Genomic DNA, 71,864 nt, shown 5'->3' with positions numbered 1-71,864 from the left:
CTCACTTAGGGTACAAGAGGTCCCAGGGTCAAATCCAGGATGAGTCCCCCCTTCTTGCACTTCCCTGGTGGCTCAGATGGTAAAGAATCTGCCTGCAATACGGGAGACCCAAGTTCTATCCCTGGGTCAGGAAGATCCCCTGGAGAAGGGAATAGCAATCCACTCCAGTATTCTTGCCTGAAGAATTCCATGGACGGAGGAGCCTGGTGGGCTACAGTCTATGGGGTCAAAAAGAGTCGGACATGGTTGAACAACTAACACTTTCACAACTCCCTTGTTAGCTCAGTTTTAAATTTCTATTGTATGGCTCCAGCTAGGCTTCTTAGAGAATCAGTAAGAAAGAGAGCTCTGTTCCCAGGGGAAAGAAACAGTCCTGCCCTCAGGGAACACCCACTCTGATGGCTTACCCTTGGGAGCAGCTCATAGGAGTAGGGTAGAATATACATCCATATATATATATACACATACACATCCTATATATATATATATATACATACACATACACATCCTATATATATATATATATACACACACACACATACACACATCCTATATATAGGATGGAATATACATAAAAATGGAAGTTAACATTTAATGAGCATAGACCACATGCTGGACATGTTCTAAGTGCTTTACTATGTCCCTTTCACAACAACCTCATGAAGTAGTCCCTTTCATTATTCCTTTTTAAAATGGGGAAAGTGAAGTACAGAGAGGCGTGTGACTTACTCAAGGTCACACAGCAAGTAAGTGGAAGATCAGAGTCGTGAACCCAAGCAGTCTGGCTCCAGAGTCTGTATGATTAACCCCTATGTTTTACAGCCTTCCAAAACAGCTGTCAGAAGCATTCTAAGCAAATTCCAAGGGCAAAAGGCTATGGTACGGAGTGCAAGCTAGGTGCACGGGATCAGAGCAGAAGTGGCATTGCCATGGGAAGGAGACTGACCCATAACTTTGGCTTCCTAGCCCCTCCCTGGCTGCCCCAGACTGTCCACTGTGCACACACCGAATAGGGAGCTCAGTTTCCCTCCATATTGGCTGATGTCCAGGTCCCAGATGCAACATCCTCTGTGGTCACCCTAGGTGTGGGCGGAGCAATGGCACCCAAGTACAGCTGCCTCCTTGACTACCAGGGCCCCACACTTGGACAGACCAGATCAGGAGAGAAGGATCTCCAAAAAGACATTACAGTGAAGAGGGAGGTCTGGTCCAGAGGACAGAGCCTGGGTTCTTCCCACAGGATGCGTGGCTACAGAAAGTGAGCACCCAGGCAGGGAGCAGGAGGGGAAAGGAGAAACCATGTGGCCCTGGGCTGCCCAGGATCTGGTTTCATGTCTCCAGTTCATCCAGCTCTAGCACCTGCCAGCTCTGTGGCGCTTCCCCTTCCTCAGCTTCAGTTTTACCATCTGTAAAATAGGGGAGGGAAACTCATGGAATTGTGAAGCCCTTTCCAAACTGGAGCCATCTAGGAATCTAGAACCTCTGGAGTGCTTTTATGTGGTCCTAGGCCCAAAGCTGGAATGGCTTCCAACCCTCCAAACAGAGTACACACTGTTTCCAGGCCAATTGGCACCAGCAGAGTCTCTTTCTCATGGCTCAAAGAAGCCTGTCCAGCAGAGGAGCCAAGTGAATGATGTTGGGCTTTAAGAGAGCTCTGTCACCCACCCTGAAAGGTGAGGAGGCTCACCCAAGGGCACAGAGCTAGGAAGTAATCCAGCCAAGACTTAACCCAGATATCATGACTGCCTGCTGCAGACTTACCCCCCTGCGCCATGTTGCTTCTGCTGCCAGAGGATCTCTGGTAAGCCATGGGCTCAGGACTCAAGGGAGGCAGAGATGGGGGGAGCAAAAGCAGGTGCTACCCAGGAGAATCTAGCAAAGGACACTTGCAGAAGTAGAGACACAGAAGAGACTCTGGGCAGAGAGAGACAGCTGCTAGGTGGGGAAATCATTTCTCCCTGCCTGTCCTGACACCTACTAAGTCAAAGAGCAAGGTGTCTGCTTGCCAGGTGCCTCTTGTCCTGATGGCTTAGAGGCCCAGAATTGGAGCAGACCCCAAGTCCTTCTCCCACACTCCCTGGAAGACCTCCAAGCCCTGCTTCCTACCCCCCTGGCCTCAGAGAACAGAGTGCTACCTACCCCTTCAGTTCAGTTCAGTTCAGTTCAGTTCAGTTCAGTTCAGTTCAATTCAGTCGCTCAGTCGTGTCCGACTCTTTGCGACCCCATGAACTGCAGCACACCAGGTCTCCCTATCCATCACCAACTCCCGGAGTTCACTCAGACTCACGTCCATCGAGTCAGTGATGCCATCCAGCCATCTCATCCTCTGTCGTCCCCTTCTCCTCCTGCCCCAAATCCCTCCCAGCATCAGAGTCTTTTCCAATGAGTCAACCCTTCGCATGAGGTGGCCAAAGTACTGGAGTTTCAGCTTTAGCATCATTCCTTCCAAAGAAATCCCAGGGCTGATCTCCTTCAGAATGGAATGGTTGGATCTCCTTGCAGTCCAAGGGACTCTCAAGAGTCTTCTCCAACACGTACCCCTTAGAAAATCCCAAAGAGATATACCAAAGCACCAAGGAACCCAGAGAGATGACCCCAAAAGGGCTCTAGTATTAGAGACCTCAGGTAACAGTCCTCAGATTCAGTAAATTTCCTGGAGAGAGGGTTCCAGAGAGACTCCCCAGCACGCCCATTCCTGCCAGCACCGAGAATTCACAAATACCCGAGTCGTGCCTTCTGCTGAGTCTCCTGCCTCTCCGCTGGGCCCATCGCCTCACGCCCTGAGCCAGGATCTGTGGCCCCTCACATCAGGCTTGATGTGTCATTCTTTCTCTCCTCCCCACCACTGCCCTCTTCATCCCAGCCTTCTTCTTCTCCCCACCCAGTAGAGAATCCTGGCCCAAGGAGCCTCCCAAGCTAACATCCCAACACCACTAGGGAACAGTGGGGAAGACCCGCCCCTCCGAAGAAAAATGAGTGGATTGCAAGAGAGGAAAGAGAGTAACTATGGCCTCCACTTCTTTATCTGCAAAATAGGGATGATAACCACCAGCCTCATAGGATTGCTATGAGAAGCTGTGCAGAGTGTTGCTTCTGATTATACCTCATTTAATAAATACGTATGGAAAACATAATGGGATGCTACACATCCACCAGATTTGGTAACAATTTTAAATACAATACCTGAATGTGGAGTAAGGGGACTCTTAAAGTTGGCAAGAAAACAAATTTGTACAACCATATGGAAGCAGCCAATAGTCTCACCCCAAGAATATACCCAATAGAAATGTCTGGGGACTTCCCTCATGGTACAGTAGATAAGAATCCACCTGCCAGTGCAGGAGACACGGGTTCGATCCCTGGTCCAGAGAGACCCCACATGCTGTGCAGCAACTAAGCCCAGACGCTGCAACTACGAAGCCTGTGCTCTAGAGCCTGGGAGTCACAACTGCTGACCCTGCACACTGCAACTTCTGAAGCCCACGTGCCTAGAGCCCGTGCTCTGCAACAACAGAAGCCACCACACTGGGAAGCCCACACATGGCAATTAGGGGACAGACCCCACTCACTGCAACTAGAGAAAGCCTGTGCATGTCAGTGAAGATCCAGCACAGCCAAAAGTAAGTAAATAATGAAAATTTAAAAAGAAATGTCAATGTGTGTGTTTTTGTGTGTTCCAAAACACATGTGTAAGAGTATTCACAGTGGTATTATTCAGCCAAACATTGGAATCAATAGTAAAATAGGTAAGCCTACAGTTGAATCGGAGAAGGCAATGGCACCCCACTCCAGTACTCTTGCCTGGAAAATCCCATGGACAGAGGAGCCTGGTAGGCTGCACTCCATGGGGGCGCTAGGAGTCGGACACGACTGAGACTTCACTTTCACTTTTCACTTTCATGCGTTGGAGAAGGAAATGGCAACCCACTCCAGTGTTCTTGCCTGGAGAATCCCAGGGACGGGGGAGCCTGGTAGGCTGCCGTCTCTGGGGTCGCACAGAGTCAGACACGACTGAAGCGCCTTAGCAGCAGCAACAGTTGAATAAACTATCACTACACCCATCAACAGACATAGATCAACATAGAATCGCATATTGAACAGATTACTACAGTATGATTCTATTATTCAAAAGCAGGCAAAACGAATCTATGGTTTTAGAAATCAGGATAGAGGTTACTTTTGGGGAGAAGGGTGGGAATAATCATTGGAAAGGGTCTTATGGGGTACAGGTAATGTTTACTATTTAGCCACATAGTATATTAACTAGGTGAATTCATTAAACTAAACATTTCTTATTTCTGCACTTTTCTGTATGTATGTTGCACTTTAATTTTTTTAAGAAAAAAATTTTTTGTTTATTTTTTTAAAGAGCAACAGGCTTGCAAGTCAGCCTGCCTGAACTCAATTCCTGGCAGTAGATTTAGGATAAGTTAGCTCACCTCTCTGTGCCTAAGTGTCCTCGTCTTTCATCATGAGTGACTATTAGAGAGGGTGGCTATAGTGATTAAATGAATAAATCTGTGTAACATGCTCACAGTGATGTCTGCTCCTTGTTACGCACCCCTTGAGTATTAGTTATTAGCCATAATCAGCCCAGTGCGTGAGATGAAGAGTCTGAAGCCAAAAATGCCTACGCTGAATTCTGGATTTGCCATTTACTAGCCCTGTGACTTTAGCCAAATGACATCCTCCTTCTTATCCTTACATGCCCTCTGTTGTAAAAGAGGAACAATGCCAGCCCAGCTTGACAGAGCTGTGCGAGAACCTACAGAAACTACCCATGTAAAGCGCTCAGCACAGTGCCCTGCATATTCACATCAGCCATGATGATTGTTGAGCACCATGGTAATCCTATAAACCCATTTTATAGATGGGGCCCCAGGTAGTCAAAAGGTTGGCTTAAGGTCACACGCAATTAAATGTGATTTAAACCCATTTGGGGGATGACAGAGTTCCAACTGGCACCCCCACCACATTTCCCATCCACATAACCACCATCCTCTTCTCTCCTGAGCCTGTATTCCTCCCACTCTCGGCCTTCCCCATTCCCAGAGGCTCAATATTTGGAGCCAGGAATCCTCAAGATCTGTGCAGTCTGTTCCTCACCCCCACCCAGTCATGATGATCTAAAGCACAGCAGAAGCTGGCCCCAAAACCAGGGGAAAACCAGACAGCCCATAATGGAGAAGAGCTTTGCCCTCAGGTTGGGGTGCACAGGCTGTAAAGCAGAGAGCTCCTATAGTCAAAACCAGGGATTCAAATCCCAGCCGTGCCCTGATTAACCGTGCATTGTGGGTTTGTCTCTTCACCATGGCCGTCCTCAGTTTCCACATCTGTAAATTGGGTACACCAGTCCCTACTTCACTCTGTAGGACTAACCAGAGGATCAAACAAGGCTATCTGTGTAAGTGAAAGGACATATTTCCCAGAGAACAGGCTACAGCTAGTGACTTCATGCTCTGTCAAATCACATCAACACTGCTCCTCTACTCAGGCTCCCCTCACCAGCAACCAGGAAAACATGCATGGATGGGGGAGGGAGGGAAGAACTTGGAGCCCAAAGAGATGAGATGACCAGGGAAACAGATGGATGGGGTAGAAGTGCACAGGCCCACACCCCAGCCTGCTCCTTCCTTTCACGCTCCCACCTCAATGCCTCTTGCAATTCTGACACCTATTCTGATGTGTGGGTTTTCCAACACCATCAAGCAATTCCCCAATACTAGCTGGATGCCCTACAATTTAACTCAATTCTGACTGGCTACCGGGAGACATATCAGAGCCCCAGGTTAAAGACTCAGTCCTACAAGACTGCCACCCCTCACCTTCAGATGCCAACTGCAAGTTCAGGTTGTCGCCTGGAGTTCTCACTGATCAGCTCCAGCTATATATAAGAGATTCCAATGATCCCTTCCTTGGGTTTAATTGGTTTGCTAGGACAGCTCACAGAACTCAAACATTTTCCTTACTAGAAAAAAAGAAAGTGAAAGTATTAGTCGTTCAGTCATGTCTGACTCTGCCACCCCATGCAATGTAGCCCACCAGGTTTCTCTGTCCATGGGATTCTCCAGGCAAGAATTCTGGAATGGGTTGTCATTCCTTTCTCCAGGGTGTCTTCCCAACCCAAGGATCCAACCCAGGTCTCTGCATTGCAGGCAGATTATTTACCACCTGAGCCACCAGGGAAGTTCCTTACCTTCTAGAATACCCATTTATTATAAAAGGATATAACTCAGGAACAGCCAGATGGAAGAGAGACATAGGGCAAGATTTGGGGAAAGGTGATGGAGCTTCCACTACCTCTCCCAGCAGCTCCACGTGTTCACTGATACACGAGCTCACCAAACCCCATCTCTTTGGGTTTTTATGGAGGCTTCATTACATGGACATGGTTGATTAAATCACTGGCCATTGGTGATTGAACTCAATCGCTGGCCCTTCTCTCCTCCCTGGAAGTCAGCCCGAAGTTCTAACCCTCTCATAACTTTCTACTCCCATCAGGGCTCCTGACTGCACCCTGCTGCTGTTCCCTACAAAAGTCCGTTACTCCAAATACACACACTGCCCTTCAGTGGCTCACCTTTGCCCCTCCTGCCTCTCCTTTCATATATAGGGTGCAATTAGACCTCATGGTCCCCTGGCTGCCAGTGGTTTCCAGAACCTCAGGGATACCTTGGCCATGAAGGCTCCCAAGACCACCTGGATATCTAGGAACTGGGACTGCTGGGTTCCCAGGAACCCTGGGGACACTGGGCCTTCATGGCTGTCCAAGTTTGCCAGGCCCACATGGGCTTGTGTGGAGTTCAGGAACCAGTAAGGACCCTCTGGGCAAGAGTTCCCTTCAGGCCAGACAAGCCAGCCAAGTCCTCAATCTCTCTATCCCATGCCCTCTTGCAACCTCCCTCAGCACCCTTCTAAACTTCCTTCTGGGGCCTGCTCAGGAGCTTTTCAGCCATCTTTTTTCTAGTTGTCCTATTGCCACAACTAGAAGGTGAGTTACTGGACATCAACAACTAGGCCTTTCTCTCCTCCTCTTCCCTCTGTTTTTTCTCTCTCTTCCACCCTCCTTCTCTTTAGCAACCCATATCCATCCTTTCCCTACACTCTTTCCCACAACAAATGCTATTCATATGTAAGACACTGTGTCCCACGCACCCTCTCTGTGGTCTTAGACCAGCACATAATAGATGCTCAGGAATATCTACTGTTGGTTCACTGATCCTTTGTCCCACCTCTGCTGATGTCACTCTCCCCTTGGGGGTCTTCCCCAAGACTGGGGAGCTCATCATATCCAGTGTCCTACACTACTTTCCAGTTGTAGTTGTTTAGTTGCTAAATTGTGTCTAGCTCTTTGTGACCCCATGGGCTGCAGCACGCCAGACTCCCCTGTCCTTCACTATCTCCCAGAGTTTGCTCAAAGTCATGCCTACTGAGTCAATGATGCTATCTAACCATCTCATCCTCTGCCGCCCTCTTCTCCTTTTGCCTTCAATCTTTCTTAGCATCAGGGTCTTTTCCAGTGAGTTGGGTCTTCACATCAGGTGGCCAAAGGACTGGAGCTTCAGCATCGGTCTTTCCAATGAATATTCAGGATTGATTTCCTTTAGAATTGACTGGTTTGATATCCCTGCCATCCAAGGGACTCTCAAGAGTCATCTCCAACACCACCATTTGAAGGTATCAGTTCTTCAGTGCTCAACCTTCTTTATGGCCCAACTCTCACATCCACACATGACTAGTGGAAAAACCATAGCTTTGACTATACAAACTTTGTTCTCAAAGCAAGAATGGTGGTTTAGTCACTAAGTTGTGTCCAACTCTCACAACCCCATGGACTGTAGCCCATCAAGCTATGTCCACAGGATTTTCCAGGCAAGAATATTGGAGTGGGTTGCCGTTTCCATCTCCAGGAGATCTTCCTGACCCAGTGATTGAACCCCGGGTCTTCTGCACTGCAGGCAGTTTATCAACTGAGCTACCAGGGAAGCCCAAGGCAAGAAGACTGGAGTGGTTTGCCATTCCCTCCTCCAGTGGAGCACATTTTATCAGGACTTTCCCCTATGGGTGACCCTGCACAGCACGCCTCATAGTTTCATTGAGTTACTCAAGCCCCTTTGCCATGACAAGACTGTGATCCATGAAGCAGCCCCTTTTTAGTGCAGGGCCAAAAAGGAGAGGGAAGTTCCATGGATGTCCTTGGTTTGTCCCATAGGCTTGGAGGGGCCTCCTGGAGTCCCAGGCCCATCTGGAAATGTCATCTATGGATTTTCCTGAGAGGACAGGACAGAGAACCCCTCCTTCATAGCTACTGTCTCCTCTTTCTCTTCTTCCTCCTTTTCCTCCCTGAAGCAACGTTCTCAGTTCGGCCTCTCAGATCTCACCATCCACTGTTAAAGACTAATGGGTTTTGAGGAGGCAGTGTGTGTAGCAGAAATCAGCAGTCTGGGAATTGTGTGACCTTGGACATGTCACTTCGTATATATCAGCGGAGTCTGTGCGAGTATCTTTCTTTTCTCTAAATAAATGATTCCAGATGCTTCCTTCCATCTGTCTTCTCGCATTTGTTTGCCCAAAATTTAAGTTATTTGCAATGCCCTGCCATCCCCCTCATTCTTTCATCAGTTCCACCTCTGTGTGCTCTGGCATCAGTGGCTGAACTTGTCATCCCTCCTCCCCACTGCCTCCAGTACCCCCATCATTATCCCCCAGCACACACCTTTCTGCATCCAGGTAGCCCTGGAAAAGAAGTAGCAGAGTGTCCACAGAGACACCCTGGGAATGCCCTATCTCTGCTTCCAGAGGACAGACTGAACCTGATTCCCACTTCTCTGCTGAGCACACGAGAGGCACCACACTTAACTGCACCCCCACCTCACCCCATCCTTAGAAGTGATCTGGAAAGAACAGAATATCTGAGAGCAGGAGAGGTGGAGGCGGGGAGTTTGTGCATGCGGTTGCTAGGGCTGCTTACTCTTTATCCACTTCCCAGTTAGGAGCAGGATTCATCTGCCCTGGTGGAGAATTCCTTCTCCTCCTCCCTTTCACCTCATGACAGTGCAGCCTTACTCAGGAAATTCTCTCCTGAGGCTCTTGCAGCTGATCCCTTCTGTCCCTCTGGGTTTTCTTTCCTGCAGCTCCCTCACTGGATCCTTGAGTCCAAAGCACAGATGCTCCATGACAGCCCCAGGGTCCTTAAGGCCACCTCAGCTAGTATCAGCAGTGGGTGCTGAGTTTTCCACTGAATTCCCAGAGGATGGAGCCAACTGTTGGAACAGTGGACCCTAGCTTCCAGTGCTAGGAAAGACTGAAGGCAAGAGGAGAAGGGGACGACAGACGATGAGATAGTTAGATGGCATCACCAACTTGATGGACATGAGCAAGCTCCGGGTGTGGGTGGTGGACATGGAAGCCTGGATAGGGAAGCCTGGCGTGCTGCAGTCCATGGAGTCGCAGAGTCAGACACGACTGAGCAACTGAACTGAAATGAACTGAGCTTCCAGTGAGGAGTGCAAGCAGAGACATTTCCCTGCACATTAGTGTTTGATTTTGCGCAGCCATCCTTCCTGCCGAGTTCCGCCCTCCTGTACCAGGGGTTTTGCCGCTGAGTATGTTGCCCCCAAGTGGACAATGATAGTACTGTCAGTACCATTCACGGAGCGCCTCCTTGGGAATCATGGGCCCAGACAAGGTTCTGAGGGTTCCAAGGCACAGGCAACCCCTGACTCTAGAGGGGCTTGTGGTGGAGGATCTTCCCGACCCAGGGATTGAACCCAAGTCTCTTACGTCTCTTGCATTGCCAGGCAGGTTCTTTACCACTAGCGCCACCTGGGAAGTCCCTGAAGAGGGAGACCTGCAGGCAAACACCCCACAGGCAGTGCTGTGTAAGAGAGAGAAATGCAGTCGGATGCCAAGAAAACAGAGAGGACCCAGAGTGGTTAGGAAGAACTTCAGGGGAGGAGATGCTGGATCTGAATCTTGAAAGATAAGTAGAAATTCACAATCTTGAGAAAATCACCTAACCCCTCCAAGCCTGTTTTTTCAGTTTAAAATGTTGTTGTAAAGATCAGGGGAGAAATTATGTAAAGTGCTTATTATGGTGTCTGGTACATAACTGGCACTCAGAAATTTACATATATATGATTTATTTTGAGGAACAGACTCCAATTATGGGGGCTGACTAGTCTGCAATCTGCAGCAGGCTGGAGACTATGGCAGGATTTCTATGTTACAGTCCTGAGACAGAATTCTTTCTGGGAAATCTCAGTTTTCTGCTTTTCAGGCCTTCAACCAATCAGATGAGGCCCACTGACATTAGAGAGGGTCCGGGTGTTGGTGATGGACAGGGAGGCCTGGTGTGCTGCGATTCATGGGGTCGCAAAGAGTCGGACACAACTGAGCAACTGAACTGAACTGAACTGAACTGAACTGAATCTTTTTACTTAAAATAAACTGATTGTAAACGATGCTAATTACATCTACAGCAAGGAGATCAAACCAGTCAGTCCTACAGGAAATCAACCCTGAATTTTTGTTGGAAGGGCTGACGCTGAAGCTGAAACTCCAACAATTTGGCCACCTGATGTGAAGAGCCGACTAACTAGAAAAGACCTAGATGCTGGGAAAGATTGAGGGCAGGAGGAGAAGGGGACGACAGAGGATGAATTGGTTGGATGGCATCACCGACTCAATGGACATGAGTTTGGGCAAGCTCAGGGAGATAGTGAAGAACAGAGAAGCCTGGAGTGCTGCAATCCCTACGGTCACAAAGAGTCAGACACAACTTAGCGGCTGAACAACATCTACAAAATACCTTCACAGCAATATCTAGACTAGAGTTCAACCAAACAACCAGACATCAGAGCCTCACCAAGCTGACACAGAAAATTAACTGCTACAGACATTCCAAGCAGAAGCTAAGCCAGACAGGAGCTATATTACCTTTCTCCACTTGATTAGACTTTTTGAAAAATCACTCTGTTAAACTAATAAAATGTCAGTGTTACATGGGACTAGGTTTAGACCTGATAAATAATTTATAGCATGATTTATAGAAATGTAAACTTCTCGGTAAAATCATTGTAACACCTTAAAGTTAGAAGTGATCTCGTAGCCCTTTGAGTCTAACTCTCACCCTGGAGAGATCCCTCCTGCAATAATACCTGGAAAATGGTCATCTAGACTCTTCTTAAATATTCCAGTGGTGGGAGAAGTCCCTCTCTCCTAAGACTGTCCATTCTTGGACAGCTCTAATTGGAAACTTTCTTTACATGGTACTTTCTTACATCAGTATCTGTCTTATTAATTGTTCCTTTTAACCCATCCAAGGGCTTCCCAGGTGGTGCTAGTGGTTAAGAACCCACCTGCCAATGCAGGAGAAATAAGAAACGTGAGTTCCATCCCTGGGTCGGGAAGATCCCCTGGAGGAGGGTAAGGCAACCCACTCCAGTATTCTTGCCTGGAGAATCTCATGGACAGAGGAGCCTGGCGGGCTACAGTCCACAGAGTCACAAAGAGTTGGACACAACTGAAGCGACTTAGAACAACCTATCAAAGCTAAACATATCCTGGATTTTTCCCAACCTCAAATAGAATACTTCCTTACACTTGCCCTAAATGTCTATCTATCAGGTCAAAACTTCTTATACATTCAGAGGGCTCCAAACAGCTTGATTCCAAAAGCCCATGGAGGTTTTCTCCTGTTGGAGCCTCTGGTTCCTCTAGTTTTGTTTTTTCGTTTGTTTGTTTGTTTAAAAAAGACTAATATCCAGCTCCAACTGAGAGCCTTCTCTGCACTTTGTAAAATGCCTTCTTTCTGCCTGTGTCGCTTCTTTCATGATCAAGAGGGAAGAGAGAGAAACAAGGAAGCAGTACTTAGCTGTAGGGCTTTGGAAAAGACCATGATTTTCTTCAATTCTCCTAACAAAAGGGTAAAGTTTTCTGTTCTCTTTAGGTGAATAACTTGCTCCTAACTCCACTCCATCCCTTTCAAACTTGCCTAGTCTCTCAGATCATCTGTGCATTGGGCCCTGCAGACCTAACCCTGTGGAGGACTCAGAAGGGGTAGTCAGGTTAAAGTCAGATAGATTAATGTCAGAAGATACTTCAGAGGGACTTCCCTAGTGGGACTTATATTCTCACACAAACTTGCAGAGTCAGGTATGCCTCACCTTCAGTGAAGTGGACAAAAGGGATGAGAGTAAGAAGGGTGTAGAACATGGATGAAAACACTTGGAAAATCACATAGCAAAAAGTAATGAAACAGAGAATTGCCCAGACCTACAATTATTGAGGGAAATCTTTTAAATTCTCCTAATTTAAGCTAACTTTCCACATTAAAAAATAATAGGTTCATAACTTAAAATTTTTCAAATAGGATAGAAGGGAAAATATGAAAAGTTTTCTCTGCCTCCATATATTTATAATTCCTTTAGATGTTTTCAAAGCATGAACATTTACCCAAATGGGATTATGCCCTACATACTATTCTTCACCTCACTTTTTAAAATTTAACAATATATCTTCATGATATTTCTATGTCAGTACACCTAGATCAACTTCATTCTATATGAAAGAAATACTGCCCTTTCAAGGGGGGTGTCCAGCTGGAGGGTGGAGCCCCTCCTCCTGCTTCTGAGCAGAGAGACAGGAAATGGACATCTAGCAGAAATGCTTATGAAAGGATCTCATCCATATATGAAAATATAATCCAAAGGTCTTGAAAGAGCCTCAGTTTTATAAGTTGGCCTGAGAAGAGTCCCTGGAGACTCCCTGGAAAAGGGAAATTTTGAATTGCTTTTGCAAGCATTAACTACAAATTGGCACTTGCCATGGGTGCTTGCCATCTACCTCTACAGGATTAAATCAAGTGCTGCTGCAACTGCTGACCTTCGACACTCCTTGAAAGGAATCCAGGGTGGACAGCAGAAATGAGACACTCTGTACTGGGAGGTGGGGAGTTGAGGGGAAGCTTGCAGAACAGGTCTTCAGACAGTTTCAGGAGTGAATCTATGAGCCCAATTCTTGTATCCCTTCATACTTAGAAAAGCACTAAAATCCTTCATGGTGATGTCTGTTCCTCGTGACTAGCAGAAAGCTTCATGAGACTAGCAGAAAACTTTCGGTAAAATTTGTGGTTGATTGCATTTATTTCCCCTTCACCAAAATCACATATTTAACTATCCCTCCCCATCTGCCTCTTTGGAGCAGTTTCTCAGAGTTATCTGAAGTGTTGTCTCCCAGGCTGCAGTCCTCATTTTGCCCCAAATAAAACTTAACTCGCAACTCTCATGTTGTGCATTTTTTTAAGTCAACGGAAGAGTGGACTTGGGAAAACTGGCCAGGACAAGGGAGGAAGATCTTGACAAGAAGTAGAGGTAATATCTGCTAGTGTGTTTTGAGCACTTACTATTTGCCAAGGATCGCACTAAGTGCTTTGCATGTATTATCTCACCCTCTGTGAAGGTACTCTCATTATCCTTATTATTATTATTATTATTTGTGGACCATTCTTTTAAAGTCCACATAAAATTTTGTTACAATACTGCTTCTGTTTTATGTTTTGGTTTTTTTGGCTGCGAGGCATGTGAGATCTTATCTTCCCGAACAGGGATCGAACCCACACCCCCTGCATTGGAAGGCAAAGTCTTAACCACTGGACCACCAGGGACACCCCACATCATCTCCATTTTAGATGAAGAAATGGAAGTACAGTGAGCCTGAGTGACTCATCCAAGGTCATACATCCAACAGATCAGCAGTCTGACTCAGGTACTCAACTTCACCCCTATAGGTCAGGGTAGAGATGGGAATAAGGTCAGAGTATGTAGTTTGGGCCCCTGCAGAGTTGGGGGAAGGTGGGAGTTGGGGAGGATCATGAGAATGATAGCAGCCCCCTCTCTCCTTGGAACTGACTCCCAATCCCTTCCTGCCTCCCAGGACTATAGGCTGTCAGGCCCCCAGAACTCCCTGTTTGTGGACAATGCCTGCCAGGACACTCATCCAGACTTCCTTCCTCCCCTTCTCCCTACTCAAGTCCTTCAGGATCCTCTGTGATAGTCTCTGGAAAGGAGGAGGGGCTAAAAGAGAAACAACTTTTGTCCAGAAGAGAAACCCACCCCCTACCACCCCACCCCACCCCAAGATCACCCTGTACTAGAGGACTGGAAGGCTGTCTTAGGTGCTTCCATATCTCATTTAGCCCTGTGTACCTTAGATAAAGGGCTTTCCAGGTGACACTAATGGTAAAGAACCCTGCTGCCAATGCAGGAGACATAAGAGATGTGGGTTTGATCCCTGGGTCAGGAAGATCCCCTGGAGGAAGGCATGGCAACTCACTCCAATATTCTTGCCTGGAGAATCCCATGGACAGAGGAGCCTGGTGTGCTACAGTCCATACGGTCACAAAGAGTTGCACGCAACTTAGCAACTGAAGCAACTTAGCACACACACACACCTCTGATAAAAGATAATGGCATGGGAAACTGAGGCTCAGGGAGATATCTGATTCAGGCATGTGTGACTGCACAGTCCTTTTGACTCCCCAGCTCTGCTTCAGGGCCATTGGAACAAAGACCCACACAATCAGGATCAGGCTAAAATGCACGGGGGATTTAAAACTGGATACCAGAAAACAGAACTGGAGCAGCTTATTAAATTCCTATTGCCTCATCCTCAGATGGGTCTTGCAGGGAACTGCAGACTGGGCAAGGTGGAGGCCATGAAGCAGAGGGCTGCATTGCCATTTTAAGGAAGGATGCCCACCCACCCTTAATACATGGGGCCTTTGTGTTCCAAGAGATAGAAGGCAGCATGGCTGGTGTCTGACTTTCAAGGTAACCCTCTGTCTTGGGGAAGCTATAGGGAATGACAGGCTTGCCCTGGAGCCCAAGCCCATCAGCCTTCTAGATGGACAGAACTACTGAACGGGCTTCCCTACAACTGCTCTGAGACCCTGGTGGTCTGGTGCATTAAGGTTGCCTTTCTGTAAACAATGGAGACCAGGAAACCAAGAGGATAGGGACCAGAGCAATGCCAAAACCCTATTCCTTTGGCTTTTCCAATTATCCTAGCCTGGCAGGCTACAGTCGATAGGGTTACAAAGAGTCAGACACTACTTAAGTGACTTGGCACATAGCACATGGGCCACTTCCATCCTTGACATCCGGTCACAACATACTCTCTCCTCACTGGCCTCACTGGCCTTCCCAGAGGCTTTGCCGGCAGAGTGGGCGTTGGATACCCTGCGGTTGTTGACTTGGTTTTAGAAGGAAAAAAAGGATTAAGCCCACAAATTTATGCTAACGTAAAGAAAACCCCTGCTTTCTGATTCTGAAACTGTTAGTCTACTGTTCTAAACACCTTATCATCCTGTAATCCTCACACTACCCTGAGGTAATGCTGTTATTTTTATTCCCTTTTTTGAGCAGAGGAAAAGAAAGCAACTGAGAAGCTGCCTTCATCAGGATCACACAACTGGCAAAATGCCTAGTCAGGGTTGAAACTCAGGGAATAATGATTGGAAGGAGGTATTAATATTTCTGATGGAATTCGCAGTCACTCAAATTGTGCAGTTATTTTTTCTAGCATCTTGTGAGGCCAATGACTTTTCTTTTTTGTCATTTTAACATTATGGATTGAGGACAGAAAAAAAAACACACATTTGAACATTTAAACGTCAGAGTAGTAAACATTTCGGTCTTTGGCATTTCCTAGTCAAATATGGCGGAGAAGGCAATGGCACCCCACTCCATTACTCTTCCCTGGAAAATCCCATGGACGGAGGAGCCTGATAGGCTGCAGTCCATGGGGTCGCTAAGAGTCAGACACGGCTGAGCGACTTCACTTTCACTTTTCGCTTTCATGCATTGGAGAAGGAAATGGCAACCCACTCCAGTGTTCTTGCCTAGAGAATCCCAGGGACGGGGGAGCCTGGTAGGCTGCCGTCTATGGGGTCGCACGGAGTCGGACACGACTGCAGCGACTTAGCAGCAGCAGCAGCAGCAGTCAAATATGGACTACAGGGTTCAGGGAACAACACAGAGAAGAATAAAAGTAACAACTACGAGGACATTCTGCTGGTCGTCTGAGGAAAAAGTTACTGCCTTAGAATGGCACCTAAACCATCCTCAACTCCTGAGGCGGTGACTATAAATTACCCCCTCTCACTGATAAGTCGCTGCCTCAAGCCGCTCTTTCGGGGGTTTTGAACGCTGGTCTCTCTCTTTTATGTGGCCTCTCTATGCCCTGCCATTATACGAAAACCCCAGCTACGTTCACGTACGGCCAAGCATGGCTTTTGTTTCTTCAAAGATAAACTCTAGGGGCTTTGAGGCAGACGCCCGGTTTGCTGAATTGAACCGAAAGCCCCGGCTGCTTGTCCAGAAAGCTGGCGCTGTTTTCCCAGGAAACGGAGCTAGGACTCCCGTTTCTTTAAAAAAAAGAAAAAATCAGGATGGAGGAGTCTTCAGATTTTAGGTATCTGAAAGAAGATAGCAGCTTCGGGGCATACATATCCTCTCCTTTTTTTCCCCCCAACCTGGATCCCACTTTCACAGCGCATTTTTCCGGAGTTACACAGAGAGAACAAACTAGCCCTCCTCATTCGCTAGATTCCCTGTCCGTCCCTCAGCAACGACTCCGAGTGGTGTCTTTTAAAACCCTCTAGTCCCACCTCCCTCCTCTAATTGGTTCATTCGAACGGGCCAGCTCAGCTGTTTATTGGTGAATATAAACAAACAGCCCTGATTGGTTTCTCGGGACGGAGCTGATGAGAGCGCGTCAACGATTGGCCTATCTGATTTGGGCGGGCTAGCGGAAGGTTCAAACCGGAGTGGAAGCTCTCTCCTAACCGACGTGCGTCTGTGGAGAAGAGGCTTGCTCCGTGATTGTCTCGAGGGTCCCACCGGTTTAGTCACTTGCAGGGTTCTCGAGCCTCTTCACGACCGTCACCATGGAGGTGTCGCCACTACAGGTACAGGTCGCGGGAGGGGCGCGCCGCAGAGCCTCAGCGCGGCCCGGCATCTCTCCGGCTGCCGGTGAGAGAGAGGCGTCTTGGGTCGTGGTCTGGCCGCCGAGGGCTGGGCGCGGATTTTCCGCGTCTACTCGGGTCCCTTGGGCTCGGCGTGATCGCGAAGAGACTGAAACCTTTTTCTGGTGCTAGTAGTGAAGTATTGTCGGCTGTACTGGCTTCTAGGGTGCGGCGTTGTGTTTCACTGTTTCTAGAGATTCATTTGGTCCCAGTGTAGGTCGATGGGATCGTGGTCCGCATGTAGCTTTACGCGGCACTGAGAGATGCTTTCCTCTCCCACCTGGGGCTGAAAATGAGATTGGATGACCCTAACTTTGGACAGTGCAGAGCAAGGAACAGGGTTCCCACTATGGAGCCGGCAGGTCCGAGATGCTCAAAATAAGTCCCTCCTGTGTTTAAAACGTTAACGTGTCCAAAGGATGGAATCCCTATCCTCCCAAACTGCTACTGTAGAATCTATTATGTGCCTGAGACCTGGTAGGCACTCAGTAGATATGTGTGGAGTACCTGAAAAAAGGGGATGTGTGCTGTTGATGGCATCTAACGCATGGAAGTATTTCCATGTCAGATACACACGGCAAAATAATATGTCTGTTTAAACTGACACTTGGGGGGAACCTGCTGCAGTTAACTTATATTGCCATGTTTGTACAACACTATGTCAGCTCCACTGAGAACCTACCAAAAGTCTGTGATTTGTTTTGGTGTGTGTAAGCAGATCACTATGATAGGTATTTTGTTTCTGGTTTCTGGTAAACCTATGATTCAAAATCCCTTTTCTTCAATTTTTTAAAAAATTGCTAGCCTGTAAATGAAAATATGCAAGTCAGCAAAACAAAGAAAAATGAAGATGCTAAGAAAAGATTGTCTGTTGAAAGAATCTATCAAAAGAAAACACAACTGGAACATATCCTGCTCCGCCCAGACACCTACATTGGCTCTGTGGAATCAGTGACCCAGGTAAAATCAAGCTAATTAAATGTAGTTACTAAGTAGTTAAGATGAATACTTATCCAGGTTAATTTTCTATATTTCATGTACTTTGTCTTCTGGAACTGGCCTAAGCTATCATCTACATTGTCATATTAATTGAGAAGACTTTACAGGAACCGTGATAATAAAACAAAGTAGATATATAAAGTAACCCTGTTTCTTTGTCTTATTTCTAGCAAATGTGGGTTTACGATGAAGATACTGGCATTAACTATAGGGAAGTCACTTACGTTCCTGGTTTGTACAAAATCTTTGATGAGATTCTAGGTAAGTATATTCTTAATACAAAGATCTGCTGGTCAGATGTGAGAAGTATTATTCCTAGCAAAAAACAGTTGGCAAAGGTTAGACAGTCTGCTGGAATCTAGGAAGTTGAGTTCTTAGAAACAGTCCTGTGAATAAAAATTGCTAAATGAATACCTCATCAATGTTACTCCTGCACTGCCTGAGATTTTTTCTTTTTGTATCTTAGAGGTAAAGAGTGTTTTCTAAAATACTTTAACTTTTTACAAATGTGTTTTTTCTTTCAGTCAATGCTGCAGACAACAAACAAAGGGACCCAAAAATGTCTTGTATTAGAATCACAATTGACCCGTAAGTCTCCTGCTTAGTCTTTTGTTTTTTGTAGCACCCTGTTGCTATTAATTGCATTTACTTGATTTATAGTAAAGTTGAGCATTTTTTTAATGGAATTTTGCAAAACTGCAGAAAGGTAGAGTGCTAAAATGAGCAATCTAGATAGCTACCATCTAGATCCAACAGTTATCAACACTTTGCCATATTGGTACCATCTATATTTTTTAATCATTTCAAAATAAATTATAGACATTATAACATTTTATTTCTAAATATTTCAATAAACATCTCCAATAAGTTCTCTAAGTATTCCAGAGTCTATAGCTATAACTTTTTCTCATGATGCTGTTCAAACAGTAAGCCAGCAGATGGTGATAAAGAATATGATCTAACTTTTCTGCTTATAAATGTCCTTTTGTGGGTAGTCAGGGTGTTGCTTCCCTTTATTATCCTAATCAGTTATAACATAAACTATACTTTAGATTCTTTTTGAGAAATGTGTTAATGATGTGCTTGAGTGCTTCTAAGGACTTGATACCATAGTCTTTGAAAAAATATTAAGCTAGTTTTAAGCTACGTGTAATAAGAACCATAGTGTGTGTCATTAGAACTAAAATATAAGTCCAAATAAATTTTGAACATTATGTTGGTGAGCAGGGACGTTTACAATTGATGATGCTCTTTCATATTTGTTTTGCCAGTGTGCTTTGTCAGGTGGGAAAGCTAAGGGAGCTGGGACAGTGCAGATGATCCTCTTAAAAGCGGTATAATAATATTGTTTCCAAATTTTGTCCTTTTCTTTCCATTGGGCATAAGTCATTTCCCTTTGTTTATCCTAACATTTTAAAGCTTCATATTTTTTCAGTATTATCAGTGTCTGCCCAGGTGTTGGAAAAGGACTGATTTTTTTTTTTTCCTCTTGGCTCCTATTTCATGAGTGTTAGGAACTAAGTATGCTGAATTTCAGAAGGTATATATATAAAGAGTCATAAAGAAATTGAGATGTGTGTTTTAGAGACAATGGTATTTAAATATGAAAAGAATTAAGCACTAGCTTAACATCTGTTTTACAAAAAAAAAATCAATCTTCTTTTCTTAGGGAAAACAATTTAATTAGTATATGGAATAATGGAAAAGGTATTCCTGTTGTCGAACACAAAGTTGAGAAGATGTATGTCCCAGCTCTCATCTTTGGACAGCTCCTAACTTCTAGCAACTATGATGATGAAGAAAAGAAAGTAACAGGTAGAGTATTGAGGAAAATAAAAAACGCATTTGTTGCTGCAAAAATACATCTTTTCAAAGATTGTGGCCTAAAGGTTAAAAATATGGGAATAAATCTCTATAATTAAATAGCATTGCCAGTGATTAAGAAATAAAGCTGTAAATGAGATAAGAACAGTTAAATCATATTTTACATTTATTTGCCCAGGTGGTCGAAATGGCTATGGAGCCAAACTGTGTAACATATTCAGTACCAAATTTACTGTGGAAACAGCAAGTAGAGAATACAAGAAAATGTTCAAACAGGTAAGTAAATGAGTATCTTGTGCCTTGATTATAAATTATGCTGTAGCAATTTATAGTGGCATTAATGGTTTAACTTAATTTATAATCTATTAAATCATGGGAAAGGGAAAGGGAAGTCGCTCAGCCGTGTCCAGCTCTTTGTGACACCACAGACTGTAGTCTACCGAGCTTCTCCGTCCATGGGATTTTCCAGGCAAGAGTACTGGAGTGGGGTGCCATATCCTTCTCGAGGGGATCTTCCCCACCCAGGGATCAAACCCCCGCCTCCTGCATTGCAGGCAGATGCTTTGCCCTCTGAGCCACTAGGGAAGCTCATAGAAAGTTACTCATAAATGTATATTAGGGAAGTTGGGTGGGGGTTGGTTTGGTTGGGTGTGTGTGTGTTTGTTTGTTTTAGGACTTGTAAATTTGTGTTATTTAATTCTAGTTTGTGAGATAACTTGAATTTTTTTCTCTCTATTCTTTATTTCCATAGACATGGATGGATAACATGGGGAAAGCTGGTGAGATGGAACTCAAGCCCTTTAGTGGAGAAGATTATACATGTATTACCTTCCACCCTGATTTGTCTAAGTTTAAAATGCAAAGCCTAGACAAAGATATTGTTGCACTGATGGTTAGAAGAGCATATGATATTGCTGGATCCACTAAAGATGTCAAGGTCTATCTCAATGGAAATAGGCTTCCAGTAAGTATTTTATTGGATGTAGGCAATGAGGTACTTTGTGACCATCGTCAAAAGCAAAGTTGAGTTTTTTTTTCCTCCCATTTGTTTTTCTTACCACTTCTCAGATGTGTTCCTGTAAAGAAAACATAATGCCACATTTTTAAAAAATCAGTTAACTTACTTAAGTTCACTGAAGTCTTTCTCAAAGAATCTTCTAAGTAAATCCTTTTGTGTCCTTTAATGACCATCCTCTTATACATATCAGTGAACACCGTTTCATTAGTTTTGAAGCATCTTTATTAAAACCTACTTTTTCATTTACTTAAAAAAAAATTAATACTATTATTTTTTAGGTGAAAGGATTCCGTAGCTATGTAGATCTGTATCTGAAGGACAAGGTAGATGAAACTGGCAATCCACTGAAAATTATCCATGAACAAGTAAACCACAGGTGGGAAGTATGTTTAACAATGAGTGAAAAAGGCTTTCAGCAAATTAGCTTTGTCAACAGCATTGCTACTTCCAAGGTAATTTTATTTTTGAATTATCAGTCATGATTTATCTTTACATATTTCATATAACTATTCTTGTTTTAAATATATAAAATGAACTTGAATATTTGGCTACCTTGGCATCAAGTTCAGTTCAGTCTCTCAGTCGTGTCCGACTCTTTGCGACCCCATGGATCGCAGCACGCCAGGCCTCCCTGTTCATCACCATCTCCCGGAGTTCACTCAGACTCACGTCCATCGAGTCCGTGATGCCATCCAGCCATCTCATCCTCGGTCGTCCCCTTCTCCTCCTGCCCCCAATCCCTCCCAGAAAACACTAAATTAGCTTTTTTTAAATGTTTGATTATGATTACAGTTTTGAGGGTAATGCATTTACAGTTTGGTATTTTTCCTCATTAGGGTGGCAGACATGTTGATTATGTAGCTGATCAGATTGTGACTAAACTTGTTGATGTTGTGAAGAAAAAGAACAAGGGTGGTGTTGCAGTAAAAGCACATCAGGTACGATCCTTTAACACTGTTCTTTCGAGAAAGTCAAGGAAGAAGCGAAAGTCTATAAATAAAACATGAGTAAATGTTTAGTAATTTACTGTCAATTTTTACTGCAGGTAAAAAATCACATGTGGATTTTTGTGAATGCCTTAATTGAAAACCCCACCTTCGACTCCCAGACAAAAGAGAACATGACTTTACAAGTCAAGAGCTTTGGATCAACATGCCAGCTGAGTGAAAAATTCATCAAAGCTGTGAGTACTTGGAAGGAAATAAAAGATAGAAGCATCTTCCTTTATTTTCCATTGCCCTTCTCAGCTCTGCAGAAACCAAAATTCCTCCCACATGTCTTCTCTCTCTGAAAAGGAAATTAAAAAAACAACCCTTACCGCTTGCCAGCTCTTACCAAGCCCTTAATTATCATCTATATGCCATCTCTATTTATTTGGCCATTACATGTCACCAGTTCAGATCACTTCTGAATTTATCTCATCTAACTACTTACCAAGCATTGAATGCCTTAAGTTGCTCTCAGCGGACACATCCAAAACTGAATCAGTTCTCTCCATACTCACTAATCGCCATTCATGGAACTTCCCCACCCCCAAAAAACAAAAGTATGTCCTGTTTAGTCAAAGGCCCCAGCCAACTGTTAGGTTGCATAAACCTAAATTCCTTAATTCAGCCTACAAGACCCTGCCATTTCCAACCTTATCTCAGTACCACTTTTCCCACATTACCTAAGTCTCACTCCTACTGGCTTTAAATTACTCAAAAACAGAGTACTCTTTCCCTCTTTAGAGCTTTTTCACGTTTCAGACAGAAGGATTACCCTGCCTGAAACGCTTTTCACTTGGCTGACTACTTTAGGTCTTAACTGTCATTTCTTTAGGAAAACCCTTACTTTCTGTTCATTTCCCTAAAAATTTGTTCCCATAAGACACTGACCATGTATTATTATACATGATATGCTTTCTACTTATCTCTTCACACTGTAATCGCTCATTTTATTTCTGTCTTCCTTGTTGTATACCAGACTCCTTTAGGACAAGGACTACGGCTAATTTGTTTTAACCGCTAGATCTCCACATGGAGCTCAGTGCCTGGCACCATATAAGTATGTAGTCAGTAAATATCGAATGAAAACCCAAAGGCATCAGCTCCCTCAGTGGTGATAACCTGAGACAGGAAAATGTGCCACATTCTGCCCATTTTTGTGGGAGTTCATTTGTATTCCATATTACTGACGGAACTCTTCTTCCCTAACATGAATCTTCTCATTTTCAGGCAATTGGCTGTGGTATTGTAGAAAGTATACTAAATTGGGTGAAATTTAAGGCCCAAATCCAGTTAAACAAGAAGTGTTCTGCTGTAAAACATAATAGAATCAAAGGAATTCCCAAACTTGATGATGCCAATGATGCAGGTACACATTTAATGTTTCCAAAGTTTAAATCTTAGACTTATTTGATTTGATTCATTGACAGCATACTGTGGATATTTTTCCCTTGACACTTAATATTCAACAGAATGTTTGTACTTTGTTAAAAATCAACCAGTTCCCTGTTACTGAACACTTGGGTCATTTCCATTTTTAACTGTTAAAAATATTTTGAAATGATTATTTTGGTGTATAAAACAAGAATGTTTATATAGTAATCTATTACCTAATGTAGAGGAGGCAAAAGTCTTCTCAACCTTCTTAAGTCCCTGGCTATCTCTGAAAAATAAAATGATAGACATTAACGGAAAAAAGCAAGTGTATTTATTTAATATAGTTTCATGTGACCAGAAAACTTGTAAGGAAGTGAAAACCCAAAAAAATGCTTAAACCTAAGTGATTTTATGCCAGCTTTGATGAAGAATGCAAAGTTCTGGTAAGATAATGATAAGACAGTGATTATTAGCTGATTATAGTAAACCTGGGGAAACTTAGCATGGCCTTTTCATTCAGATTCTTCTTGGTGACTTTTAATCTTAGATTAAAATGTTCTTTTCTTCCGGGTTTAAGGCGAGCACCTCTTGCATGAGGATCTTATGACCTGCTTCAGGGGAGAAGTTTAGGGGAGAGATCAGAGAGATATTCTTGCTTCTACCAAAGTTTTCTTTTCTCAAAACTCCCTGAGCTTAAGATAATGTGCCAAGGTACCATTTTTTGGAGGCATGTCCTAAACCTCATTACCCACAAAATATGTTAAATGTAATATGATCAAGCAAATGTTTGGCAACAGTATAATTATCATGAAAGGTTAGTCTAGGAAACTAAGACTTCATTAACTTACAAATTCTAGTTAAACTATATGTCCAATTACTTAGCTCTATTTGACTCTCAAACCAACTTGTTATGAATGGTAAGTTATTTGTGTTTTATTACATGTCTGAGTTAGTATATTTGAGGTTGAACTAAATATGCTAATATTCATTTATTTTAGGAGGCCGAAACTCTACTGAGTGTACACTTATCCTGACAGAGGGAGACTCAGCTAAAACTTTAGCTGTTTCAGGCCTTGGTGTGGTTGGGAGAGACAAGTATGGGGTTTTCCCTCTTAGAGGAAAAATACTCAATGTACGAGAAGCTTCTCATAAACAGGTAGAGTATATAAAAACTATCTTCAGAATCTAAGCTTATATTTCATCCCCTTATTGGGAGGATATAAGATATAAATAAGATATTTTAAAATATATCTTAGTTTGTCATTATTTTAGAAAATTGGGTATAATGTAGCATATCTTAACAGATCTTTCTGACTTAGTCAAGTATAGGCTGCTGCTGCTGCTTCTAATAACTCAAAAATACTGGAGTTCCAAAAAACCCAAGCAACATATACTGTTATAATTCTTTGTTCCTTTAAAGTTTGTAAACAATCTTACTTTTTTGTCTATATGTCCATTTCAGATAATGGAAAATGCTGAAATTAACAATATAATCAAGATTGTGGGTCTTCAGTACAAGAAAAACTATGAAGATGAAGATTCATTGAAGACTCTACGTTATGGAAAGATAATGATTATGACAGATCAGGTCAGAATTAAATATGTCTTATTGTTGCATTGCTTTCCTGCCATGAAAGGATATTATTTATCTTTAGTCCACATCTAGTTAAGATATGTTTCTATTTTATGCATATTATATAATACAGGTTAAGTGAGTCAAAATTTGAATAGCTTTTTTTTTTTTTCTTTAATCCCCACAGAAAAACTTTCGAGAAATTGCCAGTATGTCAGTCACAATTTTTTTTAGTTTCTAAGCAAATCTTTTGTGTTTTGGCTTTCCATATATTTCTAGGACCAAGACGGTTCCCATATCAAAGGCTTGCTGATTAATTTTATCCATCATAACTGGCCCTCTCTTCTGCGACATCGTTTTCTGGAGGAATTTATCACTCCTATTGTAAAGGTATACTGATTTCTATACTGATACCATAATGGATATTTGAAGGTTCTATACTCCTCAACCCTGGATACACATATAACCTCAATGATGTGTGATGGTATGCAGGGAACCCAGCAGTGTGGAAAGCCATAGCAATGTGTTTTTTACCTCAGGTGTCTAAAAACAAGCAAGAAATGGCATTCTATAGCCTTCCTGAGTTTGAAGAATGGAAGAGTTCTACACAAAATCATAAAAAATGGAAAGTCAAGTATTACAAAGGTTTGTACTGAAACTCACATAGAACTTCTCATTTTGTTGTATACCATTGTACAGGTTTGTATGGAGTAACTTGGTGTTCTTGCTTTTCTAGGTTTGGGTACCAGCACATCAAAGGAAGCTAAAGAATACTTTGCAGATATGAAAAGACATCGTATCCAATTCAAATATTCCGGTCCCGAAGATGATGCTGCAATCAGCCTGGTGAGTTTGAGTGTATTTCACAAATATATTCTGGTTTTAGGGGGGCTTCCCAGGTGGCGCAGTAGTAAAAAAAAATTCCCTGCCAATGCAGGAGATGCAAAAGACATGGGTTCCATCCCTGGGTCGGGAAGATCCCCTAGAGAAAGAAATGGCAGCCCACTCCAGTATAGTTGACTGGAAAATCCCATGGACAAGGGAGCCTGGTGGGCTACAGTCCATCGGGTTGCAGAGTCAGACACAACTGAGCACATACACACACTGTGTTTAGAAATCAATGTTTTAACTAGTCAACTGAAACATTTTAATTTTTCATATAATAAAATGTTTTATAAAATAGATGATTTTCAATACACATATTCCAAAGAAAGGAATCAGATATTTTAGAAACTGAGTTTTTATGGTTTGTTAGTTTTTTCTAGAAAAAGTATTTTGTTATCTGTTAGTGCCAGTAACATGTTTTTTATCTTCTAATTTGTAGGCCTTTAGCAAAAAGCAGATAGATGATCGAAAGGAATGGTTAACTCATTTCATGGAAGATAGAAGGCAACGAAAGTTACTTGGCCTTCCTGATGTAAGAAAATTTTAAATATATCCCACAAAATGTACTATTTACTGACCTTTTAGAATTGATAGTATACCAAATTAAGGCTACTAAATAAATGTTTCAGTAAAAAAGTTAATAGATAACTACTTATAAATACCCTTATTCTTATTTAATAATTGCTGCATAAATGTATTGGACCTGAAAGAAACTACAAAGTCAATAAACTTTTTTCCTAATTGTACAGCAAATAAATTTGCTTTTTGTCTTTAAAACATAAAATACTTTTGTTTTTGAAGGACTTTAATAATTATCATAGAAATGATAATGCTTTGTTTTATTTTTGCATTAAGCATTGTTAAGACCAGTGATGTTTTTTATCTTAAACTAGATCATGTAATACTCTCTTTGGTCCTCAGGATTATTTGTATGGGCAAGCTACCACATATCTGACATATAATGACTTCATAAACAAGGAACTTATCCTGTTCTCAAATTCTGATAATGAAAGATCTATCCCATCTATGGTGGATGGTGAGTTCTATTTTTACCATAAGATGGAAATCAATGCCTAGAAATGATTAAATTAAGGATATTAATATTTGCACTTTTTTCATTTTGAAGGTTTGAAACCAGGTCAGAGAAAGGTTTTGTTTACATGTTTCAAACGGAATGACAAGCGAGAGGTGAAGGTTGCCCAGTTAGCTGGGTCAGTAGCTGAGATGTCCTCTTATCATCATGGTGAGGTAAACACATAATCTATAATATTTCTGGGAAGCAGTATAGCAGAAATACCTGCAAAGACATTCTCCAAACAGTTGATGAAAGTATAAGCTGGTACATCCATAATAGAGAACAATTTGGTGAAATATATCAAACTGGAAAATTATTTTGTAACCTAACAATCTGTTTATAAAAATAATGTTCCTATAATGGGCTTCCCTGGTGGTTCAGAGGGTAAGGAATATGTCTGCAATGCAAGAGACCCACACTCAATCCCTGATTTGGGAAGATCCCCTGGAGAAGGGAATATCTAACACAAGGCTACTATAATCAAAAGAAATGCAAGGATCTACATTCAAAGATATTAATATTTAGTAATGTTTGCTATAACTTTGTTATGCCAAAATTTAGACATGGAAAGTGTCCATCAATTGGAAAATTATTATAAATTATGACATCTGTACGTGGAATCAGTAATATAACTGATAGGTCGGGCTTCCCTGGTGGCTCAGAGGTAAAGAATCTGCCTGCCAATGCCGGAGACACAGGTTCAATCCTTGGGTCAGGAATATCCCCTGGAGAAGGAAACGGCAACCCACTCCAGTATTCTTGCCTGTGAAATCCCATGGACAGAGGAGGAGCCTGGCAGGCTAGATTCCATGGGGTCACAAAAGAGACATGACTTAGCAACAACATATCTATAGGTACTAACACTGAAGAACATCCATGGTCTATTATCAAGTGAGGGAAAAGAAAAGAAGAGCAGAATAGTAATATACTCCAAACTGTTATCTTTGGTTATCCCTGGGAATGGGAAAGGGCAGTTTTCGAATTTTTCATATATGTCTGAATTGATTGCCTTTATACAAACATACATCTATTCATTTTTTTATTTTGAAATTGGTTTTTTGCATTTATTATATAAAACATTGTTAAAGAATAAGATTGCCTGTAAGTTTCTAGATTTTTAAAGAGATGATTGTCTTGCTTGTTGCTTCAAATCAAAATATAGTAGGTACTTTGTAGGTGTTCACCTAGTAAATATTTGTTTAATGCTTACCATGTACAGAGTATACAAAATTAAATCATATATATTCTCTACCTTTAACGTATAATCACAGTTAAGCCAGAGGGCTACACACATGTGCACACTCGCACAACTATAGAATAGAGTGAAACATGCTAGAATAGAAAGGAGTAAAGTGTTTAACACGAAGGAGGAAATACTTCATTCTGCAGAGGTTAATAGAGGAGCTGTGCCTTCAGGGTTTGATAGAAATTGCTGGAAGGCAAGCACCCTGAACTAGGAGCCAGAAGTCTTAGGTTTAGGTACTACGTCTGCCATGTATTTATCTTGGAAAAGCCAATAAACATCTACACTTCATAAAACCTTACTGGATTATAGTGAAATATAGTCATAACAATAGACATGTTATTATTGAGAGGCTATGGATGAGACTAATGAATCTTTTTTTCCCCCAGATGTCACTAATGATGACCATTATCAATTTGGCTCAGAACTTTGTGGGCAGCAATAATCTGAACCTTTTGCAGCCCATTGGTCAGTTTGGTACCAGGTTGCATGGTGGCAAGGACTCTGCTAGTCCTCGATACATCTTCACAATGCTCAGGTGGGTATGCGTCCGATTTTTAGTAAATTGCCATTTCCAGTTTTGAAGTATTATGAGTTAGTTGACCAAAAACAGAAAAATTCAGTTAATCAGAAAATGGATTTTTGATGCAAATGTTTGCATTCTTAATTGTTTTAAACTAGCTCATTAAATTTTAATTAGTCTACTCTTTTCAATGAGTAGAAAGTAAAAATTCCATTTGTTTGATAGCTTAGCCTTTATATCCCTTAAAATGTTTCCTTGCCAAACTATAAATGTTTTACTCTTCATTCTTTTTATTTTCTTCTCTTTTCTCCATCTAGAGCTGTGGTTATCAACCAGAGTAGATTTCATCCTTGAGGGCACATATGGCAATGTCTGGAGACATCTTTGATTGTCGTGACTAGGGGAGCCATGCTCCTGGCATCTAGTGAGGCCAGGGGTGTTGCTGAACGCTCTATAATGCACAGGACAGCACTTGCACAGCACAGAACTATTTGACCCAGTAGTGCCAAGATTAAGAAACTTGAGCCAGAGTCAAGATTAGAATTTAATTCTTAAATACCACAAGTGGAAATCCTACTTCCTTTACAAGTCTGTGGAAAGTACATTATGATTGGTCAATTTTCAACTGTCATCTTATTCATTCTTTCAACAGCATAGGGCATAATTAACAATTCCATCCCTGAACCTCTTTTTTTCTATTTGTTCTCCAGGACACCAGGCTGTTGGTTCTCCTCCTTATTAGTCTTCTTCACTAGGTCCTTCTCATCTTCCCAACCTCCAAATTATGGCCTGCCCTGGGGCTTCTTCATCTGATCTCTTTCCATTAACTATACTGCCTTCCCATCCAGGGATGATGTCTCATGCATCCAGTCTCAGTTCCAGCCCTGGCCTCTAAATTTCATGTCCCTTTCAGCTTTTACTACTTGGATGTCTAATAAATATTTCACACATAAGCTCAAAACTACACTGTTAGTCCCTGTCTCAGTAAATGAAATACCATCCTCCTAATTCTCAGGCCAAAAATTTGGAGTTACCTTTGACTTGTTTTCTCTATACTTGGATCCAGTTCATCAGCAAGTCCTGGGGACTCTGAACTGGAAAAATACTTAGTCACCCCATTCATTATACAGACTAGTCTACCACCCTTCTTTCTGTTGGCAGTTGATTAATTTTTTCAAATAGGTTACTCGAGTTCAAAGCCTTTCAACTTTAAAAAAAATATTTATTTGGCTGTATCAGGTCTTAGTTGTCACATGCAGAATCTTCATTGTAGCACATGAGCTTCTCTTTAGTTGTGGTGCATGGACTCTAGAGTGTACGGGCTCATTAGCTGCCTCACAGCATATGGGATCTTAGTTCCCTGACCAGGGATCAAATCCATGTCCCCTGCATTGGAAGGTGGATTCTTAGCCACTGGAACAACTTCTTCATTCAGAGAAAAACTAGAGCTTTATTTAAGCAAGCCAGACCCTATATGATCTATGCTCCCCCTCCCCATGTCTTGATTCCATCTCATACTATCTCTTCTTCAAACACACCTGGCCTCTTTGCCTATAATCAAACAGGCCAAGCACACTCCCTCAGTGCCTCTGACTTACTGGTATCTCTGTTTGCTGTACACTTTGTCTCAGTTTCTTCTGTGTTCAAGTATTATCCTATCAGAAAAGGCTTACCATTCCTTAGCAGCCCCTCAACCAATTTTAGCTACTTTATCTATTTAATATTTATCATACCACCTGACAAAATGTACATTCATTGGCTGTACTACTAGAGTATCTACCTGTAGTGAGCTCCTTATAGACTGAGACTTAATGTCTGCAGTGCTTGACATATATGTAGAAAATACTCAATAAATAATATTGGTAAATGAATATTAACAGGTAAAGCCAAGGTAATTTTATGTATATATCTGAAATAACACATGTTCTTTCCATGAAAGTTGTGTCAAAGCCAATATTTTTCTAAAACAACATTCTTTGTTTTCTTTAGCCCTTTGGCTCGGTTGTTATTTCCAGCAAAAGATGACCATACTTTAAAGTTTTTATATGATGACAACCAGCGTGTTGAGCCTGAATGGTACATTCCTATTATACCCATGGTGTTGATAAATGGCGCTGAAGGAATTGGTACTGGGTGGTCCTGCAAAATCCCCAACTTTGATGTTCGTGAAGTTGTGAATAACATCAGACGTTTGATGGATGGAGAAGAACCTTTGCCAATGGTAACTATTCTGTGGACTAAGAACCTTAGTTTTCCTCTGGTTTCAATTCAGCAGATGGTGTAGTTAAAGAGCATAAAAATTTATTTATTGCTTAATGTTAGATTTACTGTTTAATGCTGTTGGGATTTGTTTTAGTATCACATTTCGAAAACATTCTTTTTTTAAATACCAATTTAGCTTCCAAGTTACAAGAACTTCAAGGGTACTATTGAGGAGCTGGCTCCAAATCAATATGTGATTAGTGGTGAAGTGGCTATTCTTAATTCTACAACCATTGAAATCTCAGAGCTTCCCATCAGAACGTGGACCCAGGTAAGTAAGGATTTCTTTTTTGATTTCTGTGATGGGGAAACATTTTTTATACTAATGTATGTTGAATATACAGGAGCCTAAGTTTTAGAAACTTACAAAAGGATTCTTTCTTTTAGACGTATAAAGAACAGGTTCTTGAGCCCATGTTGAATGGCACTGAGAAGACACCCCCTCTCATAACAGATTATAGGGAGTACCACACAGACACCACTGTGAAGTTTGTTGTGAAGATGACTGAAGAAAAACTGGCAGAGGCAGAGAGAGTTGGACTACACAAAGTCTTCAAACTCCAAACTAGTCTCACATGCAACTCCATGGTATGTCCTGTTTTATGATAAACACATGTTTCCATGTATATTACAGGTTAATATCAATTTTTAAAGGATATCTTAGGCTACTTTTACACTTTCAAAGAATGAGGTCATTCCTCTAAAACCATTAAAGTTTAGCCAATTTATCTACTGTTGACTCTAATCTTGTTTTTTCTCTTCTAGGTCCTCTTTGACCATGTAGGCTGTTTAAAGAAATACGACACAGCTTTGGATATTCTAAGAGACTTCTTTGAACTCAGGCTTAAATATTATGGATTAAGAAAAGAATGGCTTCTAGGAATGCTTGGTGCTGAATCTGCTAAACTGAATAATCAGGCTCGCTTTATCTTAGAGAAAATAGATGGCAAAATAATCATTGGTATGTTTCTGGACCGAAAACTGCCTGTACTAAAATTACAATCTTGCCTCACTTCTTTAAACATTTTTGGTGAGAGGAATGATAGGGAGGGAGGACAAAATCCATTTATTTCTGCTGGTTCCATGTGTGTCTTTCATATATCTAAATAAGCATTTATGGTTTAAAAGAGATAGCTTTTCCTAAACTGAGCATCTTGAGAAATCAGGAATTAGTTAACATTCCCCGGTGGCTCAGACGGTAAAGCATCTGCCCGCAGTGCGGGAGACCCGGGTTCGGTCCCCAGTTCGGGAAGATCCCCTGGAGAAGGAAATGGCAACCCACTCCAGTACTCTTGCCTAGAAAATTCCATGGATGGAGGAGCCTTGTGGGCTACAGTCCATGGTGTCACAAAGAGTCGGACACAACTGAGCAACTTCACTTTTACTTTAGACAGGAAGAGAATAGAGAACTAGAAGAGGTCCCTGTGTAAACTGATTGATAAACAGCAGAGATAAGTCTGATAGAAAAACCAAAAAGGAAGGAGGGTTTTAAATGGATTATATTATAAGTAAATTGCATACCCAAGACTGAAAGTCATGTCTAAGGGAATTTTAAGACATTCGGAAGCAACAAAATCAAAGTTTAAGTATTACCAGGAAAAAACAGTTTTGACTAAAGTTAGAAGCCTCAGATCTGGCCAGGGTTAACTAGAAAAGCCAGGTAACTATGGGTTGTAGTAGCAAGTCCCAAAACATGACAACACAAGTTACATAGTGATCATAGGATAATTTTCTAATGGTACACAAAAATGTTTAGCTTAGTAGTTACATATTCATGGGTCTTTTAAAATACTATAACAGTGGCATCTCAGTCCCCTCATTTCACAGATACTACCACTTAAGACAAAGCTATATAAATAATATTGGGTATGACTCAAAAATAAAAAGTAAAGATTATATTTAGTTGCCTAGAATTTAGGAAATACTAGAGACTTTCCAGGCTTCTTGAAGAGTTAATATAGAAGGCTTAAAGGTGTGACTTATGTCAAGTTAATTGGCACTTAGAACCTCACTATATCACAGCTAGTAACATTCAGTATCCCTCAAAGTCTAATAAATTGACTATAGTAGACATTGAGAAGGGGGTACTATAGAAAAAAGGGAACAAATGCATTATAAGGGGCCATAATCAAGAGAAATCAATGTTTGGATGGTGGCACTAAGAACTAGCCTGCTCAAGTGTTGAAATTAAAAGAACAGTATAATTGAGGTTGATATTTATCAGAAATAAAGGTTTTGATTGTCTTCTGTTATGATTAGATCACAACCTCATATATGATTTGACTGCCCCCTTGTGGTAGTTTATATTTATCAGTGGTTTAGGGAGAAGACTTGGTGTCCACCAGGATGCACAAATTTATGCAAGAAGACCTTATAATTTCCAGTTTTAATCTTTGACTTAATATGGTAAAAACTTTATCCTTTCGTAAAATATTGCTCAAAACTACTGTCTGTGTTCACATTTGTTTAAATAGAAAATAAGCCCAAGAAAGAGTTAATTAAAGTTCTGATTCAGAGAGGATATGATTCGGATCCTGTGAAGGCTTGGAAAGAAGCCCAGCAAAAGGTAATTTTTTGGTTAGCATTTTCTATGTTATTAGAGATTGTGTACAGTCTAATGTCTATATTTCACATTTCCTATTAAAGATAGATTTTAATTTCTTGTTTAGGTTCCAGATGAAGAAGAAAATGAAGAGAGTGACAATGAAAAGGAAAGTGAAAAGAGTGACTCTGCAACAGATTCTGGACCCACCTTCAACTACCTTCTTGACATGCCTCTTTGGTATCTAACCAAGGAAAAGAAAGATGAACTATGCAAACTAAGAAATGAAAAAGTGAGTTGTTCCTGGATAGTACATGTTGCTTGGTTGTATTCTAATGGTGAAAGAAAATTGTGGGCTTTGGGAAAATGCTGTTTATGCACATAAATTAACTCTTATTTTCTGACTGTCTTATGAAGGAGCAAGAGCTAGAAACATTAAAGAGAAAGAGTCCATCAGATTTGTGGAAAGAAGACTTGGCTGCTTTTGTTGAAGAGCTGGAGGTGTGTAGTTTATAATGCCCATGTTAGAATTTGTATTAATGAAATAAGGTATTCTAGCAATATACCTCTTTGTCAGGAAATTTCGCAGTTGACAATAGAAAGAATATAGGAGACATGAAGAAACATTTCAAGATAACACATAAAGTGACAGATTGTTAGAAACAAGTTAGAATAAAGTAAATGGTACCAGGAAACACACTACCTAGAAGTTTTCACACAGAAAGGGGAAAGGACAAAAGTTGGTTTTTGACCTATTGGGAGTGAGAATTTAAATGTAGAAGAACACCAACCCAGCCCCCCAAGTAAACCTGAAAGGACAAAGATGGTTTCCTTCAGGGCTGGCTAATCAGTAGTTTAAGAGGATCCTTTGTTACCAAATCAGTAATATTGTTTTGCAGTATTACATAAGAAAAAGTATCTTAATTCCATAAATTAAGCTAAAATCTTTAATGTGAAGATTTATATTATTGCACTTCAATTTGGATGTCTAGCTTGTAATCGGTGATTGGATACATTACTGGAATCACATCCTTTCTGCTTATTTGAGTTTATAAACATATACATTTATGTGTATGTATGTGTATTTTATCTTTAATTCTGATTCCCCATTTTATCTACAAATGTTAAGTTGTAGAATCAAATGTAGAATTCAGTCTTTTATCTCCACTTTTCAAAGTGTGCCTTAATGTTTGAATAGCTTATCACAAATTTACCTTTGAGATGTAACAAACTGAAATCAGTTTAATCATTGCCTTTTATTCTGTCCCTAGGGATAAAGTGACATCAATGCTGTAATGTCCTTGTTAGCTTATAGACTTGCTTTCTTTTTTTTTTTTTGGTGTGACCCCATTTTATATATATATATTTTTTTAATTGAAGGATAATTGCTTTACAGAATTTTGTTGTTTTCTGTCAAACCTCAACATGAATCAGCCATAGGTATACATATATCCCCTCTGTTTTGAACTTCCCTCCCATCTTCCTCCCCATAGACTTGCTTTCTTATATCAACCTTTTCTAGGTTGTTGAAGCAAAGGAGAAACAAGATGAACAAATAGGACTTCCTGGGAAAGGTGGGAAAGCAAAGGGGAAAAAAACACAAATGGTAGAAATTTTGCCTTCTCCAAGTGGAAAAAGAGTCATCCCCCGAGTGACTGAAGAGATGAAAACAGAGGCAGAAAAGAAAATTAAAAAGAAAATTAAGGTAATACTCTTGAAAGCTTATACATAAAACACTTTAAGCATTTTTCCACTTAGAACTGAACTAATCATAAAACTTCTAATCCCGTAGTTTGGGATTTATCAACTCATCATAACTTCCCTTCCTTACGAGCCTGATTTATTTTCAGTGTTTAAGTATCTTGAAAAAGTCATACCCATACCATTATTCAGAGCTCTTAGCCAAAATGGAAAAAAAAAATCATTCTTTGACCAAATATATATTTGTATATTTTACCTTATATTTTTCTGAATAATAAGTTGGCAGAATTTGACCATCTTTGTCATGCTATCTTTTAGAGTGAAAATACTGAAGGAAGCCCTCAAGAGGAAGGAATGGAAGTAGAAAGCCTAAAACTGAGGCTGGAAAAGAAACAGAAAAGACAGCCAGGTATTGAAACATCTTAAGGAAAATGATGTAGGGTTGAGATTAAATTCTGTTCGTTACCTAGTACATTCCACATAGATATTCAAAAGTTCTTCTTGAGGTCCATGAAGGACTATATCTGAACTTCCCTATCTTTCTCCTTGTTATTTGATTTTTGTAATGAAATACTTCGTTGGGCTCTGAAGAAAATGATCAGTTTGTTAAGTTTCACTTTCTAGCTGGTTATGAGGTTTTAATATGTATAACATCAGTTCAGTTCAGTCGCTCAGCCGTGTCCGACTCTTTGCGACCCCATGAGTTGCAGCACACCAGGCCTCCCTGTCCATCACCAACTCCCGGAGTTCACTCAAACTCATGTCCATCGAGTCGGTGATGCCATCTAGCCATCTCATCCTCTGTCGTCCCCTTCTCCTCCTGCCCCAAATCCCTCCCAGCATCAGAGTCTTTTCCAATGAGTCAACTCTTCGCATGAGGTGGCCAAAGTATTGGAGTTTCAGCTTTAGCATCATTCCTTCTAATGAACACCCAGGACTGATTTCCTTTAGAATGGACTGGTTGGATCTCCTTGCAGTCCAAGGGACTCTCAAGAGTCTTCTCCAACACCACAGTTCAAAAGCATCGATTCTTTGGTGCTCAGTTTTCTTCACAGTCGAACTCTCACATTCATATATGACCGCTGGAAAAACCATAGCCTTGACTAGACAGGCCTTTGTTGGCAAAGTAATGTCTCTGCTTTTGAATATGCTATCTAGGTTGGTCATAACTTTCCTTCCAAGGAGTAAGTGTCCTTTAATTTCATGGCTGCAATCACCATCTGCAGTGATTTTGGAGCCCCCAAAAATAAAGTCTGATACTGTTTCCACTGTTTCCCCATCTATTTGCCATGAAGTGATGCGACCAGATACCATGATCTTAGTTTTCTGAATGTTGAGCTTTAAGCCAACTTTTTCACTCTCCTCTTTCACTTTCATCAAAAGGCTTTTTAGTTCCTCTTCACTTTCTGCCATAAGGGTGGTGTCATCTGCATATCTGAGGTGATTGATATTTCTCCCGGCAGTCTTGATTCCAGCTTGTGCTTCTTCCAGCCCAGCATTTCTCATGATGTACTCTGCATGTAAGTTAAATAAGCAGGGTGACAATACACAGCCTTAACGTACTCCTTTTCCTATTTGGAACCATATTCATATATAAAGTTTCTTGAAGACAGTCACCACATCTTAGTCATGTTGTTTTATCCCCAGTGTTCAGCACTGTACGTGGGATATACTTAACACCCACGCAGTAAATTAAATAGAAGTAACAACTCTAACCATTTGTTTATGCCTTTACTGAATATCTACTTATTTTTAACATCTTCATTGAGATGTTTTAACATAGTCATATGCAAGATTCACTCATTTAAAGTGTACCATTCAGTGATTTTAGTATACTCAGTTTTAGAACAGTTTCTTGCCCTGCAGAGAACACTGTACCCATTAATGGTCACTCCCCATTTTCTCCCAACTCCCCCTCCCCCCAGGCAACCACCAATCTACTTTCTGTGTCTAGATTTGTCTATTCTGGACATTTTATATGAATGGAATCATGTAATATTTTCCTTTGTGGCTGACTTCTTCACCTAACATAATGTTTTCAGGGGTCAGCCATGTTGTAACATGCATCAACACTTCATTCTGTTTTGTTGCCAGATAGTTTTCATTGTATGAATATACCACATTATATTTATTTGGTCATCAGCTGATAGATTGAATTGTTTCCACTTTGGGGCTTTTATATTTCTTTGGAGAAATGTCTGTTTAGATCCTTTGCCCATTTTTTACATTGGGTTATTTGTCTTTTTATTATTGAGTTAGTTGCAAGAGTTCTTTATATTCTAGATGCCAGATCTTTATCAGATATATGATTCTCAAATATTTTCTGCCAGCCTGTAAAATATCTTTTCATTTTCTTGATGATGTCCTTTGAAACGCAGTTTTTAATTTTGATGAAGTCTAATTTATCTTTTTCTTCTGTTGCTCATATTTTTGGTGTCATATCTAATCTTTTGCCAAATCCAAGTTCATAAAGATTTACACCTAGGGAATTCCCTGGCAGTCCAATGATTAGGACTCCGTGCTTTCACTACTGAGGGCCCAGGTTTGATCCCTAGTTGGGGAACTAAGATCCTGCAAGCCCTGTGGTATAGCCAGAAAAAAGAAGAAAAGATTTACCCCTTATTTTCCTCTAAGAATTTTTAGTTTTAGCTTTTACATTTAGGTAATTTTGAAGTAAGTTGTATATGGTATAAGCAAGGGGTCCAACTTCATTCTTTTGCATGTGGATATCCAGGTGACCCAGCACCATATACTGAAAAAACTTTCCCCATTGAATTGTTTTCATTTTTGCCAAAAGTCTAAAGTTTATTTATGGATTCTCAGCTCTATTCCATTGATTGATGTATATATCTATCCTTGAGTGCCTACCTGTGATAGGTAATGTGTGCTCAGTTCTGTGGGGAGTACAAAGATGAATAAAACAAATAGAAACAGCTTTTGTTGTTGTTCAGTTGACCAGTCACGTCCGAGTCTTTGAGACTCCCTGGACTACAGCACTCCAGGCTTCCCTGTCCTTCACTGTCTCCCAGAGTTTGCTCAAACTCATCCAGATACCATCCAACTATGCCTGTTGTCCCCTAAACATCTTAGTGTTGAAAAAGAAGTAGTAAGAAGATGGGAGGGGGGGCTCAAGAGGGAAGGGATATGTATATGGTTATGGCTGATTCACATTGTTGTATGGCAGAAACCAACACAACGTTGTACAGCAATTATCCTCCAAAAAAGTAATAAAAGTATGTTGTATGTACTATGCTGTTTAAACTACCTAGCAATCAGTACTTTGGCCACTTGATGCTAATGGCCAACTCATTAGAAAAGACCATGATGCTGGGAAAGATTGAAGGCAAAAGGAGAAGAGGGTGGCAGAGGATGAGATGGTTAGATAGCATCACCAACTCAGTGAACATGAATTTGAGCAAACTCCAGGAGATAGTGAAGGACAGGGAAGCCTGGCTGCAGTTTATGAGGTCACAAAGAGTGGGTCACAAATTAGCAACTGAACAACACAAAGCAACCAATTAGCATATAAAACCAATGACTCAAATAAGTATTTTGAGCATTTACATTTCCCATCACCATCTCAAATATTGTGAGGACACAAGAAATGGGGAAGCATGGTGTTTACCCTCAAGAGGTTTATCAGCAAAGAGAAGTAAAGCAGAACATACTAGCCACTGTAGTGATTTAGAGAAAGTGGAATCAGTGTGGGTATATGCAGGCTTTGTGAAAGAGATAACACTTGGGTTAGAGTCTCACAGACTGAGTAAGGTTTAGATATTCTAGACTAAGAGAAGAAAAATTATATAATATGCATGGGACAATGAGAAGGCCCCCTTCACAGAGTGGGAGGGTTTATTTTGAAAAATAGTAGCAAATAGTTATATCAGATTGTGAAGAGTTAGGAAACCAGGTTGTTGGGGAGGATGGATATGTTGGATTCAACTAGGTATATGAAGAAGGAACTAACTAGACCAATAAGGAGACTGCCCTTATCTTTGGGCCTAAATGAAGGAAATAAATAGCAAAAGGTGGGTACGAGAGACAGTTGGGGTTAAGAATTAACAAGACTTAGTGACTTTAAACATCCTCAACTCAGCCATTAAATGTCCCTTAAGATTTGGACCAAGCCATTCTTTCCTTTTGAATTGTCTCCCTTGCCTTTACTTTATAACTTGTTGATCTTGCAGCCTTTCCCATCTCCACACTGTAGCCTATAAGAACTCTTTAAAAATGCAAATCTGGTCATATAAGTTCCCTGTTTAAAACAAAATTCTTAATAAGACCAGCCATTCTCCCCCTGACTTCTGTTTTCCAGCCATAATGGATTTCTTTCAGCTTCCTAAATGTACTGTATTGTCTCACAGAACTTTGTACATGTTATATCCTGAACTAGAATGTTTGTCATCCATTTCCCTTCAACTAGTTAACTCTTGTTTAACCTTCAGATCTCAGCTCAAACATCTCTTTCTTGCAAAAGCCTCATATTTATATACATATACACGCATACTGTTGATGCATGCCCTATGTAAACACATATACTGTAGGATTACTACTACTATGGGATTAGATGACCAAGCTATAAGCTCCTTAGCAAGAGGGACTATGTTTCTGTTCACCATTGTATTCCCAGTACTAGTACAGAGTTAAGTATTAGGTTGGCCGAAAAGTTCCTTCAGTTAGTGACTACTTTGTTCAATAAAGTCCTTAGTAAATATGAAAAATATATCTTTTATTTTTACACTTTAAGCCAAATGAAGTTTTTGGCCAACCTAATATTTGAAGGATAGATGGATGATAGATGGAGAAAAGTGAGTCAGAGAATATGTAAAGATGGTTAATTCCTATCTCCTTTCCAGTTACCAAGACAAAGAAACAAACTACATTGCCTTTCAAACCAATCAAGAAAGCAAAGAAAAGAAACCCCTGGTCTGATTCAGAATCAGACATAAGCAGTAACGAAAGTAATTTTGATGTTCCTCCACGAGAAAAAGAGTCGCGGAGAGCAGCAGGTAAGGAAAAGTGAAGAACATGATGCATATTCTGAAAGATTCAATGATCTGTGTATTTTGAGGTATATAATCCCAGAAATTGTTATCTTAGAGCAGTAATTAAATTTTTGAGAAATTAAGACATCTTTACAAAGATTAAACTGAAGCTTATATCTTCAGGACATATTATATTAATCTGTGGATTAAATATTTCTCCTGTTATCCTTTTGATTCTTTGCATATGTATATTTTTAACAGCAAAAACCAAATTCACAATGGATTTGGATTCAGATGAAGATTTTTCAGATTTTGATGAAGACACTCAAGATGATTTTGTCCCATCAAATGCTAGTCCACCTAAGATCCAAACTTCCCCAAAGTAAGTATCCTCTCTAATAGAGATTTTAGCATGATTGTTTTTAATAGTTGATGATATATTCTTTGTTGTTTGACACATTTAGAACTGGTCGTCAGGATGTTTTGTTTTATTTTATTCTAGACATAGGAACAAAGAACTGAAGCCACTGAAGAGTGCCTCATCAGGTATGTATTTAAGTAAAAATTGTGCGATGTCTGCTTTACTGGACACTCAGGTCCACCTAGCTTCTAACCCAGACTACATTATCCAAGTCCTATCTTTGAAAATAAATGTGGGTTCTTGTTAGTATTACATTGATATTGGTCATTAGATTTAGTTTTGCACATGAGTAAGTTCTCCATTTAATATATTAAAAGTAACCTTGTGCTTGCCAGGTACTGTGCTAGAGATACAAAAAATAACTTTGCTGATGAAGAACCCAGAAATTAGAACAAAGTTATAAAAGTGTGTTTGAAATATTCCAGAAAAGTCACAAGCATGGTGTTTGAATAGGAATTCAGAGCAGGGACAAAGCACAGATTTTTATGTATTGCTTATATGTACTACTTTCCTTTCCATTTGAAGTAACAGAGCTTGATGCTGATGATGCTGAGGATAATGTACCACCTCCTCCAAGCTCTCCTGCTGCTGACTTCCCAGCTGTAACTGAAACCATAAACCCTGTTCCTAAAAAGAATGTGACAGCAAAGAAGACAGCAGCAAAAAGTGAGCCTCAGTCTTTGAACTGGGTTAATATTGGGATTATGGACAGGGAGGCCTGGCGTGCTGCGATTCATGGGGTCGCAAAGAGTCGGACACAACTGAGCAACTGAACTGAACTGAACTAGCTTCTACAAGTCAACTTCAAATTTTTATTCTCCAAATTTACTATAGATATTAAAATAAAGACTTTGTCTAAATGAAAACAAATCCTTAGATCTTTATAATCAAAATTGCTAGTCAAAAGATTTTTAAAAAGAGGATTTCTCAAAATGCCAGGTGTTATCCTAACTCATATCTATGACAGGGATGGGACTTAGAAACAGTTACAAACATTTAACATGAAACATATAACTACAAAAAAAAAAAATCGGATACTTAAGAATATTTCAATTCTCTAATGCATTTTCGTCTCGATTATGTTGTCTTTTCCTATGTTAAATATAAGCGGAAAACAAGTTGCTAAAGAAAGTTCGCTGTGTAAATAAGTCAGCTGAGAGTGACCCTGATGAATGCCTGTGTTACAGGTCAGTCTCCCACCTCCACTACAGGCGCCAAGAAAAGGGCTGCACCAAAAAGAACCAAAAAGGACCCAGACTTGGATTCCGATGTCTCTAAAAAGCCTAATGCCCCCAAAACCAAGACTCGCCGCAAAAGGAAGGCATCCTCCTCTGATGATTCGGACTCTAATTTTGAGAAACTGATCTCCAAAGCGGTCACAAGCAAGGTATTTATTCTAGTCAGCCCTTTCACTGTAGGTTTTTTTTTTTCCACTGGAAAAAAATTATTGCAAAACACGTAATCAAGCTTTGCTGCTAATAATGTGGCACATTTTTAAGAAAATAAATGTAAATCCATTACCCTTTTACTCTATGTAGTTTAGTTGTAAAACAGCTAAATGTCACTAATTAGTCAATGAGAGATTTGCCTTTGGTCTATTTCTTACTACTTGTTAGAAGGTGGAATATTCCTTGAGTTGTAGTCTGTTGGTATATTTTTTGCATTGAAATTCTACTGTCTGGTTGATACTGGAAATTACTTGTGCTCTTCTTTTTTAGAAACCCAAGGAGGAAAGCGATGATTTCCATCTGGACTTGGACTCAGCTGTGGGTTCTCGGGCAAAATCTGGAAGAACAAAGAAACCTATAAAGTACCTTGAAGAATCAGATGAAGATGATTTCTTTTAAAATGTGAGGTGACTATTTTAAGTAATGATCTTAAAGTTAGGTAAATGTCTCAATCTCCTCCCCTCTGAATTTAGTTTGGGGAAGGCAGTTTTAGTTCAGGACCATTAAGGTCAAGTATGTAGAGCCCAAGTGTCCTTTATCTCTCTGTAATACTGTATAATACTGTGACCATCTCCTGGAAAGTGTTTTGTTTTCTTCTCTGCTTTGTAAATGTATTTAGTCTGTTTTATTTTGTCTTTTAAAGTATGATTTTAGGCTCTCCTGGCCTCTTGGGATAGTTGTCTGGTAACTTTAGCATAATGTAGTTTGACAGTTATTAAGCTAAAATTGGAGCCCTTTGACATAAAAGTTTCTGCTCTGCCTACTTTCAGTAAATATGAGATAGAGCATGATTAGTTCTCTGTTTTATCTTAGTTTTATAAGCAATTTTCCATCAGATAGAACTCTTTGTAGTTCCAGTTCCAAATACTCACTCAGCCTTTTATATGCTGAATTTTTAAGCAGTGAAAAATTGTTCGTATTCTTCATATCCTTTTGAATATCACCAGAAGCTGAAGAAAAACACCATGGATGTGTCTTTATAACAGTCAATAAAATGAAGAAAATTAGATCCTAAGTTGTGATTATCTCAGCACTTGACTTGTCCCCTCAGGTTGCAAAGGAGTCAGGAACAATATTCTCAAAGAATATTGATGCTATACTCAGCAGTGAGCTTTTATATCCATTTTGGGAAATCTCCATAATTTTCAATTTATAAACTTTTCAAGACCTTCCTGCATTCATTACATGTGTGTGACTTGAGTGATGTTATCAATGTTTTTGTAAATATTTACTATGTTTTTCTATTTAGCTTAATTCCAACTATTTTGTACTTTAATAAAACGTTGTAAACATTGCAACCCTTGATTGTTGCCCTTTTTTCACCCTGCACTACATTCTTTACCTTAGTCTGAAATATATCCTCTTCACTATTCACTATAAAATAGCTTTGAGAACTATTCTCATCATTTTCTGATGTCCCTCATAACTCCTGGCCACAGTGATAGTTTTAAGAGAAAGGCACCATGACTAATGGCCAAGCAGATTTTTCCCTGAGCTTTAAACATGGGTGCTAAATTCATCTCTTTCACACTCAAATGGTGTTGACCCTCCATCAATAAATAGCTTTAAATATAAATTTCTATTCCCTACTTTAATAATATTTTGATAATCCAGTCGACTGCTTGATGATATCAGTAAATTGGGGCAATTGGCTAATCATTGAAGGGGGAAAAAATGCTGGAAAGGCCCAACCCCTTCTCATGTTACAGGAAAGTCAAACTCAGACCTTTTTTCCCCTTCCCCACCCACATTGCACACATTATGCAGGATCCTAGTTTCCTAACCAGGGATCAAACCCCTGCTTCCTGCATTGGGAACTGAGAGTCACCCACTGGACCAACAGGGAAATTCTTCACATAGACTATTAAATATCAAAAACAAAACTGAAGGGACTTCCCTGGTGGTCCAGTGGTTAAAAACTTAGCTGCCAGTACAGGGGACCTGGCCCAGGAAGATCCCACATGCCACGGAGCAACTTAAGCCCCAGCACCACAACTATGAAGCCCACCCACTTAGAGCTTGTGCTCCCCAAGAGAAGCCACTGCAATGAGCAGCTCCTACTTTCCTCAACTAGAGAAAACACAAGAGTAGCAATGAAGACCCAGTACAGCCATAATTTTTTTTTTAAATTAAGTACTAGAAGGAAAGTCTTGAGTCACAAAGGGATAGCCATCCTAAACACATCCCCAAGAGTGGTGTTGTCCAAAGAATGGAAAATGAGCCGTTTTATCAGAACCTGGACAAAAAGGTCAAGCTCTTTGTCCCAGCAGTTCTCACCTTAAGAAATTTAGAAGGGGACGTGCGGAAATCAATGTAAATACAAAGGAGAGTTCAAGTAACACAAGAAATATCAATGTCTTGGTTACAACATAATTTTACAAAATGCTTCCATGGGGGAAAGTAGGCAAAGTGTTCAATCCCTGAGTCGGGAAGATCCCCTGGAGTAGGAAATGGCAACCCATACCAGTATTCTTGTCTAGAAAATTCCATGGACAGAGGAGCCTGACAGGCTACAGTCTGGGACAGCAAAGAGGCAGACACCTCTGAGCGCATACATACACGGAGGCAAAGTGCAATTTTTCACAACTACATGTAAATCTATAATATCACACAAAAAAGTTACATACAAAGCTGCCTATTAAAGTTTCTATAATAAACTGAAAGTAACCTAAATGTCAACAAGAGACCTCTGGTGAAACAAGTTATGGTACAATGAGGAATACCGAGTGCTCGCAAAGAACCATCATGCAGGGACCTCCCAGAAAGTCCAGTGGTTAAGACTCAGGACTTGCCTGGTGGCATAGTGGATAAGAATCCACCTGCCAGTGCAGGGGATTTGGGTTCCATCCCTGGTCTGGGAAGATTCCACATGCCGTGAAGCAACAAAGCCCATGTGCCAGAACTACTGAGCCTGAGCTCTAGAGCCCTCGAACTCTAACTACCGAGCCCACACACTGTAACTACTGAAGAAGCCCTTGTGCTCCAAGGCCCTCAAGCAGCAACTACTGAGTCCATGTGCTGCAGCCACTGAAGCCTGAGTACCTAGAGCTCATGCCCTGCAATAGCAGAAGCCACTGGAATGAGAAGCCCATGCACCGCAATGAAGAATATCCCCCACTCACTGCAATCAGAGAAAGCCAGCACAGCAGCAAAGACCCAGGGCAATTAAAGAAAACCTCGTTCCAGTGCAGGAGGCGTAGGATCGTTCAATCCCTGGTCAAGGAACTAAGATCCCAGTTGGCACACGACCAAAAGATTAAAAAAAAAAAAAAAAGATCATGCAGATTATTTGACTTGAAAAGATATTTAGGACATTGCTAAGTGAAGAAAACAAGTTGCAAATCAAAGGTGAAATCCCTTTCTGGTGTGTATGCATTTGCTTACAAAATGAATCGGGGTGGGGGGGAGGGAAGTGGGAGAAAGGCATATAAACCTTTGGAAAGAAAAAAATCAAATGTTTCCCTTCAGAAACCAAAAGTTTTCTCCTGATCATTAATGCACTTGCTAACTAAAAAGACTCCAAGTGAACTCAGTCCTTGACTCCTCATTCCTTAAGCTGCTGACATTCTAGGAGATGAAAATTCTAGTTCCAATAAACTTAGTGTTTATATACACTTAAACCCTTTAGAGAATATAGTGATTTCCTACACATATGAAACATTGCTTAGATACATAAGCGCATGTGTGCCAAGTTGACTGAGTCATGTCTAACTCTGCAACCCTATGGACTAGCCCACCAGGCTCCTCTGTCCATGGGATTTGCCAGGCAAGAATACTGGAGTGGGTTGCCTATGCCCTCCTCCAGGGATCTTCCTGACCCAGGAAAATAAAATATATTTAAATAAAATTAAAAAAAAAAAACAATTTCTTACCAGGTCCACCCCAGGACTACTGACTTTTTAAAAGCACTTGTTTTAACAAGCACTCCACCTAATTAATCATGATGGAGAACCAATGCAATGTGCATTGAAAGGCCTTATTGTAAGTTATAGCAAAATTCAGTTGCTTTTCTCTGGATAATGGGATTTGGGTGATTTTTGTTTTCTTCTTTCTATCTTCCTATGGTTGACAAAAATAGTAAATATTACATGTTCTCTTTCAAAATGAAAGTAACTATATATTTTTTTCTGCTTCTGAAAATAATGTGAACTCCCAGGTTGCTCAGTGGTAAAGCATCTGCCTGTGAATGCAGATATAAGAGATGTGTGGGTTCCATCCCTAGGTCAGAAAGATACCTGGGAAATTCATGGACAGAGGAGCCTGGCGGGCTACAGTCCATAGGGTCGGCTGCGACTGAGTGAGTGAGCACGCATGCACAAGTAATGTATGGGTTCTGGTTCTAATATGATGCTGAACTGTTAGCGCTCCAGGAATTGCCCTCAGGGCTTTTTCTCTTTCACTCAGGGGCTGTACTCTTGCAAATCTCAGCAGGATGTCTGCAGGCTGTATTGAAAACTGTGATGGTTAACTGTATGTGTCAACTTGACTGGGTTAAGGCATGCCCAGATAGCTGGTAAAATAGAACTTCTGAATGTGTTCTGTGAGGGTGTCTCTGGAAAAGATTAGCATCTGAATCAGTAGACTGAGTTAAGATGATTCCCACCAGTGCAGGTGGGATCAACCACTCCACTGAAAAGAACAAAAATGTCGGGGATGTGGTGAATCCGCTCTCTCTGAGCTGAGGTGTCTGTTTTCTTCCCTTGGACCTCCATACTCCTGGTTTTCCGGCCATGGGACTCAAACTGAATTACGCCCCAGCTTTCCCGATTCTCCAGTTTGCAAATGGCAGGCTGTGGGACTTAGCCACCTTAATTATGTGAGCCAGTTCCTATAATAAATCTCCTCTTACATAAATAGACATACATCCTATTGGTTCTGTTTTTCTGGAGAATCTTGCCTATTCAAGCTCCAAAGTCCATTTTGGTACCGAAAGAACCGAAGATGACCTAGGATAGTGGATGTGGCAGCCTTGGTTCTGAATGGTGCAGAGAAGATCACATGGACATGAAAAGAAATGCAAATAAAAGCTACAATGAGGGGTGACTGCTTAATCCCAGGCCTTGCAGGTTAGTTTTTTCTAGGTTTGGACTCAAGGCTTCTGTTGAAACCACGCTCCGCCAGATCATTGGTCAGGCCAAGAAGTATTCTAGCTTGATCCCCCTCTTCCTATTTATTGGACCAGGAGGTACTAGAACAGCATTGTATATCACGTGCCTGGCACTGTTCAATCCCGTTGTCAGCTGGGACAGAAAGAATAACCCAGACCTCTGGAACCAGCTGGGACCTAATGATCAGTACAAGTTCAACTCTGTGAGTATAGATTACAGCAAACTGAAGAAAGTCCAGACTTCTAAATGAAGCATTTCACTATAAAGTTGCTTAGAATGAAGGTCTTCCAGAAGCCATTCACACAATTTTCCACCTAACCAGGAAATATTTCCCCTCTAAATGCACAAAACCATGTTAGTGTATTGTGTTGGGGTTTACACAGATTAATAAGTAGTCTGAAACTTAAAAAAAAAAAATAACTACTACAATGAGGGGCTTCCCTGGTGGCTCAGCAGTGAAGAGTACATTTGCTAATGCAGAAGACAGAGTTTCCACTCCTGATCTAGGAAGATCCCGCATGCCGAGGAGCAACTCAGCCCATGTGCTACAACCACTGAGCCTGTGCTCTAGAGCCCGGGAGCCACAACTACTGAAGTTCGAATGCTCTAGAGCCCATGTTCTGCCACAAGAGAAGCCGCCTCAGTGAGAAGCCCACACACCATACCTAGAGAGTAGCCCCCACTCTCCACAACTAGAGAAAACCCGATCACAGCAACCAAGACCCAGCACAGCCAAAAATAAACAAATAAAAAAAATTAAGGTAATTTTTTTTTTTTAATCTACAATGCAGGGGACCTCCCTCATGGTCCAGTGGTTAAAACTCCATGCTCCCAATGCAAGGGGCCTGGTGTCCATCCTTGGTCAGGGAATTAGAGTCCACATGCCCTAACTAAGAGCCCATTATGCCAAGACTAAAGATCCTGCGTGCCACAGTGAAGACCTGGCACAGCCAAATTAAAACAAAAGCTACAATGAGGTATCACACTGGTCAGAATAGTCATCATCAACAAATCTACAGCAAGGCCTTCCCTGGTGGGCCAGTGGCAAGACTCAGCAGGCATACTCCCATTGCAAGGGGCCCAAGTTTGATCCCTGGTTGGGGATCTAGATCCCACATGCCACAACTAAGATCAAGTGCAACTGAATAAATAATTTTTTTAAAAATCTACAGCCATCAGACTAAGGAAGGCCTGGAAACGTAGGAACCACATGAGCTACAGCCTCAGCTGCATCAGCAAACACCGGGAGCACCCAGGAGGCTGGGACAATGCCGGTGGCATTCATCACCACAGACTCAACTTCAACAAACATCACCCAGGATACTCTGGGCCAGCTGGTATGAGGCATTACCACTTAAAGAGGAACTAGAGCAGAGCTTCGCTGGAGTTGAGGGTGACCCAGTGGTTGGCACTCTGAGCATCCAGTGCAGGGAGTATGGGTTGGATCCCTGGTTGGGGAACTGAGACCCCACATACTGTGTAGCCAAAAAAAAAAAGAAGAAACAGAACTTCTGCCCAGATGTCAACCTTGATAGATTGTGGACTTTGGTCAGTGAACAGACATGGGTATAAACGCTGCCAAGAACCCAAAGCAGCCTGTCATGGTGAAGGTCAAATTCTTCAGCAGAAGAGCTGAGAAGGTTAAGGATGTGAGTAGGGCATGTATCCCAGTAGCTTGAAGCCACATGGTAGGAGATGCCTTAAATGTTAACAACTGCTTTTTTTTTAAAAAAAAAGGTCTAAATAATAAACACTGGAGAGAGTATGGAGAAAAGGGAAACCCTCCTACACTGTTAGTGAAAATGTAAATTGGTGCAGCCACTAAAGAGAACAGAATAAAAGTTTCTTAAAAAACTAAAAATAGAGCTACTATATGACCCAGCTATCCCACTCCTGGGCATGTACCTGGAGAAAATCATAATTCAGAAAGATACATGCATCACTGCAGCACTCTTTAAATAGCCAGGACATAGAAGCAACCTGAATGTCTATCAACAGAGAGATGGCTTAAGAAGATGTACATATATACATTGGAATATTACTCAGTAGTAAGAAAAGAGCAAAATAAAGCCATTTGCAGCAATATGGATGGACCTAAAGATTATCACAGTAAGTGAAGTAAGTCAAAAGAGAAAGGCAAATACCATATGATACCACTTACATATGGAATCTTTAAAAAAAAAAAAAAAAAAACAAAGAAAAAGGGAGCAAATGAACTTATTTGCAAAACATAAGTAGAGTCATGGATGTAGGAAACAAAGTTACCAAAGTGGTGGGAAACTGGAAGATTTCCAAAGACCCGGAAGCTTTTTGTCCATATATATTCATCTGTGCTTTGCTGTGACGGCTACAGCTATAAACTGGAGGAGAGTGTATGGACAGGGAACTTAGAGAGCCGCTGAAAGGTGTGACACAGGAGGATGAACAGGCAAGGGTGAGCCACGGTCTGGTGCTCAGCAGTCATGGTCCACACTGTAATCATGTGATGATACTGAACCTCTTACAGAGTAGCTTCCCAAGGTCTGAAACAGTGGCCACAAGGCAGACTAGCACATCCTTTGCCTGGGCTGCAGCTTTTGGTAATAACATTTTGTATAGTGCACAAAACTCCATTCTGATGGAGTAGACAGGTTTTTCATAACTGTGGAAAATCACAGTGTTAATTTAAAAAGTGAATGGGAGGGATTCCCTGCTTTCAATACATGCTCTTGTAAGCATGGAAGTTCAGTTCAGTCGCTCAGTCGTGTCCAGCTGTTTGTGACCCCATAGACTGCAGCATGCCAAACTTCCCTGTCCATCACCAACTCCCGGAGCTTGCTCAAACACATGTTCATCAAGTCGATGATGCCATCCAAGTATTTCATCCTCTGTTGTCCCCTTCTCCTCCTGCCTTCAATCTTCCCAAGCATCAGGGTATTTTCCAAGGAGTCAGTTCTTTGCATTGGGTGGCCAAAGTATTGAAACTTCAGCTTCAGCATCAATTCCTCCAACGAATATTCATGATTGATTTCCTTTAGGATTGAGTGGTTTGATCTTGAAGTCCAAGGGACTCTCAAGAGTCTTCTCCAACACCACAGTTCAAAAGCATCAATTCTTCGGTGCTCAGCTTTCTTTATCTTTATGGTCCAACTCTCACATCCATGCATGACTACTGGAAAAACTATAGATTTGACTAGATGGACCTTTGTTGGCAAAGTAATGTCTCTGCTTTTTAATATGCTGTCTAGATTGGTCATAGTTTTTCTTCCAAGGAGCAAGCATCTTTTAATTTCTTGGCTGCAATCACCATCTGCAGTGACTTTGGCGTCCAAGAAAATAAAGTCTGTCACTGTTTCCATCGTTCCCCCTTCTATTTGCCATGAAGTGATGGGACCAGGTGCCATGATCTTGGCTTTTTGAATGTTGAGTTTTAAGCCAACTTTTTCACTCTCCTCTTTCACTTTTAAGAGGCTCTTTAGTTCTTCGCTTTCTGCCATAAGGGTGGCATCATCTGCATATCTGAGGTTATTGATATTTCTCCCAGCAATCTTGATTCCAGCTTGGGCTTCATCCAGCCCAGCATTTCACTTGATGTACTCTGCATATAAGTTAAAAAAACAGAGTGACAATATACCTCTTTGGTGTACTCCTTTCCCAATTTGGAAACAGTCTCTTGTTTCATGGCTGGTTCTAACTGCTGCTTCCTGACCTGCACATACAGATTTCTCAGGAGTCAGGTAAGGTGGTCTGGCATTCCCATCTCTTTCAGAATTTTCCACAGTTTGTTGTGATCCACACAGTCAAAGGCTTTAGTGTAGTCAATAAAACAGAAATAGATGTTTTTTCTGGAACTCTCTTGCCTTCTCTATGATCCAGTGAATGTTGGCAACTTGATCTCTGGTTCCTCTGCCTTTTCTAAATCCAGCTTGACCATCTGGAAGTTCACCGTTCACATACTGTTGAAGCCTGGCTTGGAGAATTTTGAGCATTACTTTGCTAGCGTGTGAGATGAGTACAATTATGTGGTAGTTTGAGCATTCTTTGGCATTGCCTTTCTTTGGGATTGGAATGAAAACTGACCCTTTCCAGTGCCAGGGCCACTGCTAACTTTTCCAAATTTGCTGGCATGTTGAGTGCAGCACTTTCACAGCATCATCTTTTAGGATTTGAAATAGTTCAACTGAAATTCCATCACTTCCACTAGCTTTGTTCATAGTGATGCTTCCTAAGCCCCACTTGACTTCACATTCCAGGATGTCTGGCTCTAGGTGAGTGATTACACCATCGTGGTTATCTGGGTCATGAAGATCTTTTTTGTATAGTTCTGTGTATTCTTGCCACCTCTTCTTACTATCTTCTGCTTCTGTTTCTGTCCTTTATTGAGCCTATCTTTACATGAAATGTTCCCTTCGTATCTCTAATTTTCTTGAAGAGATCTCTAGTCTTTCCCATTCTATTGTTTTCCTCTATTTCTTTGTATTGATCACTGAGGAACGCTTTCTTATCTCTCCTTACTATTCTTTGGAACTCTGCATTCAGATGGATATATCTTTCCTTTTCTCCTTTGCCTTTAGCCTCTCTTCTTTTCTCAGCTATTTGTAAGGCCTCCTCAGACAACCATTTTGCCTTTTTGCATTTCTTTTTTTTGGGGATGGTCTTGATCACCACCTCCTATACAATGTCATGAACCTCCGTCCATAGTTCTTCAGGCACTCTGTCTATCAAATCAAATTCCTTGAATCCATTTGTCACTTTCACTGTATAATTGTAAGGAATTTGATTTAGGTCATACCTGAATGGTCTAGGGGTTTTCCTTACTTTCGTCAGTTTATGCCTGAATTTTGCACTAAGGAGTTCATGGTCTGAGCCATAGTCAGCTCCCCGTCTTGTTTTTGCTGAATGTATAGAGCTTCTCCATCTTTGGCTGCAAAGAATATAATCAATCTGATTTCAGTATTGACCATCTGGTGATGTCCTTGTGTAGAGTTGTCTCTTGTGTTGTTGGAAGAGGATGTTTGCTATGACCAGTGTGTTCTCTTGACATAACTCTGTTAGCCTTTGCCCTGCTTCATCCTGTACTCCAAGGCCAAACTTGCCTGTTACTCCAAGTATCTCTCAACTTTCTACTTTTGCATTCCAGAACATGTGAAAATGAAAGTTGCTCCGTAATGTCCGACTCTTTGCAACCTCATGGACTATACAGTCCATGGACTTCTCTAAGCCATAATACTGGAGTGGGTAGCCTTTTCCTTCTCCAAGGGGTCTTCCCAGCCCACGGTTCAAATCCAAGTCTCCTGCACTGCAGGCAGATTCTTTACTAGCTAAGCCACAAGGGAAACCCAAGTATACTGGAGTGGGTAGCCTATCCCTTCTCCAGCAGGTCTTCCTGACCCAGGAATAGAACCAGGGTCTCCTGCATTGCAGGTGGATTCTTTACCAACTGAACTATCAGAGAAGCCCATTCCAGAATATACATTGCAGTTATTGAGGAGAGATTTGCAATGCACCATGGGGAAATAGCAACGTACTCCAGTATTCCTGCCTGGAAAACCCCATGGACAGAGGAGCCTGGAGGGCTACAGTTCATGGGGTTTCAAAGAATCAGACACAACTGAGAGACTAACCACTAGCATGATGGGGAAACTATCGATCCCGCCTTTAACAATCTTCATGGAAACCACAGTTGTATCTTCTCTTGCTGGATGGAACAGACAAGTCTGAATTGGATGGAGAAATAATTGCATTACCACCTGTATGGTTACAGAATTCCGGGGCACATATTCAAATTATATGCTTTGTAACGGTCTTTGCCAGACAAAAACCATGAAGCAATGAACATGAAAAGGGTAAAAATGGGAACATAAACACATAGTTTTAATAAATTCCAAAGCAAAAAGTTTGGAGAAGAGCTCTGGCACATGCCACATTAACTAAGAAATCCGTGTAGGAACCCTCCTACACTGTTGGTGGGATGTAAGTTGGTGCAGCCGCTATGGAGAACAGTATGGAGACTACTCAGAAAACTAAAAATAGAGCTATTATATGATCCAGCAATCCCACTCCTGGGCATATATCTAGACAAAACTCTAATTCAAAAAGATACATGCACCCCTATATTCATAGCAGCAGTATTTATAATAACCAAGACATGGAATAAAACTAAATGTCCATTCACAGATGAATGGATACAGAAGATGTGGTACCTATATACAATGGAGTACTACTCAGCCATAAAAAGAACAAAATAATGCCATTTGCAGCAACATGGATGCAACTAAAGATTATCAGTAAGTCAGTGAAGTCAGTCAGAAAGACAAATACCATATGATATCACTTGTACATGGAATCTAAAAACAACCTATCCGCAAAATAGAAACAGAAATAGACTCATGGACGTAGAGAACAGACTTATGATTGCCAAGGGGGAAGGGGCTGGAAGAGAGACAGAGGAGGAAATTGGGGTCAGCAAATATAAGCTATTATATATAGATTAGATAAACAACAACATCCTGCTGTGTAGCATGGGCAGCTACATTCAATATCCTGTGATAAATGGAAAAGAATATTAAAAAATGCATATGTATGTATAACTGAATCACTTTGCTGTACAGCAGAAATGAACACATTATAAAAAAGAACTATACTTCAATTTTTTAAAAACATTTCAGTCCACCTTACATGATTAAACTGTTCTGAGTTGGGTAAATGACTCTACATACAAACTGGAAGGTAAAGATAGAACTATAGAAATGATGAAGCAATCAAACTCACAGTGTTTATGATTTTGTGTTAAATTTAGGAACATTTCATAATCATTCAAAATGTATTTGTGTTACATATTTTTTTAAAGACTTATTTATTCATTCATTTATTTTTAGGCTGCACCACATGCGGCATGTGGGATCTTAGTTCCCCAACCTGGGAACAAAACGTGCCCCTCCCACACTGGAAGCACAGAGTCCCAGCCACTGAACCACCAGGGAAGACCCTGTATTACATATTTTTAATGTTCCTAATGTTTAAAAGAATTTAAGTAAAGAAACCTGATAGATTAGCCCAGTAATTTCAATTTAAATATGTAACATATTTTTAGATGATATTTTAATTTTAAATTTGGGGGAGGTATGCCACACAACTTGCAGGATCTTAATTCCCCCACCAGGGATTGAACCTGCACCCTTGCCGATGAAAGTGCAGAGTCCTAACCGCTGAACTGCCAGGGAATTCTCAACAGTTTAACAGATTTGATTAAATTTGTAAACACTACTATAAAATTGAAAAGAACTTGAATTTGTACATTTGGTTTGTTAGGTTTACAGAAGTTATTTTAATGCATCAGAAGATTATTGTTTGTTAGAGTTTTCAGTTCCATCAGGCTTGGAAGTGTTTGGATTTAATTAAACAGGGTTGTAACTAGTGTCTATTAAGCAGGGGCTGTGGCCGGGAGGAGCTACCCCACGCCCAAGGTCAGGAGGGGCGGTGGTGAGGAGATACCCCTTGTCCAAGGTAAGGAGCAGCAGGCTGCGCTTTGCTGGAGCAGCTATGAAGAGATACCCCACGTCCAAGGTAAGAGAAACCCAAGTAAGATGGTAGGTGTTGCAAGAGGGCATCAGAAGGCAGACACACTAAAACCATAATCAAAGAAAACTAGTCAACCTAATCACATGGACCACAGCCTTGTCTAACTCAATGAAACTAAGCCATGCCATGTGGGGTCACCCAAGATGGGCGGGTCATGGTAGAGAGGTCTGACAGTATGTGGTCCACTGGAGAAGGGAATGGCAAACCACTTCAGTATTCTTGCCTTGAGAACCCCATGAACAGAATGAAAAGGCAAAATGATAGGATACTGAAAGAGGAACTCCCCAGGTTGGTAGGTGCCCAATATGCTACTGGAGATCAGTGGAGAAATAACTTCAGAAAGAATGAAGGGATGGAGCCAAAGCAAAAACAATACCCAGTTGTGGATGTGACTGGTGATAGAGGCAAGGTCCGATGCTGTAAAGAGCAATATTGCATAGGAACCTGGAATGTCAGGTCCATGAATCAAGGGAAACTGGAAGTGGTCAAACAGGAGATGGCAAGAGTGAACGTCGACATTCTAGGAACCAGTGAACTAAAATGGACTGGAATGGGTGAATTTAACTCAGATGACCATTATATCTACTACTGCAGGCAGGAATCCCATAGAAGAAATGGAGTAGCCATCATGTTCAACAAAAGAGTCCAAAATGCAGTACCTGGATGCAATTTCCAAAACGACAGAATGATCTCTGTTTGTTTCCAAGGCAAACCATTCAATATCACAGTAATCCAAATCTATGCCCCAACCAGTAACACTGAAGAAGCTGAAGTTGAACGTTTCTATGAAGACCTACAAGACTTTTTAGAACTAACACCCCAAAAAGATGTCCTTTTCATTATAGAGGACTGGAATGCAAAAGTATGATGTCAAGAAATACCCGGAGTAACAGGCAAATTTGCCCTTGGAGTAAGGAATGAAGCAGGGCAAAGGCTAATAGAGTTTTGCCAAGAGAACACACTGGTCATAGCAAACACCCACTTCCAACAACACAAGAGAAGACTCTACACAAGGACATCACCAGATGGTCAACACCGAAATCAGATTGATTATATTCTTTGCAGCCAAGGATGGAGAAGCTCTATACAGTCAGCAAAAACAAGACCAGGAGCTGACTGTGGCTCAGATCATGAACTCCTTACTGTCAAATTCAGACTTAAATTGAAGAAAGTAGGGAAAACCACTAGATCATTCAGGTATGACCTAAGTCAAATCCTTTATGATTATACAGTGGAAGTGAGAAATAGATTTAAGGGACTAGATCTGATAGATAGAGTGCCTGATGAACTATGGACGGAGGTTCATGACATTGTACAGGAGACAGGGATCAAGACCATCACCATGGAAAAGAAACGCAAAAAAGCAAAATGGCTGTCTGGAGAGGCCTTACAAATAGCTGTGAAAAGAAGAGAAGTGAAAAGCAAAGGAGAAAAGGAAAGATATAAGCATATGAATGCAGAGTTCCAAGGAATAGCAAGGAAAGATAAGAAAGCCTTCCTCAGCGATCAATGAAAAGAAATAGAGGAAAACAATACAATGGGAAAGACTAGAGATGTCTTCAAGAAAATTAGAGATACGAACGGAACATTTCATGCAAAGATAGGCTCAATAAAGGACAGAAATGGTATGGACCTGACAGAAGCAGAAGATATTAAGAAGAGGTGGCAAGAATACACAGAAGAACTGTACAAAAAAGATCTTCACGACCAAGATAATCATGATGGTGTAATCACTCACCTAGAGCCAGACATCCCGGAATGTGAAGTCAAGTGGGCCTTAGAAAGCATCACTATGAATAAAGCTAGTGGAGGTGATGGAATAGAGCTATTTCAAATCCTAAAAGATGATGCTGTGAAAGTGCTGCACTCAATCTGCCAGCACATTTGGAAAACTCAGCAGTGGCCACAGGACTGGAAAAGGTCAGTTTTCATTCCAATCCCAAAGAAAGGCAATGCCAAAGAATACTCAAACTACCGCACAATTGCACTCATCTCACACGCTAGCAAAGTAATGCTCAAAATTCTCCAAGCCAGTACATGACCCGTGAACTTCCAGACGTTCAAGCTGGTTTTAGAAAAGGCAGAGGTGCGTGGGGCGCTCCGCAGAAAGAGAGAAGCAGTGGAACTTCCCTCAGCAAAGCCAAGGGGTCCCGAGGAGAGGTGAGCCTGCTGTCCGCCAACCCAGCCCCTCGGCAAGTGAGAGACAATCAGACGGGACAGGGGTTCCGTCTAAGCAGTTCCGCTTTATTGCCGCAAGCTCCCGACTTATAAAGGCAAGCAGGTGGGTTTGCGAGGGACTTTCCATAGTTGCACCAGTCACATTAATGGTCAAATCGTCATGTGCCATCATTATAATAGGAGTCTATGGTGATCACACACTGTCCACGTGCTCGAAAATCAAGAGAGCCAATCAAAAACTTTGACAAACAACTTAGGCCACGCCCTCATCTCTTCCGCCAGGTGCCATCTTGGTTTCCAACCGCAAAGCTAACCCATCTTTTTTAAGGTTTCCCATTTAGGGCCCCACACAGAGGAACCAAAGATCAAATTGCCAACATCCACTGGATCATCGAGAAAGCAAGAGAGTTTCAGAAAAACATCTATTTCTGCTTTATTGACTATGCCAAAGCCTTTAACTGTGTGGATCACAATAAACTGTGGAAAATTCTGAAAGAGATGGGAATACCAGACCACCTGACCTGCCTCTTGAGAAACCTATATGCAGGTCAGGAAGCAACAGTTAGAACTGGACATGGAACAACAGACTGGTTCCAAATAGGAAAAGGAGTACATCAAGGCTGTATATTGTCACCCTGCTTATTTAACTTATACGCAGAGTACATCATGAGAAACGCTGGACTGGAAGAAGCACAAGCTGGAATCAAGATTGCCGGGAGAAATAGCAATAACCTCAGATATGCAGATGACACCACCCTCATGGCAGAAAGTGAAGAGGAAATAAAAAGCCTCTTGATGAAAGTGAAAGAGGAGAATGAAAAAGTTGGCTTAAAGCTCAACATTCAGAAAACTAAGATCATGGCATCTGGTCCCATCACTTCATGGGAAATAGATGTGGAAAGAGTCTCAGACTTTATTTTTTGGGGCTCCAAAATCACTGCAGATGGTAATTGCAGCCATGAAATTAAAAGACACTTACTCCTTGGAAGGAAAGTTATGACCAACCTAGATAGCATATTCAAAAGCAGAGACATTACTTTGCCAACAAAGGTCCGTCTAGTCAAGGCTGTGGTTTTTCCAGTGGTCATGTATGAATGTGAGAGTTGGACTGTGAAGAAAGCTGAGCGCCGAAGAATCAATGCTTTTGAACTGTGGTGTTGGAGAAGACTCTTGAGTCCCTTGGACTGCAAGGAGATCCAACCAGTCCATTCTGAAGGAGATCAGCCCTGGGTGTTCCTTGGAAGGAATGATGCTAAAGCTGAAACTCCAGTACTTTGGCCACCTCATGCGAAGAGTTGATTCATTGGAAAAGACTCTGATGCTGGGAGGGATTGGGGGCAGGAGAAGGGGATGACAGAGGATGCGATGGCTGGATGGCATCACCAACTCGATGGACGTGAGTTTGAGTGAACTCTGGGAGTCGGTGACGGACAGGGAGGCCTGGTGTGAGTCGGACATGATTGAGCAACTGAACTGAACTGAACTGAACTGATGCAAATTTAACTTAAAAATTATAATTGAACATGAAACAGCAAGTGAAAATGATTATTCTTACTTTTATACTCAAATTATATTACCTGTATAACTAAAATAGCAAAGTGTAGAAGTTGAAGACTTAAAAAGGAAAAAGTTAGAATTTTTTTGTTTTAATAAATTGAATAAATTCAAACCCAAGGATATTGATTCTGTGCACAAAAGCGTTCTTCAGACATCAAACTCAGATTGGTAGGAACAAGCCAATTTGCTCTATTTCATAAAGAATGGGAAAGAGGCAGTTGTTAAGGGGGAAAGGATGACCAGAATGGATAGTGGAGGGACAAGAGGATGAAGGGAGAGGAAGAGGAAAGAGAGTTGCCAAAAGAGCTGGAGAGAGAGGTGTAAAAATGACTTTTAAAAAGTCTTAATTGCTCTCATCACTCCTGCAAAATAATTTCAACACAAAGCAACATTACTTTTTTCTTTTTAAATCAACTTTCAGTTCAGTTCAGTCGCTCAGTCGTGTCTGACTCTGCGACCCCGTGAATCGCAGCACGCCAGGCCTCTCTGTCCATCACCAACTCCCGGAGTTCACTCAAACTCACGTCCATCGAGTCAGTGATGCCATCCAACCATCTCATCCTCTGTCGTCCCCTTCTCCTGCCCCCAATCCCTCCCAGCATCAGAGTCTTTTCCAATGAATCAACTCTTCGCATGAGGTGGCCAAAGTACTGGAGTTTCAGCTTTAGCATCATTCCTTCCAAAGAAATCCCAGGGCTGATCTCCTTCAGAATGGACTGGTTGGACCTCCTTGCAGTCCAAGGGACTCTCAAGAGTCTTCTTCAACACCACAGTTCAAAAGCATCGATTCTTCAGCACTCAGCCTTCTTCACAGTCCAATTCTCACCACAGGAAAAACCATAGCCTTTACTAGACGGACCTTAGTCAGCAAAGTAATGTCTCTGCTTTTGAATATGCTATCTAGGTTGGTCATCTCTTTTCTTCTAAGGAGTAAGCATCTTTTAATTTCATGGCTGCAGTCACCATCTTGAGGTATAATTTACATACATAAAATGCACTCACTATAAGTATACATATTGATGACTTTTGACAAATGTATACTCCTGCATACCCACCATCACGATCAAGATATAAAACTTTTCCATCACTCCCCAAAATTCTTAAGTGTCTCTTCAACCCTGACCCCCAACATTGATCTGATTTCTACCATTATAGGTTAATTTTACCTATTCTAGAATTTCATATATATATATATACTTTTAACTTCATATACATATATTAATGTACACGTATGTATGCTTTTGTGTCTGACCTTTCATTTGACATCATGTTTCTGAAAGTTAACCATATTTAGGTATCAAGTAGTCGTTCTTTTTTTTAATTGCTGAATATTATTCCATTGTAGGACTTTTCTGGTGACTCAAATGGTAAGGAATCTGCCTCAGGTTTTATCCCTGGATCTGGACAATCCCCTGGAGAAGGGAATGGCAACCCACTCCAGTATTCTTGCCTGGAGAATTCCATGGACAGAGGAGCCTGGTGGGCTATAGTCCATGGGGTCGCAAAAAGTCAGAAACAACTGAGCGCCTAACTAACACACACACACACACACACGCATTCCATTGTATGGATCTGTTTATCCATTCACCTGTTGACAGACATTTGGGTTGCTTCCAGTTTGCGCCCATTATAAATAAAACTGTTATGAACGTGAGAATACATACCTTGTTTAAAGCATTTTTTTTCACGTCTCTTGGGTAGATACCTAGAAGTGGAATTGTTGGTCATTTGTTTAATAAATCTTTGCCTAAGAACCTGCCGAACTTTTCAAAGCAGTTGTATCATTTTACCCTCCCCCTTACATTTTTCCTCAGTAATTTCTAGAATCAGATTTCTTTTGAGTAAGCCAGTAACTTCAATGGCCTCAAGGTGGCCCCAGTACATCCTGGTGAATACAAAAGATATTTTAACTGGAGGAAGGGAAGCCAATTCCATAAGTGACTTTGTCTACCGCATCTAGCCTTTCTGTAATTTTCCAGGGCCTGGTGGGCAGCACTCCTTTGAACCCAGGAGTATCTCTTTCAGGGAGGGAGTTACTTTGGTCTGCCCATCGACTGATCTGGAGTCAACCTGATCCCACTTCCGTCCCCGGAGTCATGGAGAGAAGGTCACAGGTCCACCAGCAGCGATTGTAGCAGCTTACGGATCTTGGCAGTTATATCAGCTATTCAGAGCTCCGGGGAGGGAAATGGGGCTTGGAAAGAAGCCTCTGGATAACAAACCTGTCCCCTTCCCCACCTCAGTCCCAAAGTAGTTTCTCTCCTCCGTCTTTCACTCTAGGCTTTCGAGGAAAGGAAGTGGAACTCCCAAGCCTCTTTGTCTCTCAGATGAGGCTGCCTGCAGGGCCCAACCACCCTCAGGCCCAGTCATCGTCCTCACTGAACAAAGCTGCCACACGTACAACCTGACATGGGGCAAGAGACCAGGTGGGGCAGAGGCACGTGAATGAAGATGCGCTGGTTTGGTAGGAGCTGAGGTGACAAGGTAGACTGAGGCGGCCTCCTTCCTCAGGGAGCAGCTGGTGGGGGCAGACCTGGGGCGAACCTTATCTGCCTGACTCCCATCTCAGTGCGGAAGGTGAATACTGGAGGTGGACTTCTGACAGTGAGGGCTACATTCTCGCTTCGTCCACTCAAGGCCACTCAGAATAAAGACTCCTTTTCCCAGGCTTCCTTGCGGAGGGAAGGCCAATGATATGCGAGCAGGTGGGTCACGTGGCAGCCTCTCCGGACTTTTTAGAGAGATGTTCTTGCACCAGTTTCTCCCACTTCCATCGCTTTCTCCCTCCGCTGCCTGGAATATGATTGATAGATTCTGTGAATCCTGCAGGAGGGGGCTACACCGCAGGAGGGGTTTGGAAGGAGCCGACTGCCCTCTACTTAGGACTTTGGGGCGCAGAGCTGCTCTGCCAGTGCTGAACAGCCCCCGCCCTCCTTTTATGTGAGAAACAAGGTTCCTTCTGGTTTGAGCCACTGTTTCGTATTTTTGCTCTTAGAGCCAGACCTCATCCTAAATAATTATAGAGCTAAGGGAGGAAATAAGCCTGGACAGGGGAAGCAGGCCCCAGCTGGTGATAAATGCAGAGCCTGAGGAGTCTATGGGGAACCAAAGGCTGAGGACAGAGGGGAGGAGGCAGAGAGCTCGGGCGACCAGTGACCAGGAGATCATCTGGTCTGGAGGCTTTTCAGACCAGCCTGGGGACCGGCTCAGAAATGGTGCAGCTCTGCGGGGGAAGGGCTGCAGCGGACTTGAAGGGAATAACCAAGGAGAAGAGGCCATGCCCCCTACCTCTCACCCACTCTTCCTTCCTGCTCTGTTTGAGTTGGGGCAGATTTTCACCATTAACCGATTTTGGAGTTTTCTTTTCTACCCAAGACTGGACATTCTGATTGCGGATCTCAGACTGAATATTCACTTAAGTGATCACAGGCCCTGGAGGAGATCAGAGGGAACAACGGAGGCGTGGGACCCAGCAGCGTCATCCTCTTGAGGCAGAGAAGATCTGCACCCTCTAAAACCCTTCCACCCCAATTCACTCATTCAGCCACCACACAGATCTACTAAAGGGCCAGGAACTGTCTAGGCACTGAGGGCAGGATAGTATATAAAGCACCAAAAATTTCTGCCCTCCTGGAGCTACCATGCTAATAAAGGAGACGGATGCCACACAGAATAAATAAGAAAAATATAAAGTGTGTTATGAAGTGGTCAGTGCAAAGGAGATAAAGCTCAGAAAGGAGACAGGAAGTCAGAGGTTAAATTCCAGTTAGGGCAGCTAGAAAAGGCCTTACTAAAAGGCAGCATTTATATAAAGATCTTTTTAAATGTTAGAGGGACACAGTGGAGAGAAAATATAGTTGTGGGTTGCTGATGTCATGGGTATTAATTTACCCATGTGTGTGCCTGCCTATGTGTGTTCATGTGTGATGGACATGGGAAGTGGTTCCACGGTCCAACGGACCAGGGTTAGGTGTCTGGGATGGAAACCGAGTGTGAACCAGTCTGAGCCCCACACCAGGCTGCAAGTTGGGCCAAGAATGAGGCCAAGTGCCACCAGCTCTGGGCAGCATCAGTGACACCTCCTCCCAGGCTGGCACTATCTGAGAAGGAGGATGGGCCCCAGAGATTGCTGAGTCTCCTGTGTCTGGCCCTGCGGTATCAAGGGCCGGGGACAGTGCAGGGGAACCCCGGCTCCACGGCTCCCCCCTTGCCCACCCGCCACCTCTGTCGCTTTCCACTCTCCACAGACAGATGTGTCTGGTCTGATGAGGATTTTTCCAGGCTGGGCTGGTGGGCTGACCCAGCAGGGACTATTCCAGGGGCGATGAGGTGTGTCCCTGGGCCCCCATGGCTGGGGGCAGGAGTCATGGGTCAGGGAGCAGCTTTGCCAGGACCAGGTGGAGGTAGGGAATGGGGAGGTCGCCGGTGCTCCCAGCCTACATCCTGTTTTTGGAATGGGCCCCAGCATGTGTTTTCCTTTGGACTTGATCCAGGCTGGTGTCTCCCCACCCAGGCCCTGTCCCTAGGGAACCCCAGCACTCCCGAGCATTAACCTAGGGTTTTTCCAGACAGGGCTGGGCTGGAGCCAGTGTGGGTGAAGGACACATTTCCCAACCCTTCTTGAAACCAGCCAGGGGTCCCCATCAGCACATGGAAAACCAGACAGGCCCCCATGGCCAGAGAGGAGACCAAGTGTCACCAAAGAGGTGAGTCCTAGCATGGCCCCACACAAAGCCCTAGGAACTGTCAGGCCCTGGGAAGTCCAGGCAGGCTAGAACCAGAACAGTTCCACCATGAGCTTCAGAACGTGGGCTCCAAACCAGTGAGGCTGGGTGTGAGGCCAGGACCCTCTCTCTCTTGCTGCGTGACTGTGCCTTAGACCCTCTGAGTCTCAGCTTCCCATCCTTGTCAGAAGGATGAAATAAGCTAATTCTTATGATGAGTGGGGCCTGGGGCCCGACCCAGAGCAATTTCACAGGCGAAGGAGGAGAATGGTGTGGGTCCAGACTCCTGGAAAGGCAGAGAGGACAAATGAGCACTTAACCTGGGAGTGTCCCCTCCCTGGCCACTCAGGTCACCCTTGGTCATCCTAAGTGCCCTTCTCTATGGGACAGCTTCTCCGGCTACCTAGAGCAGTAGAAGGTGACTCAGTTCAAAGCCTTGTGAGGGAAAAGAAACCTTTCTATTTACTTTTCACATTATAAAATGACACGCTCATTACAGTAAATCTGGAAGTTACAGAAAAGCAGGAAGGAAGCAAAAGCTTTTATTCAAGTCCCAAGGCCAGACACCCTTGATACCCTAATGTTTTTCCAAAAGGAACACTTTTCTGGGCTTGAGCTTTTCTGTGACATGGTTGGGACCTCAGCATTAAGATGCAGAGCTGGAAGGGAACCTGGGGATCAGCTGGCCCAGGCTCCTCAGCTGACAAGCCAGGAGACTGGCCCAGAAGAACTAAGGGACTTGTAATGTCAGAGCTTGAAGAAGAGTTAGCAGGTGTCTGTTGCTTAAAACACCAGTGCCACCAATACCAGCATCAAACCCTGAGCCAGCCCTGAAGACTGCCTTCAGGGGGAATAGTCACGTGATAGTGGATCTAGGCCTTCCAGTTAGGAGAGTCTGTTAGAGACGGACTTCCTTCAACAGGGATGAGCGCTGGGTAACCCCATTTCTCATTTCCAGTGGGGACTCAGCCCTGGTGTGGGGGTGGGGGTGGGGGGATGAGGGGATGGGAAGGGAAGGCTGGCAGAATCCAGCAAGGGGCGTGGCCCTGTGTCTGTTCCCAGGGGTGGAGCCAGTCAACAGGGTCACCCTGTCCCTTTAAGAGAAGGGGGAGCACGCGCCCCTCTCAGGCATCCTGTCTTGCCATCCATCCTGACCAAATCCAAAAGCAAAAATGAAAGAAGGATCAGGAGAAACAGGTCCCAACCATTTCCCAAGGTTCTTCACTTGGCTTTAACATCCCAGCGCCAGCTGCAGGGTGAGTGGTTAGGGGTGAGGGTCTGGGGGCCTGTGGGACCTGTGAGGGGGGTGTTGGGGAGTCTCTCGGGAGATACGAGAAGCTGGAAGCAGAGGGACACCAGGGAGGAGATGGGAAGAGGTGGGCCAGCATTCCCACCGCACAGATGGTAGGGGACATCTAGGACAATGGATCCTGATGGAAGTGGGGCTCCTTCCCTTTGTGTCCACTCCCCAATTTTGAGAGGAGTTCACTGCAGTAAAAAAAAAAAAGGAAAAAAAAAAAGGAGGGAGGCAAGAGAAATGGTAGGTGGAGAAAGAAGAGGGTGAATCCTTCTGGGTCTGCTGGCTCCACTTCACCCAGAAGTACCAAGCTGGGTCAGAGCCTTGGGTTCAGGCACTGCTCTTGCCCACAGAAAGCATCCTGGAGCACACTAGGGCACTGCTGGGTTTCTGCTTCCACACATGTAGTCAGGGGCTGGCAGGGCTCATCTCCGAGGTCCTTTCCCTCCAACCTGGCCTCGGAGGAGCGCAGGATGCAACCCAGCAGTTCCATGGGTGTCTGACCAGAGCACCGGGGCGGAGCTCCTCCCCAGCGCCCCTGAGCTCCCCTAAGCTAAGCCCTTTGTTCCCTCAAAGCCCCCGCTAAAGCCAGGTCTGGCTGACCCCCTGGCTCACCTCCAAGTTAGAGGCGGTCCAGCTGATCCCACCCCGATGGGCGCGGAGGGTTGGGAGGGTTGGGACCCTGATCCTTCGGCCTCTTAACTGCCCGCCCCGCGTCTATCTCCAGCGCCATGGGGGAGTGGGCGTTCCTCGGCTCGCTGCTGGACGCCGTGCAGCTGCAGTCGCCGCTCGTGGGCCGCCTGTGGCTGGTGGTCATGCTGATCTTCCGCATCCTGGTGCTGGCCACGGTGGGCGGCGCCGTGTTCGAGGACGAGCAGGAGGAGTTTGTGTGCAACACGCTGCAGCCTGGCTGTCGCCAGACCTGCTACGACCGCGCCTTCCCCGTCTCCCACTACCGCTTCTGGCTCTTCCACATCCTGCTGCTGTCGGCGCCCCCGGTGCTCTTCGTCATCTACTCGGTGCACCGGGCCAGCAAGGAGCCGGGCGGCGCGGACGGCGGGGCGGGGGCCCCGGGGCGCCCGGGGGACCGCCGCGCGCGCCGCTGCTACCTGCTGAGCGTGGCGCTGCGCCTGCTGGCTGAGCTGGCCTTCCTGGCGGGCCAGGCGCTGCTCTACGGCTTCCGCGTGGCCCCGCACTTCGTGTGCGCAGGTCCCCCGTGCCCACACACCGTGGACTGCTTCGTGAGCCGGCCCACCGAGAAGACTGTCTTCGTGGTCTTCTACTTCGCGGTGGGGCTGCTCTCGGCGCTGCTCAGCGTGGCCGAGCTGGGCCACCTGCTCTGGAAGGGCCGCCCGCGCGCCGGCCGCTGTAGCCAGGCCGCCGAGCGCGACAACCGCTGCAACCTCGCGCACGAGGAGGCGCGGCAGCTGCTCCAGCCGCTGCCCGCCCTGCCCACGCGACGATCGGGCACCGACCCCTACGCCCCACCGGCTTATGCGCACGGGGCGCCGGCCGGTGACAGCGAGGGCGGCAGCGGCCGCAGCAAGGCGTCGCTGGCCACCATCCGTCAGGACCTGGCCATCTAGAACTGCCTGGGGCGGGAGGTGAGGCCAGAGGCCGGACCCCACCATCCCGGAGCAAGAAGTGTCTCCTCACCCACTGTTGGCAGGGTCCCCTGCCCCAGCAGATGACACGCAGGGCACATGGCCTTCCAGGCAGCACCCACACTTCCCAGCGGAGCTAGGGACATGGAATCAACTAAGGCCTGTCTTTGGTGCCCTGATCCAGGCAGAAAGGAAGGAGGCCAGGGAGGCTGAAAGAAGGTGGACCAGAGGAGGGCAGAGTCAGCGGAGAGTGGACGTTCTGGAGGAGCCCTGGGTGTTTTACTGGAAAGGAAAACAGCTGTGATACCAGCATCCCCCGGGGCCTCTCCTTGTTCAGACTGAGGTGTAGCCTCTACTAAGGCTCTCTATGTACTTGCACACACACATGTACACACATTCGGTGTGAGCATAGGTGCCCTCGCATGCTGTAAAACCTGTGTAAGCACTTTGTGTGTGTGTATGCATGCATACATATCCTGTGTGAGCTCTGGATGTGCACAAGTGTGCGTGTGCACATGTCCATCTTGTGCAGGCTTTCTGCACACACGTGTGCCTACCCCTGTGTGCATTCTGCATCTGTGCGTGTGACGGTGTGTCCTGTGTGAGTTGTGTGTGTGATCTGTGACATGCCCCATGTGGGTGGCCAGGATCCAGGGCAAGCAGCAGCCGCGGTGGCTCCTCCCTTCCTCGGGAGATCTCCCCTGCTGATCGAGCCCACGCAGGAGGGGTGCTGGAGGGGAGGCAGTCCTTCACCCTGGGCGGGCCTCAGTCCAGGTACCAGCTGCACTCTCAACCTTGTCACCTGGGCAAGGTGGCTGGGCCCTTCTTTCATGAAGACAGAGTGGGGCTGGGGCTGGGGTCAGAGGGCAGGACTCTTCTAGCTTCCGCCTCCTCACCCTGCTGCTGTTACCCCAGTCCATAAACACCCTCCTGGCCGTGCATTTTCTTCCTTCACTTCTTCCCTCACTCCCACCCTCTGGAAATACAAGGAACTGTCTACAGGGCTGCCTCCTGTTCATTCCTGTCTCTCCTCTGCCCCTATCAGCTTCCTCCTTCCCCACACCCGTGGGGATGCTGTCCATAAGCAGCCAGCACCTTCTCTGATGGCTCAGACAGTAAAGAATCTGCCTGGAATGCAGGATACCTGGGTTCGATCCCTGGGTCAGGAAGATCCCCTGGAGAAGAAAACGGCAACCCACTGCTGGCAAATCCCATGGACAGAGGAGCCTCGTGGGCTACAGTCCATGGCGTCACAAAGAGTCGGACACTACCGAGCAACGAACACACACACACATACACACACAGACCCCTAAGTGAAAAATCCAGGGGTCACCATCTAACCACACCTCTGGGCTGTCACCAGACTCTGCTGAGCAGGCTGCCAGGGACCCACTCTGCACAATTTTCTTCTGAACCTCTGGTCATTCCCTCCCTACCCTCCACTCCTTCATGCCTCTTCCTCAGCTTTCCTGCCTGGACTGCACACAAGCAGAGGGAAGAGTCTTTCCAAACAGGTACCCCTGCTTACTCTTTGGGGCTCCCCTGTCCTCAGGTAAGTCAAGCACCTGAGCGAGGCTTCTGAATCCCCCACATCTGGCCCTGTTACATCAGGTCTTCCCCAGCCCCTTCACCTCAGCTCCTCCAAAGTTTCCATGCTCCAAACCAATCTAAACTTTCTGTTCCTACCAAGGGTACCCAGATTTGCTTCTAATGTTTCAACTTGCTGTTCCTTTGCCTGGAGCAGCCTCCCTCTCTACTGCCCCCCTTCCTCTAGTTAACTCCTCCCTGCCTTTTGGTCTCATTTGGGAAGAAAATGAATGCCTTTCTGGACAGACAGATCAGCCCCACAAAACCAGAGCTAAGGCCCCAAGGCAGCACTTCTGTTGGATACATAGCTCTCTCCTCCTTGCAGGTCCATAGGAGGTGCTTGGTAAACTTGCACTGGGGGGCTTCCCAGGTGGCGCTAATGGTAAAGAACCAGCCTGCCAATGCAGGAGACATAAGAGACATGGGATCAATCCCTGGATTGGGAAGATCCCCTGGAGGAGGGCATGGCAACCTACTTCAGTATTCTTGCCTGGAGAATCCCATGTAAAGAGGAGCCTGGCGGGCTACAGTCCATAGAGTTGCACAGAGTCGGACACGACTGACCTGACTTAGCACGCACACACACAAACTTGTGTTGGACGTGTTCTCCAGGCCCAAACACTTATCCACGCTCACAGACTGTGCCGCCATCTCTCTGCCCAGGGTGAGTTCTGTGTCTGCCTCCCAGACCCTTCCACACAGACTCAGACATGAATGTCTAACTGCTTCCCATGTATACTCATTCAACAAATACTTTTGAGCACATACTATATGCCAGGCACTGTTCTGCAGAAAGAGGACACGAGCCACCTATGTCATTCCAAGTTTTCCATTAGTCACATTACAAAATGAAAGGAAACATTTGTAATATATTTTGGTTAACCCAAAATATATTTTTAACATCTAAAATATTATTTCAAACACATCATCAGTATAAAAAAAGTATCACAGAGCTGCTTTACATGTTTCATTTTGTACTAAGTCTGGTGTGTGTTCTTGTGCTTGAAACCCTTCTCAATTTGGACCACCCACGAATCTCAGGTTCGGCTGTCACCTGTGACAAGTGGCTGCTGTATTAGCAGATCCATGTGCAAACTTGCCCTCTCAAAGCTTACATTCTGGTGGAGAAGGCAAACGATAAACATTAACTGTGCTACCACCCAGGGTGAGAGTCAAGGGAGAGAGCGCGACACCTGGGGAGTGTCGGGGAGAACTAGCAACCCTCTAGCTGGAAGTCTCTCCAGGGAGAGCACTCACGTTGGAGGAAATGGCAAGAGCAAAGGTCCTGAGGCAGGAATAAGCTGAAAGTGTTGGAGGCCCAAGAAGAGACTGGTGTGGCAGGAGTGGAATGAGGGGGGCAGAGGGGGTCACCAGTAACTCAGATGGCATCTCAACTTCCTTAGCTCTCGCCTCAGTTGCTGGGGCCCCCGGCCACCCGGGCCACCTCCATCCGCTGTTGCCATAGCCTGTCTCTGCCCGCCTTCCGCATCCTGTCAAACATCTGATCCTCCCGTCTCTCCACCTAAGCATTTCCTCCCCTCGTCACCTGTTGAGAAGCTGCCCAGGAGCAGCCGTCACCGATGGCTTGGTGTATGCCCTCCCTCAGCCTCTGCTCTGGCCCCTGTGATTCTAATCCGAACACTTCTCTCACCAGCTTCAGACCCTTCACTGCTGGGGCCCTCAGGATCCAGTCCCACACCTGAACTAGCCTTGTCCTGATTCTGTCCCAGCCTCTACACCCTCATCTCTTTAACTTTATTTTTTTAATGGAAGGATAATCGCTTTACAGGATGGCATTGGTTTCGGCCAAACATCAGCATGAATCAGCCATAGGTATACACGTATCCTATCCCTCCTGAACCTCCTTTCCCACCTTCCTCCCCATCCCACCCCTCTAGGTTGTTACAGAGCTGGGTTTGAGTTCCCTGAGTCATATAGCAAACTCCCATTGGCTCTCTGGTTTACATATGGTAATAAAGTTTCCACGTCACTCTCTCCATACATCCCGCCCTCTCCTTCCTCTTCCCCTCAGTGGTGTCTGCAAGTCTGTCCTCTGTGTTTCCATTGCTGCCCTGTAAATAATTTCATTGGTACCATCTTCCTAGATTCCATATATATGCGTTAATATATGATATTTGTTTTTCTCTTCATTGTGTATAATAGGCTCTAGGTTCATCCACCTCATTAGACCTGATTCAAATGCGTTCCTTTTTATCAGACTCACCTCTTTTACCACTTCAACCAAAGCCCAAAATGGTTAAAACACAGAGCTGGGGATAATGTCTGAGCCCAGGAGCTTTTTATTACCTCTGCATTCCACCTAGCTAACTCGTCCCCTTACAGATTTAGGTGGGCGGCGGGGGAACCTTTTTCAGGAAAGTGTCTAAGGCCTGCTCCAGGCCTGGTTAAATGTCTGAGTCTTGCGTTCCCCTAGGCAAAGCACATGGCAGCCATTGATGACCAAACTCCACAGCACTGGTTCTCAACTGGCGGCGATTTTGTCCCCGAGGGGACATTCGGCAATGTCTGGAGACACTGATGGCCCCTCACGACAAATAATTCCCAGTGCAAAATGTCCCTTGTGCCATGGATGAAAACTGCTCTCTGGTGGTGCACTGTGAACCATCCAGAGCGTCCTCAGACCCCAGAGGTTCCCAGCAGCAAAGTTACTATCCCAAGGTGGGCATTCTGTATGTTTGGCGGTCACTGACTTAGTCATCACAAGGAGGGGGATCCTTCTGGCATTTGGTGAGCAGGGGCTAGGAATGCCAGTGTCCCCCCACAATAAAGAATTGTCACACACACCTTTAGAATGTCCCACTGACATTTACATAGTGAAAAACCTCTTTATAATTACCTGAGCCCGAAACTTGACTCTGTTTTACGTACAAAATATTGGGGGTTTAGTTTGGGGTTTTTTTTTTCACATGGTTGTATTATTCATTATCTGTTTTTATTTCAACATACACCCATATTCTTCAACTTTCCTGAGCTTCCTGTACAGGATAACTTCTGACCTTCTTCTTTTAGATCCAAATATTTGTTAAAAATAGAAACAAACGTAGGACTATGTCCTATTGTCTGGTGATTGTGCCCGTGCGTTGACATATTGAAATTCGCAGTTCAGGTCAGTTCAGTTCGGTTGCTCAGTCATGTCCAACTTTGCAACCCCATGGACTGCAGCACACCAGGCTTCCCTATCCATCACCAACTCCAGGAGCTTTCCTTTACAGGACAGTGTGACAGCATGGTGATTTTCTAATGCATGTGTTTGATATGTTATATTAAATTTCTGTCTAGTTCATAAAGAAGCCTAATGGGAAGTGTTAGAAAATATTTGCTAGAGGAAGAGAACCTCTGTCCCACTCCAACCGAGGCGAGACTGTGACATAAGTGAGAAGCTGGCGCCACCTGGTGGCTGAAGTAGAAACGGCAGGTGGATCCCCACAGAAGAGACTTCCCACACAGGAATCTCATCCTGCAGGGACGCCTGCTAACCTTCCCCAAACACAGCCTCTACTGCCAGCTCCCTAGACCTCCCCCAGGCCTCAGTGCTTGACACTTCTTCAAGGGCTTCAGAGATCCAGGAAAGAGCTCTGGCTGAGAGGTGGGAGCCCACACTGTTGTTAAGTCGTGTCTGACTCTGTGACCCCATGGACTACAGCATGCCAGGCTTCCCTGTCCCTCACTATCTCCAAGTTTGCTCAGATTCATGTCCATTGAGTTGGCGATGCCATCCAACCATCTCATCTTCTGTTGCCCACTTCTCCTGTCTTCAATCTTTCCCAGCATCAGGGTTTTTTCGACTGAGTTGGCTCTTTGCATCAGGTGGCCAAAGTAGTGGAGCTTCAGCTTCAGCAACAGTCCTTCCAATTAATATTCAGAATTGATTTCCTTAAGGATTTATTGGTTTGATCTCCGAGTCCAAGGGACTCTTAAGAATCTTCTCCAGCACCACAGCATCAGTTCTTCGGTATTCAGCCTTCTTTACGGCCCCAAGTCTCAGGTCTGTGCATGACTCCTGGAAAAACCATAGCTTTGACTACACAGACCTTTGTCCACAAAGTGATGTCTCTGCTTTTCAATACACTGTCTAGGTTTGTCATACTTTTCTTCCAAAGAGCAAGTGTCTTTTCATTTCATGGCTGCAGTCACTGTCCAGAGTGACTTTGGAGCCCAGTAAAATCAAACCTGTCAGTTTCCACTTTTTTCCCCATCTATTGGCCATGAGGTGACAGGATCCCTTACTGCCGTTCCCTCATCTGCCACTTGCTTGTCGGGTGACCCTGGGCAAAGGCACTGCCCTCTCTGGACCTCGATGTCTAGTGTGAGGGAGTTAAAACTGGTTTCTAAGGACGCCC

The 71,864-nt window shown here is 43.2% G+C and overlaps 2 protein-coding genes and 1 pseudogene across 2 annotated transcripts; all 3 read left to right on the top strand.

Moving 5' to 3' along the window:
• The first annotated feature begins 16,948 nt into the window (after positions 1 to 16,948).
• TOP2A (DNA topoisomerase II alpha) lies at positions 16,949 to 43,134 on the top strand. Its single transcript, XM_068976822.1, has 35 exons — positions 16,949 to 16,969; positions 17,831 to 17,986; positions 18,196 to 18,286; positions 18,550 to 18,613; positions 19,695 to 19,840; positions 20,028 to 20,125; positions 20,601 to 20,813; positions 21,146 to 21,319; positions 21,704 to 21,805; positions 21,913 to 22,050; positions 23,084 to 23,222; positions 24,229 to 24,386; positions 24,693 to 24,818; positions 25,083 to 25,193; positions 25,343 to 25,448; positions 25,540 to 25,649; positions 26,128 to 26,220; positions 26,610 to 26,724; positions 26,815 to 26,936; positions 28,396 to 28,544; positions 30,519 to 30,750; positions 30,928 to 31,062; positions 31,179 to 31,379; positions 31,557 to 31,752; positions 33,266 to 33,357; positions 33,461 to 33,625; positions 33,751 to 33,834; positions 34,856 to 35,038; positions 35,353 to 35,443; positions 39,891 to 40,043; positions 40,281 to 40,401; positions 40,522 to 40,565; positions 40,972 to 41,106; positions 41,628 to 41,827; positions 42,159 to 43,134. The coding sequence occupies exons 1-35, from the start codon at positions 16,949 to 16,951 to the stop codon at positions 42,285 to 42,287; spliced, it is 4,593 nt and encodes a 1,530-aa protein (XP_068832923.1). The 3' UTR covers positions 42,288 to 43,134.
• Positions 43,135 to 47,968: 4,834 nt separating this feature from the next.
• Positions 47,969 to 48,675, top strand: LOC138083645 (large ribosomal subunit protein uL15-like; annotated as a pseudogene).
• Positions 48,676 to 65,043: 16,368 nt separating this feature from the next.
• On the top strand, positions 65,044 to 65,898 carry GJD3 (gap junction protein delta 3). Its single transcript, XM_068975983.1, has one exon. It carries the CDS (start codon positions 65,044 to 65,046, stop codon positions 65,896 to 65,898), a length of 855 nt encoding a protein of 284 aa, XP_068832084.1.
• The last annotated feature ends 5,966 nt before the right edge of the window (positions 65,899 to 71,864 follow it).

This window comes from Capricornis sumatraensis, chromosome 8 (genome assembly GCF_032405125.1).
Source record: "Capricornis sumatraensis isolate serow.1 chromosome 8, serow.2, whole genome shotgun sequence".
NCBI classification, from domain to species: Eukaryota; Metazoa; Chordata; class Mammalia; order Artiodactyla; family Bovidae; genus Capricornis; species Capricornis sumatraensis.
The sequence above is the reverse complement of the archived record's forward strand: the minus strand, read 5'-3'. Positions and strand labels throughout refer to the sequence as shown.

Excerpts from the sequence above, each read along its gene's own strand:
- TOP2A (XM_068976822.1), top strand. The coding sequence starts at position 16,949 with ATGGAGGTGTCGCCACTACAG. Across the intron at positions 23,223-24,228 it reads TGATGATGCCAATGATGCAG|GAGGCCGAAACTCTACTGAG; the intron begins GTACACATTTAA and ends CATTTATTTTAG. Across the intron at positions 28,545-30,518 it reads TACATCTTCACAATGCTCAG|CCCTTTGGCTCGGTTGTTAT; the intron begins GTGGGTATGCGT and ends TGTTTTCTTTAG.
- GJD3 (XM_068975983.1), top strand. The coding sequence starts at position 65,044 with ATGGGGGAGTGGGCGTTCCTCGGCTCGCTGCTGGACGCCGTGCAGCTG.